The 66,352-nt window shown below is 42.6% G+C and overlaps 4 protein-coding genes and 2 pseudogenes across 6 annotated transcripts; 4 read left to right on the plus strand and 2 right to left on the minus strand.

Moving 5' to 3' along the window:
• Positions 1-14,871: 14,871 nt before the first annotated feature.
• On the plus strand, positions 14,872-17,405 carry LOC136454734 (probable monogalactosyldiacylglycerol synthase 3, chloroplastic; annotated as a pseudogene).
• A 3,670-nt stretch (positions 17,406-21,075) lies between these two features.
• On the plus strand, positions 21,076-28,362 carry LOC136452277 (ubiquitin carboxyl-terminal hydrolase 6-like). 2 transcript variants are annotated; one of them, XM_066452898.1, is made up of 18 exons: positions 21,076-21,203; positions 23,002-23,147; positions 23,245-23,280; positions 23,396-23,503; positions 23,995-24,095; positions 24,178-24,304; positions 25,230-25,289; positions 25,371-25,435; positions 25,599-25,652; positions 26,142-26,250; positions 26,648-26,736; positions 26,815-26,884; positions 27,050-27,130; positions 27,216-27,290; positions 27,432-27,480; positions 27,665-27,784; positions 27,877-27,951; positions 28,027-28,362. In XM_066452898.1, the coding sequence occupies exons 1-18, from the start codon at positions 21,194-21,196 to the stop codon at positions 28,086-28,088; spliced, it is 1,437 nt and encodes a 478-aa protein (XP_066308995.1). In that variant the 5' UTR covers positions 21,076-21,193; the 3' UTR covers positions 28,089-28,362. The 2 variants fall into 2 exon arrangements, with proteins under 2 accessions (XP_066308995.1, XP_066308996.1); XM_066452899.1 differs by lacking the exon at positions 21,076-21,203 and adding an exon at positions 21,398-21,554.
• Positions 28,363-31,270: 2,908 nt separating this feature from the next.
• On the plus strand, positions 31,271-32,314 carry LOC136452278 (3-hydroxyacyl-[acyl-carrier-protein] dehydratase, mitochondrial-like). 2 transcript variants are annotated; one of them, XM_066452901.1, is made up of 3 exons: positions 31,271-31,611; positions 31,720-31,844; positions 31,964-32,314. In XM_066452901.1, the coding sequence occupies exons 1-3, from the start codon at positions 31,336-31,338 to the stop codon at positions 32,112-32,114; spliced, it is 552 nt and encodes a 183-aa protein (XP_066308998.1). In that variant the 5' UTR covers positions 31,271-31,335; the 3' UTR covers positions 32,115-32,314. The 2 variants fall into 2 exon arrangements, with proteins under 2 accessions (XP_066308998.1, XP_066308997.1); XM_066452900.1 differs by having other exon boundaries at positions 31,720-31,850; positions 31,964-32,310.
• A 1,584-nt stretch (positions 32,315-33,898) lies between these two features.
• Positions 33,899-38,991, minus strand: LOC136450026 (probable anion transporter 4, chloroplastic). Its single transcript, XM_066450280.1, has 11 exons — positions 38,564-38,991; positions 36,990-37,519; positions 36,763-36,870; positions 36,508-36,663; positions 35,919-36,134; positions 35,509-35,718; positions 35,264-35,401; positions 35,061-35,162; positions 34,880-34,945; positions 34,642-34,726; positions 33,899-34,441 (listed from the first exon to the last, which is right to left on the minus strand). Exons 1-11 carry the CDS (start codon positions 38,682-38,684, stop codon positions 34,344-34,346), a joined length of 1,830 nt encoding a protein of 609 aa, XP_066306377.1. The 5' UTR covers positions 38,685-38,991; the 3' UTR covers positions 33,899-34,343.
• Positions 38,992-41,414: 2,423 nt separating this feature from the next.
• On the minus strand, positions 41,415-50,835 carry LOC136452280 (DEAD-box ATP-dependent RNA helicase 15). The gene is made up of 13 exons (XM_066452902.1): positions 50,753-50,835; positions 50,599-50,653; positions 50,369-50,496; positions 50,179-50,279; positions 48,138-48,310; positions 47,819-48,050; positions 47,573-47,691; positions 46,862-46,918; positions 46,590-46,774; positions 42,089-42,233; positions 41,928-42,011; positions 41,777-41,840; positions 41,415-41,684 (listed from the first exon to the last, which is right to left on the minus strand). The coding sequence occupies exons 3-13, from the start codon at positions 50,482-50,484 to the stop codon at positions 41,674-41,676; spliced, it is 1,287 nt and encodes a 428-aa protein (XP_066308999.1). The 5' UTR covers positions 50,485-50,496; positions 50,599-50,653; positions 50,753-50,835; the 3' UTR covers positions 41,415-41,673.
• Positions 50,836-58,733: 7,898 nt separating this feature from the next.
• Positions 58,734-59,910, plus strand: LOC136452281 (probable glutathione S-transferase GSTU6; annotated as a pseudogene).
• Positions 59,911-66,352: the final 6,442 nt, after the last annotated feature.

Below are 66,352 nucleotides of genomic sequence, written 5' to 3' on the forward strand. Positions count from 1 at the left end.
AGACACTAAGCACCCCAAAAGCAAGCTACAGCGGGCGGTATCTATCGGGCACACCCCAAGGGAGAACCTGAAAGATCCACATTTTTCCCAAGGATCCAATAATGAGAATGAGTTACAATACCAGTCCATTTCAAACATCAGAGTTTCTTAAAAAGAACATTATTACAATACCAAATATCAGAGTGCGGAATGATAAACTGTGGAATTTTAAAAATATACATCTAGCGATAGGGACGTGGATCCATCTAAGCCCACCAGAAGAATCCTCCACACAAGGTACTTCTCATGCATCACCTGCAATAGGGGTAAATAAACCCTGAGTACATAATGTACTCGCAAGACTTATCCGACTAGTGGGAATACTTTCCTAGCTCCAAGGAATATGATAAGCTTTATGGTTGGCTAGTTTCTTTTGGCAGAAAGCAATACTAATAGTGAGTCCTTATTCATGTTTTATTATAGCTATATTAAGTTATCATCTAGCCAGTCTATATAAGCACCTATTCTACTTTCAAGCAAGGGTTGAGCAATCAGTTCCAATTCTTCTCCTTTCAACTTCTAGTTCTTACTACGGTGCTAAACCACAGATAAGCCGTACCGGATCACCTGGCGATTCATGAATCAATGTGCCCAGCTGGGTGCCCTGAAAACACATGCCCTGCTTGTACCCCAGGCACAAGCAGGACTAACCCATCATTCTCCTATCTCGGGTGTCCAGGTCCCCATCCAAACTTGGACTCCAAGCCCCCATTCCTAAGTCTTGGACTCAGTGTGGTGCAAGGACCTCCACCATCTTCGCCTCCAATTAGTCGGTCTAGAAAGAGCTGAATCCACGACAAGAGAGCAACAAGTCTTCCTACGCCCATACCCAAGTTGCGCTCGGGACAATAAATCTGTGACTTGCATAGAGTCATATGCAACGACCGGTCCTTAATCGAAATAGACAGGGAAAAAGTGTAACCGAGCTATGCCCTGTTGGCCGCAGGACACAACCCTTTACACCCACCAATACCCAAACCATATCCCTACCCGATCACCATTTACCTTTCCATCATTTTATCATGAATGATCATATTTTATCACCTATTTGCGAGTAACAACAGGTTACTCATGCTACCGATATCTTGAGCATAGCAGCTACTCGACCTGTACTAGTATGACTCATGGGTAGATATATTTATGCATGTAGTTTCCATAAAATGCCTGTAACTTATATGCACATCACATATATATATTCAGTGATCATTAAAATAGGGGTTATGCACTGGGGCTTGCCTTGGGTAGGCGACAAGTCAGAAGGATCAGCACCAATAGGCTCCTCGACTCCCTCCTGCATGAGGATCTCCTCCTCATACTCCTCGATCACCATGTCGTACTCTGGCTCACCAACGGGCACGAAGTCTACCAGCTCATGATCTACATGTATGAAATAATGATGCAATGCTTAGAAATATAACAATCAGCAACTCTTAAAATAAAAGTACATCGATTTAACTACTAAGCTAGCACTACTGACCACGGTGTTAAGCTATCTAATAGCAAGTTTGAAATATGACATTCATTATTATTATAGCAACTATAGGTGTTCTTACTCCTAATGATAATTTACGCTATATACGATAAAGCAAGGGTAATGGCTACCCTATTTAACAACCTACTCTAGGGCTACAAAATCTACAGTAAGTACACAATAATATAGTGAGCCTTTAAAAATTTTATAGATATATACAATACCAATTTACCAAAAAAAATCCTACAAATATTAATCTACATAATACTAAACCATCTAGCCAAAATTTATGAACCTACCATCATCATGGCTAATTGTAATATAACTGCACTAACAGGTAGATGATAATTTTGTGAACCTAACAAACTTGGTTTCACTATTTTTGAACATCTACAAGATTTACTATGATTTATCAAAGTTCAGTGTTGTGCTACAAGCGGCGGGGTGGGGTCGGTTGAGCTGCTGGCTACCTAGCGGAGCTGAGAATGTGACTAATTGGATCACGGTGCTGCCACGATGGAGAATCGAAGGAAACGGTCACACCGACCAAGACAACAGCGGAGACAGGGGAGCTTTGGCATGGCTTGGTTTGGCACACTCGGGGCCATCAGCGCAAATTACCAGCGCACACAAACGACAGGGGTAGCGGGTGCTCTAGGCGGCTGTTCGCACGGCCAAACCCGCAAGGGATGAAGCATGGTACTACGCCATAGCGGATGGCGTCGGACAAGGGAAGCAATAGCACAATGTGACGCCAAAGTGATGGTGGAGCAGGCGGCCATCTCATGCACACAGCTGTGGCTGGTCAATGGGAGCAGTGCCGCGCGGTGGCGATGGACGACCCGCAGCGTGACTAGGGTACCGCGTGATGTGTTGGCAAGGCAGAGCTATCAGGACCCATGCGCAGTGCGCTTGCGTGCGTGGTGAGCATTGGGCAGAAATGTTTGCCCGAGCAGCAGCACGAGGACCAATGCATGGGGTGCTGGCATAGGGCTACAGTGAGGACGCGGTCGGCACTAGCCCTGTCCAAACTAGGTGATGTGCACGCTTTTTAAAGCATTCACAAAATCCTACCCAATGGTCCAAACGCCAAACCAATTCTTTTAAAAGCAAGAGGGTACGTAGGGCTATCGGCCCAAGCCATGACATCACGTCACTTCTTAGGCCGCTCGTTCTACAAAAATTTCCAAACGTGGCTTTCGTCGACCCAATTACAGACTTAACGCGAAACGAATAAACCTCGATGGTTTCGTGTTGAATTAAATTTCCGAGCTTCTTGATATACTAGCTAGCGAGCCTCGTCCTTGACCGCACATATTTCATCGTCGACTATGAAATACATACTACAAACTTTATTACAGCTTGCATAAACGCTCTACAACATTTTTATCCGATAAAAATTCGCTTAGAATACTAACAATGTAAAGCGACATGAAATGTAACATTTGTTCCTTGTTTCAGACAAACGTGTCAAGTGGCGTATATTGATCTATACTCCAATTTACACACAAGTATAAACAAGTATGATGCTCATGCCGTGTTTTAACAAAACAGGACAATGTACCACCGAGGGTGTTACAATACATGCCATGTTTCATACCTGTTGTGGTAATAATAGGTAACTTAGCACCTTAGCGGTAGAACTAGCTTAGTAGATTGATAGGTGTATTTGTATGTTAAGAGTTGTTGTTGCCATATTATTAAGTGTTGCATCATCATTTCATGCATGTAGATCATGAGTTGGTAGAGTTCATGCCTACGGACGAACAGGACTACGAGGAGATTATTGAGGAGTATGACGAGGATGTTCTCATACAGGAGGGAGCCCCAGAGCCATTCGTTGCTGACTTTGTTGACACACCGCCTGCCCAAGGCAAGCCCCGATGCATAACCCTTATTTTGAATGATCACTGAATATATATGATGTGCATTTATGTTACAAGCATTTTATGGAAACTACATGCATAAATATATCTATCTATGAGTCCTACTAGTATAGGTCGAGTAGCTGCTATGCTTAGGATATCGGTAGTGTGAGTAACCTGTCGTTACTCACAATAGGTGATTATTATCACTCATGATAAAATGGTGGAAAGGAAAATAGAGTCCAGGCTGAGATATGGTTTGGGTATTGGTGGGTGTAAGAGGTTATGTCCTGTGGCCAACAGGGCATATCTTGGTCACACTTTTTCCCTATCTATGTTGGTTAAGGACCGGCCGTTGCAATGGACGCTAGGCAAGTCACAGATTTATTATCCCGAGCACATACTTGGGTATGGGCGTAGGGAAGGCTTGTTGCTCTCATGTCATGGGCTCTGGCTCTTTCTGGACTGACTGGTTGGAGGCGAGGATGGTGGAGGTATAAGCACCGCACTGAGTCTGAGACTCAGGAGCGAGGCTTGGAGTCCAAGTTTGGATGGGGACCTAGACCCCTTGATAGGAGAGTGGTGGGTTGGTCCTACTTGTGCCTAGGGTACAAGCAGGGCGTGTGTTTTGGGGTACCTAGCTGGGCACATTGATTCATGAGCCGCCGCCATGTCGGTACGACTTGTCTTAACTCTAGCACCATAGTAAGAACTAAAAGATGAAAGGTGATAAAATAGAACTATTTGCTCAACTCTTGCTTGAAAGTAGAACAGGTGCTTACTTAGAATGGCTAGATAATGAATCAATCATGACTACCAATAATAACATAAATAAGGATTCACTATTAGTATTGCTTTCTGTAAAAAAAGAAACCAGCAAACCATAAAGCTTATCATATCCCTTGGAGTCAGGAAATTATCCCCACTAGTTGGATAAGTCTTACGAGTACATTGTGTACTCAGGATTTATTTACCCCTATTGCAGATACTGCTTGAGACGTAGCCGTTGTGTGAAGGATTCTTCTAGTGGGCACAGACGGATCCTTGCTTATTATCGATAGATGTTTACTTGATGTTTATTTTCATTCCATTGTTTAATATTCTGCACTCTGACTTTGGTAATGTAATAATACAATTTTTATGAACTCTAGATGTATGAAATGGACTAAGTTTGTAACTTGTTCTCATTATTGGATCCTTGGGGGAAAATGTGGATCTTTTGGGCTCTTCCTTGGGGTGTGCCCGATGGAACTCGCCCGATGTGGCTCGCTCTCGGGGTGCTTAGTGTCAGTGGAAGACAAGCGCCTCTGTAAGCGCGTTATCTCAGGTGATTCTGCCACAATTGGTACCAGAGCAAATAATGAGTTTACGAGTTTCATCACTCTTTTCCTAAACCTAAAACTTGACCAACAAAAGTTTTGCAAAAAGTAGGATGCGATAAAATTATGTAAATAAGTATAAGCCCTAGTAATATGGTCTATCTAAGATAGCAGCACTAGTTTTACCTAATCAGTTTTCTGTAGGTACACTAACTTATGCTGTGTAAGAATCATTTGGCATACAAAAAGTGAGTGTGCGATGTGTCAAAAATTTTGCGAATGCCGCTATATTTTAGCTTGAGTGAACGGATAGGCCAATACATGCATCATGAAAAGAGAATTTTGTTTAAACTAAATTTCCCCCTACACGTATAATTTGGATTAGTAAATTGGTACGATAAATTAAAAGAATGCTTAATAAACGTCTTATCATTTCTCTATTCCCTTGTTTCTGATCTAGAGGGGTGTCCTAAGTGGTTGGTTCCTATCTGGTATAGATGAACCTGAGGTCTAATCATGGGAGCACCAGTGCTGGGGCAGGCCACGGTCTTAGCGAAGGCCAAGGTGAAAGTGGCCGGGGCATTAGAAATGGCAACGGGGAGAGCCATGAGGCTCCACGTCTGGCTCCTCCTCCACCACCACCACCACCTCCGATGACTCATGCGGAGATGTTGGCTGCTTGTCGTGAGTCAGCCCATGCCATGGAGCTGCTGGCATAGGCTATCGGTGGCTTCACCCGTGGAGGCCACGGAGGCAATGGTGGGAACAGGGGTGGTGCCTGTGGTCATGAGGAAACCTACTCTTATTAGGATTTCTTAAAGATGCACCCACCCACGTTCACGCCCACGGCTGAGCCTCTAGATGTGGAGCATTGGCTTCACATTATGGAGCAAAAGTTTCTGCTGCTCACTGTAACTGATGAGCAGAGGGTGCGCTTTGTAGCGCAATAGTTATTGGGATCCACGAGTGCATGGTGGGATACATTTAATGCCATGTAGCCAACGGATCACCGGGTGACCTGGCAGGAGTTCACTGTGGCTTTCAGAGAGTATTATATCTTTGCTGGTGTTCTAAATAGGAAGCTGACGGAGTTCCTAGATCTGCGACAAGGGAGTATGTCCGTGATGGACTATGTCAACAAGTTCAACCACTTGTCACAGTATGCTAGGACTCATGTTGATACAGATGAGAAGAAGAGAGATCGCTTCGATCATGGCCTCTCTTGTAGCCTATAGAAGGAGTTATATACTGGGAACTATCAAACCTTTGGGGCGATGATGAATGCTGCTATTGCCATGGAGGGCTTGCAGCATGACTCGTAGGTAGAATGGAAGTGCAAGCGGGTGGCTACTAGATCTTCTAGTCACCCCCATGCCTAGAAAGTATAGGTTGTCAGGCAGGTGCCCTATCAGTCTTCGGGTGGGCATTCGTTTTGATAGCCTCAGTAGACTTTTTAGGCTCCTTCCACTCAATATCGTGCACCTACCTAGCAGGCGCAACACCAGCAGCCCTAGGGACAGCCATTTTTGTGAAGAAGAAGGATGGCACTCTTTGGATGTGTGTGGATTACCGCCCTGTCAATACGGTAACCATTAAGAACAAGTATCCCTTACCATGTATTGATACTTTGTTTGATCAACTAGCTAGTGCCAAGGTCTTACCAATGCTCCTGCATTTTTCATGTATCTCATGAACTCAGTCTTTATGCTGGAGTTGGACAAATTTGTGGTGGTATTCATTGATGATATCTTGATATTTTCAAAAACAAGGAAGAGCATGCCCAACACCTTCGGATAGTACTGACTCGATCGAGGGAACACAAGTTGTATGCTAAATTTAGCAAGTATGAATTTTGGTTAGATCGAGTGCAGTTTTTGGGGCATGTTCTGACACCGGAGGGTATTTCTATAGATCCAAGCAAGGTGCAAGATGTGCTAAATTAGAATTCTCCCAAGTCAGTGCATCAGATTCGTCAGATCTTGGTCTTGCTGGATATTATCGACGCTTCATCCCAGATTTCTCCAAGATAGCTCAGCCGATGACCAAGCTGCTCTAGAAAGATGAAATGTTTGTTTGGAGCCTGGCTTGTGAAGAAGCCTTCCAAGTTTTGAAGAACCTCCTTACCACTGCTCCTGTCTTGGCCCAACCAGATATCGATAGACCTTTTGATATATATTGTGATGCCTTGAAGACGGGGTTGGGATGTGTGCTTATGTAGGATGGGCGTGTGATAGCTTATGCTTCGCACCAACTAAAAAAGCACAAAGTGAATTACCCCACCCATGATTTAGAGCTGACTTTTGTGGTCCATGCTCTAAAAATTTGGAGGCATTATTTGTTGGGTAACAAAGTACACATTTTTATAGATCACAAGAGCCTCAAATATATCTTCACTCAGTCTAAATTAAATATGAGGCAAAGGAGATTGTTGGAATTGATCAAGGATTATAACTTGGAGGTACATTACCACCCAAGAAAGGCTAATGTGGTAGCTGATGCCTTGAGCCAAAAGTCATATCAGGTTGAAGAAACACCTTTGTGTCTCAACCATGCAGAGGTGCTGGCTCACATTGCCTTAGTTTTAGAATTACTTGAGCAGATTATTATGGAGCAAAGGCAAGACACTTTAGAAATTCCTCACATCAAGAAGTTGATTGCCGAAGGGTGTGGTCCTCAGTTTAGTATTGATGAGCAAGGGGTAGTAAGGTACAAGAATAGATTGGTGGTTCCATCAAATGAGGGGATTAGAAGGAAGATTTGAATGAAATTCACTATTCCAAGTTGTCTATCCATCCTGGCAGCAACAAGATGTATCATGATTTGCGCCACTTATATTGGTGGTCCAACATGAAGCAGGATATCACCAAGTATGTCATGGAGTGTGACACTTATGGGAGAGTTAAGGCCAACCACATGCGTACCCTAGGATATTTGTAGCCTTTGCCCGTTCCTGTGTGGAAATGGGAAGATATTTCCATGGATTTCATTGTGGATTTACCCCGCACATCCAAGGGCTATAACTCTATTTGGGTCATTGTGGATCGCCTTACCAAGTCAGCTCATTTTCTCCCAGTGAATTCCACATATTCTGCCAAAAAGTATGCCAAGTTGTATTTGGACCGGATTGTGACCCTGCATGGAGTCCCACTTACTATTGTTTCTGATAGAGGGTTAGTTTTTATCTCTCGCTTCTGGGAGCAACTCCAGGAGTGTCTTGGTACTAGTCTCCTCCATAGTTCAGTCTATCACCCATAGACTGATGGCCAAACAGAAAGGGTAAACTAGGTACTGGAAGACATCTTGAGAGCTTGTGCCATTTCTTTTCCAGAGAAGTGGGACGGATGCTTGAACTTAGCTGAGTTTTCCTACAACAATAGCTATCAAGAAAGCATTCATATGGCACCCTTTGAAGCTCTATATGGGAAAAAATGTAGGACACCACTCAACTAGGTTGAAGTGGGAGACCATGGATACTTTGGGCCTGACTTCATCAAAGAAGCTCGAGAGCAAGTCAGCATTATTCAGAGTCATTTGAAGGTAGCTTAGAGCTGACAGAAAGCTTATGCGGACAAGCGAAGAAGGCCTTTGCAGTTTGCAGCTGGGGATTATGTGTACCTCAAGGTGTCTCCTATGAGACGGGTGCATCGGTTTGGTGTCCATGGCAAGCTAGCTCCTTGATATGTGGGTCCTTACCAAATTTTGAAGCACTGTAGCCTAGTTGCTTATCGTCTCCAACTTCTAGATATTTTATCGGTGGTACACGATGTGTTCCACGTATCTCAGTTGAATAAATGTTTGTGGGTACCTGATGAAGCTGTGGAAATTGAAGGAATTCCCCTCCATCCTGACTTGACATATATTGAGCATCCTATCAAGATCTTGGACGAAAAGGAGAGAGTGACAAGGAATAATATGGTGAAATTCTACAAAGTTCAGTGGCAAAACCACTCAAAGGATGAAGCCACATAGGAATAAGAGAGCTATATCTTGAAGCATTACCCCCATCTTCTTTCTAGTTTGCTTAGGGAGTTGTCTACATTGTAATGTAATTCTTATCTTTTCTCTCACACTAGACACAAAATCTCGGGATGAGATTTTATTTTAGGGGGGTAGATTTGTAACACCCTCAGTGTTACACTATAAATTTTTGCTAAAACACTACATGGGCATCATGTTTATGTGATAGTGTATGTAAAATAGTGTGTAAATTAATTTCTGTAACTCAAAACGATCGATGGAAACATAAAACAAAAGTTACCTTTCAATGTCGCGTTACATCACTTAGGGTTTTAAATTACTTTTTATTAAGCGAAAATGCTATAGAATGTATATATAGAATTTTAATAAAGTTTGTAGTACAAACTTCGTAGGTGACGATGAAATACTTGAGGTCGCGAAAGGAATTCACTAGCTAGCGTACCGAATAGCTTGGAAATTAAATTCGACGTGAATCCGATTGAGACTTAGTCGAATTTCCTAAGTCGGGAAACGCTTTGACGAAGCTAAGTTCGGCAATTCTTGTAGAAGAATTGGGTTAAGTACTAGTATGGTCCTAGGGCTTTTTTAGTAGCCTAACATGCCATCTCGAGTGTAAAATAGGTGGTTTAGCAATTGAAGCATCGAGTTGGATTTTTGGGGCGCTTTAAAAATCGTGCATGGCACGTTACTGCTGGTTTTAGCGTCTAGGCGTGGTCATCGTGCCTCGACCTAGTGTCGCCGCTCATCCACGCATGCACACGCACACCACCGCATGGGCTCCACATCACCACTGCCACGCTCACGCATGCGACTCACGCGCGAACTCAAACACACGCCGCGCTCGGTGGGACACTGGGGGCTGGCAGGCCTAGCCGCTCTACCACTGTCGCTGCCGTCGTTGCCAGCACACGCATGTGCCTCTGCATCGCATGTGCTCACATTACTTGCGTTGCGTCGTTGTTGCCACTACGGTGCGCGCCCGTTGCGCCGTCACATGGCCTGGTCGTCATCTTGCGAGTCAAAGCGCTGCGGTCGCACGTCATCGTGTCGGCCTCGTACGCACATGTGGAGCCATCATCCATCGCACCATTGTCCTCTTCCATTTAGTGGCTACACCACACCACGCTTCCTATCATAGTCACTTTGAATGGCGTCACGCCGGCCAGCCGAGCTGCGCCACTGCCAACCCACATAGCCTAGCCCCATTCGTGTAATTGCGCACACCGGGAGATTGAATTGGGGCCTAGCTTCATGCCAAGCCTACCATTGCTGCAGCCGTATGGTGTTGGGCTTCAATTTGAGGTTTCCCCCGCCATCGACCACCTTAAGACTGAATGGCATCGTCCATCCAATTGGCCTCGCACCATCCACCTCCGTCCAATTAACCATGCACCCAACTAGCTCTAGTGGTTAGCTCGCGATTGGAGTCGACTCGACAAGCTTTCATCCTCCTATGAGGTACTACAGAGCTTCTCCCTCATGGCGGTACGCCAAGGCCATCGGGGTGGGTGCTCGGCCAGGGCGTCGTTCCTTGCCCATTTGTCTCAATTAAGCGGTGCTTTTGCATCTCTTTGACTTGGTTGCCTCTCCTATGAAATAGTTTCACTTGGAGTGCAGCGAGTCACCGAGAACGCCATCACCGTGCTTGCTGTGAACTAGAGCAACCCCGCGCACATGGCTAACCACCTTGCCGAGCCTTGCAACTTCGTCTAGGCCGTCCTTCACATCTCTGGTGAGGCCCTCCTGCTCCTAGGGTAGATGGTTGAATCGGTTAGGGCTGAGGCTCGCCGGAGCATGTGGTCGCCTACCACGAACATGGTGTAGATGTTGTGTTCGTGGCCGGTTTGTTTTCACCGGTGTCAGTGTCACCACGGCCATACCCTGCTGTGGTGCATGGCCATGCCTCTGTGTGGCACCAATCGTGGTGTTTTATACCTCTGTCGACTGCGCTTGTGATGAAGAGTGTCATGGTGGTGATGTTTGCTGCCGAGGAGGTCTGTGCTGGTCGGCATTTGGCCGGAGATGCCGCAGCCTCTAATAAGTTATGGCCAGGGACTTTGAAACAGGAATTCAAAGTAAGTTGGGGGGTTAGTGAGAGCATCAGTGAGAGAGTGAAATAGTAGATAGGACTGCAGATCCATTTAGTTGAAAGTCGAGGGCTCTTTTGCATAATCATCGGCGCGCGTGGGTTTCCCTCCATGGGCCACTGTCGTGCGTGGGCTGAGCCATGTGGGTCGCGCCAGAGTGCTGCGTGTGTGCACGTGTGATGCGCGGGAGTGGGCCGTGCCACTCGCTCACGGGCCGCGCAGTGGATGTTGGTTTTTCATTTTTCAGTGAATTAGTAAAGGTTTGTTCAATTTAGTGTTGAACTGAACTTTGAAAAATTATAGTAAATTCTGTAGATGTCCAAAAATAGTGAAACAAAATTTGTTAGGTTCACAAAAATGCTATCTAGCTGTTGGTGTAGTTAGTTTACAGTTATCTATGATAATGATAGATTCATTAATTCATTTAGGAGAGCTTAGTATTATTTAGCTTAATATTTGTAGGAATTTTTGTGGCACATTGGTGATAGCTTTAGCCATGAAATTTTTACAGTAGGTTCATTAGATTATTATGTACTCACTGTAATTTTTGTAGCATTAGAATAGGGTGATAAATAGGGTGGCTATTACTCCTTGTTTTATAGTATATAGAGTAAATCGGTGTTAAGAGTAAGAATGCCTTTAGTTGCTAAGATAATACATGCCATGTTTCATACCTATTGTGGTAACAATAGGTAACTTAGCACCTTAGCCAATAGATCTAGCTTAGTAGCTTGATAGGTGTATTCGTATTTTAAGAGTTGTTGTTGCCGTATTACTAAGTGTTGCATCATCATTTCATGCATGTAGATCATGAGTTGGTAGAGTTCATGCCTACAGACGAATAGGAATATGAGGAGATTATTGAGGAGTACGAGGAGGAGGTTCTCGTATAGAAGGGAGCCCCAAAGCCATTCATTGCTAACTTTGTTGACACACCGCCTACCCAAGGCAAGCCCTACTGCATAACCCTTATTTTGAATGATCACTGAATATATATGATGTGCATTTACGTTACAGGCATTTTATGAAAACTACATGCATAAATATATCTACCTATGAGTCCTACTAGTATAGGTCGAGTAGCTGCTATGCTCAGGATGTTGGCAGCGTGAGTAACCCATCGTTACTCACAATAGGTGATTATTATCACTCATGATAAAATAGTGGAAAGAAAAATGGAGACCGAGCAGGGATATGGTTTGGGTATTGGTGGGTGTAAGAGGTTGTGTCCTGCGGCCAACGGGGCATAGATTGGTTACACTTTTTCCCTGTCTATGTTGGTTAAGGATCGGCCGTTGTAATGAATGCTAGGCAAATCACAGATTTATTATCCTGAGCACATACTTGGATATGGGTGTAGGGAAAGCTTGTTGCTCTCTTCTCATGGGTTTTGGCTCTTTCCGGACCGACTGAATGGAGGCAGAGATGGTGGAGGCTAAGCACCGCACTGAGTCCGGGACTTAGGAGCGGGGGCTTGGAGTCCAAGTTTGGACAGGGACCTAGATCCCTTGATAGGAGAGTGGTGGGTTGGTCCTGCTTGTGCTTGGGGTATAAGCAAGGTGTGTGTTTCAGGGTACCTAGCTGGGCACATTGATTTGCAAATCGTCGTCGTGTCGGTACGACTTGTCTTAACTCTAGCACCATAGTAAGAACTGAAAGATGAAAGGTGATAAAATGGAACTGTTTGCTCAACTCTTGCTTGAAAGTAGAACATGTGCTTACTTAGAATGGTTAGATAATGAATCAATTATGACTGCTAATAATAACATAAATAAGAATTCACTATTAGTATTGCTTTTTGCAAAAAAAAAAAGAAACCAGCAAATCATAAAGCTTATCATATCACTTGGAGTCGAGAAATTATCCCCGCTAGTCGGATAAGTCTTGTGAGTACATTATGTACTCAGGGTTTATTTACCTCTGTTGTAGGTACTGCTTGAGACATAGCCATTGTGTGAAGGATTCTTCTGGTGGACACAGACGGAACCTTGCTTATTATCAATAGATGTTTACTTGATGTTTATTTTCATTTCGATGTATAATATTCCACACTCTAACTTTGGTAATGTAATAATACAATTTTTAAGAACTCTGATGTATGAAATAGACTAGTTTGTAACTCGTTCTCATTATTGGATCCTTGGAAAAAATGTGGATCTTTTGGGCTCTTCCTTGGGGTGTGCCCGATGGAACCCGCCCGATGTGGCTCGCTCTCGGGGTGCTTAGTGTCAGTGGAAGACAAGCGCCTCTGTAAGCACGTTATCTCAGACGATTCTTAGGGTGTTGAAGGAACTTATTGCATATAAGCAATAACATTATGTCATGTGGTTAGGTGGAGAAGATCAAGAGGCATAGCTCGGCTATAATGGACCGGGTTGCAAGCATGAAGGTAAGCTAGAGGCTTAGGGTGCGATGGACCGTTGAGACGGTGAAACATGAGTAGAAAGCTCAATGCCAATGGACCAAGGCAATCGTGAAGAACAATTGAAACTACAACCGATGGACCAATAAGGTCATGTGATGACATGAAGTGGATGAGAGGATCTAGATGACAAGAGGAGGACAAATAACCTATAATTTTTTTTTACAAAAGCACAACACTAGCACAAAGATGATTAGTACAATAAATGATCCTAATAGCCTCTACTTGCTCTAGCTCCATACGTGTACACTCGGTCGCTGTTCTATCGTCAAGTTTTGCTCTAGCTTCTTGATTGAGCTATTATTATAGCAAATACTTTTTAAATGTATATATGTGTGCGCGCTAAATTATTCAAATTCACTGCCCTACTTCCATATTCCGTACTAAATATGTCATAAATTATAAGACGTTTTGGTTTTTCTAGATACATTATTTTCACTATGTATCTAGACATAATGTATATCTATGTGCATAGCAAATACAACATATCTAGAAAAACCAAAACGTCTTATAATTTAGAATTAAGGAAGTACTTATGTATTTCAATCAAATGTTGCAATTATAGTTTTTATTTAAATGTAAGAGACTTTTCGTCGGTGCAACACATGGACATGTTTACTAGTATACCTAATATATGTGAAAATTAAAACTCAGGCTTCTTCTGTACCTAGTAATAAAAAGGCCAAATTTCCGGCCATTTTTTCTTCCATCTATTTTTTTCGTCCACATTTCCTTAACTACCGGTAGTCGAGAGTTTCTTTCGTCTAGACTTATATAACCCTAAATAGTTATAGGACAAATAGATCTCTCCAAGCCTGAATAAACTGAATAGAATAGAAATCTAATTCAAATAGAAAATAAATTAGACAAAATTTTATTTTATTTTCTAGCGTGATAGAGAGTCCGACTCAAAACAACCTGGACTCATAAGCCGTGCTCATAAGTCTGTTTTATATAGACCAGAAAATGTGCCCGTACGTTGCAATGAAACATATCACGTACAAGATATGGATAGCACGATCCAATAAGGTTTAGAATCTGACTCTTATCAATAATTGTGAGACATTATCTATCGCAACAATGAAACAGCGGCCAAAAAATCGTAGTAGGAAAACAAAATGGAAACAGAAATATATTGGTCTATTTGCTTATGCTATTCAGCCGACTTTAATCCGTATAAATCAGTCATGTAACAATATTTTTCTCTCACAACAAACTAGCCGTATAAATCAGCAGAAGCCGATTTAATACTAGCCGTACGTAGAGTGGCCAAAAACGAAAAGAACTCAGAAATAACAGAGCGGACGACATGTATCAAAAAATTGAGCCCAACAAAAAAAAGAAACAAATCGGAAACTACGTTATGGAAACAAATCGGAAACTCGGTTACGAAGCAGACCCAAAAGAATATTGGATAGCTGGACCAAAAAAAAGATAGATTCTAATATTATTATCTCTCACAGCTACAAAGACTAAAGAGGTGACATCATTTTGGTACGACAAAAACTTCGCCTCACCTTCCTGCCCTCCCCGTGCGATCGTCCCTCTGCCTCACGGTGCGATCCCGTGATCGTCCACGTCCGCACTTCCTCCCATGCGCGATAGCCCAAGTTCGAAGCCTGTTAGCGCCAAAAAAACAGAAATTGTCTCTTCTCCTTCGCGACACCAGAGGACACGCGACTTCCCTCACATGGCTAGGGTTTTTGTCCGCCGCCCCACGGCCAGTCGCGGCCTGCCGGTGCTTCCCTTCGGCCGGCCGCCGCAGAAGCCAGTCCGGTCAGCGGTCGCCCGCTGGCTGCCCACCTAGACCCGGCCCGCAGGCCGGCCATCTCACGTACGCGCCCCTCGATTCTCCCTCCATGATTCCGCTTTGCTCTCGCTACTAGACCGGGGTGTCTGATATGTTCTATTCTGCTGCTGTGCAATGGACCGATGGTGGCTGGTGCTAAGGATGCAGTGCAATGGGTGCTGCCGTGCTAGAGGACGAGGATCGGAGGTTGCGTACATGACGCGACTGAGGACCACAATGGTAACTGGATTTCTATTCTTGTAGTTACTTGGGCATGTGATAGGGCCTGCATTCATTATCCATACTAGATGCACCAAAATGTAACTCACAATAACAATAGGATTGGACAATGTGCGCTACAAATTTACTATCAATAAATATGGTGTCTCTCGTTTGGATATGGCCTTAGGAGTGTGTGTGCAGTTTGGTACTCTGCATAATTCAGACAAAAGTAGTCCTAGAAGACTGAATTTTGTGAACGTTGTCGAACATCTATCCACTAACTAACCAAAGAGCGCACACCATACGCGCCTCTCGATTATGCTACTATGCATCGTAAACTGGTGTCATTAAATTAATTTTGAGGGTAGCTACATTGTTTTCACCGTATTATATAGGTTCTATGACGCTGTTCTTGGCAAGTGCCAGAGCAGATATATTTTTATTTTATTTTTTTGTTAAAGTTATCATGTAGTTCCCCCACTGACATGACCTGAATTGAGCTTTTGTTTCCTTTCTTGCTATGGTAAAAAGGTGTTTTCTTTATTGTGGGTTGAACTGTTAGCACCTAGCTAAACTATGGACCAATTTGAGTGCTGGTTCTGCATAAACAAATTTTTGGATGAGTTGCCTATATGTTTCAGATGAATTGTTCTTTTTGTTAACTACAACTTTATACCAGGCTGGCTGGCTGCCTCAACCTGGCCCATAGGCCGGCCACCCAGGCTGGCGCCCAGCGGCGGCATGGGTGGGAGTGGAGGAGTCCATCGGGCGGCGGCGGGGAGGGCGGGAATGGAGGAGTCCATTGGGCGGCGGGGCGGGTCTAGGAGTTCGAGCGGGATCTAGTGTCTCTGGCGCTCGTGGGGGGCGCCGTGCACACCATGGTGGCACAAATCGAGCACGTCAAGCTTCTGCTGCACGTAGGACGGCAACGCCGCTCTGCTAGGTAGGGCACACAGGTTCGTGGGTCAACATTTATCCTTGTGCAACATTTATCTTAACATATGTCCTTTCAGAATTGCCAATATTTCCTTTTATATAATTATTTCATTGTATTTTATATACCATGACCATGATCCACGCCTTATCTACTGCATGATCTATTTGTTATATCTTTTTTCTGAATGCCTTGTTTATGGATGAAGAAGGAAGGTGGAGGCTGGACTGAAGAAGTACAAGACAAACATCATAATTAGTGTCCACCCCGTCATGCAACTCATTCCTCTATGGGTTCTCAAATGCCAAGGCCTACAGAACAGAGTAGTCTTTGTAACTGTGATTACAGACCTCAACACTTGCCACCCTACATGGTATATTCAGTTAATGATAAGGAAAACATATAGTAAAGCAATTTTTTCGATTTGATCTGACAATTAGAAGAAAAAAACGCAGGTTCCATGCTGATGTGAACAGATGTTACTGCCCCTCAGAAGAAGTTGCTAAGCGGGCTGCACTGGATGATCTACAACCTTCTAAAATCCGCGTGTTCGGTCTTCCGCGACCATCATTCTACCTTGCAGTTCTGGTTAAGGTATTTAGTTCACCCTAAGTTTTTATATTCCTATTCCTGCTAATTTTAGTGTGAACCATACATGGCCTTTCAAAAGGATGAGATATTCATTTTACAAGGTTTTGTCTTGTTGTGTTCAATGAATATGTTGTATACCCCAAAAGCGTTATTGTTCAAGTTTCAAGAAAACAGAAAAATATGTCTGCATTGATTTGTCTGAATACTATTCTGCTTGAATTAGATCCTGAGCTTGAATTGGATCCACTTATATGAGGATGATTTGAGGGAACTTGAATTGGATCCTGAGCTTCCTGCAGTGCCACTCATGGGAGGTTGAGGGCATGGGTCTTGTCTAGAAGACTGCCAGAGCCCTAGGAAAATCATTGTTTGACAAAGAGCTTGGAAAACTAATTGGGCAGCTTATTGTCATTTGTGGCCGGAACGAAACGCTAAGCTCCTCACTGCAGGCACTTGAATGAAAAATGCCAGTAAATGTTTTATGCACAACTTGTTTTAATTATTTTCTAAAGGATTCAAACCGATTCATCTGTAGAGCATGATATTCTAAAAATAATTACGTTGTATTGTTCGGTGCTTACAGGCTCTCACTTGTCAGTTCCTTTAGTTTTTGAGTAATTCGGGTTTGATTTTCTCCTAGGCATTTGTGAAAGAAGAGGGGAAAAGTGATACCATTAAGGAAGCTTAAACTAGGAGTGAATACAAAGCACCTTGAGAAATGAACAATTGTGTGATCTTGGGGAGGCAAAAGTACGCTAATTTCTTTTAGCGTAGTTTTATTACAGATAAGAAATTGCATTTCAATCTGCATGAGCTTATGAAATGGAATAATTATTTTGGCCCTTTTTTGCTGCTCTGTCAATAGCCACATATTTTGTCGAAATCCAGGAGCATTGCTCAATCATATAAGAGTTTTTTTCATCAAAATAATTTTGATGTCATTTACTTCACTGAATGCAACCTTATTTTTGTTCCCTAATTAATTCTGAGCAAACTCAGATATATGTAAATGTTATATCTCTTCTATCTATTTTGTTTATGTGTAAATTTTACACAAATCAATATACATTTATAATAATGTTCACTATACACAATAGGGAATATCTTTCTTATTGCTCGACGAGGATATTCGGGCAAGACAAAATATTGACAATTTTTGTGGCTCTCATTGCAACGCTTGGGCATTTACCAATATAAGCATAAGACTGAAGGTAATGTGTCAGTCTGAAACTGTCAGGGATGGTCACCAACTCATTAGGAGATTGGGCAGTAACTGATGAAACACTGCTGGCTTTGAATTTTTTGGTATTGGACGGGTTTATAAAATTTTCATATTTCTGAAAAGGTGTGGTTCATAAAGTTTTGTGATTGTATTAAAAATCAAGGAAAATTCCTATCTTATATCGTTCCATTAGCTATAAGTGACTCTGTGTGTGTTTTGACCTGTGGAATCACCTTGGCTGATAATGCTTGTGCTCCCCGCTCCCAAGCATGGGTAGCCTGGCTTATGAATCCCCAAGTTATTTTAGGCCTTTTATCATGAGCACTTTTGCCCTAATAAGTGGGGATGGATTTACAGATGGCACTGAAAAACTAAGACGAAAAACATGGATGCAGAGTATGAATAGCACTAATCATGCTTAGACAATTGATACAATAATCCTTTATCAAGGTTAGGTTGCATGTCTTCCTCAAACTTCGGCTACTTTGCTTTTCTCTTTTCTTGTTATCTTGGAGTATCAGCGTGGGGTCAACTGTCAATGGTGCTTAATTCTATGATATTGAGGACCAGAAATGTTTGGTACTACCACATATCTGATGGGTTGGGTTGACTGCACTTTTTTTGTGCAATGAGACAAGCAGGAGCGACATTTGAAGACTGATTTGAAGAGTGATGCCAATGAATGCTTGAAAGCAATGTACAATGACCAAAAGCCACCATAACACTATGCTGAAAGAAATTTTGAAATAGTTCTTGAGTTGGACATGGTTAATTTAAATAATTTTGTACACATTTAGTTATTAATTGAAAGTTTTCCATTACCTTGATACCAGATAACTGAACTTTAGATGCTTTATTGCACTCTTACTTCAGAGAATGTCAGTGCCATTTCTTCTCGTTGTGATGGGCACATTGATTTGCTCGTTGTCATATGAGAAAAAAAACTTGTGAGCATAATGCTTTAGCCAAAGAACAACTAAAGCTTAATGGACATAGTGTCGACCTGTGCATCACCTCAACTGGCCATTGCTCTCTGAGGTCGACGATCTCTGCACCGCTTAGTTTCCCGTATAGCATGTAGATCGACTCCTTTATGGAAGACAACTGATGTCAGCAAGAGTGAAATGACAGTGATGATGGTGGAATGATAGTCTCATCATGTTCAAAGATTTATTTTTAGTAATAGTATAACACATGTTTAAATTAAAATTTCTATGATTTTATATTGCTCTCGGTGACTATTAATTTCACGAACTTTACTTTTTAGATTAAATGTTACTTTAACGTCAATATTTAATTTCATGGTATTATTATCTTATCGCGCGATCCATATCTTTTTTTAACAAAAAATTAGTTATCCTATATCAACGCACGGGCACGCTATTTAGTATAAAATATAAAAGAGAGTCCGATTCCTTTTTTTCAGCTCTTTTGTACGCATCTGGGAGGTTATATGGTTTTGTATTTTCCTCCACTCTGCTTCATAAAAAAAATCCGGCTCCGATTAGGTGCAGAATTTTTTTTGCCGACCCTCCCTCCGCTCCTATGGTTTATTGTTTTAAAAAATATAAACGATTTTCATCCTTTTCTTCTTTTTTAATTTTTCTTATGTTTTCTTCCATTCCGTCTACCGAGCACAAACTCCTGTCCGTGGAGTCCGTTCTAAGAAGTGTCTTTTTTATGTTTGTCTTGTTTTTTTTCAATTTTCCCATGCCTTTTTTGTGTTTTCCCATTTTCAATTTATGTTCTAGTTGGTTTTTTCATGTTTTCCTATTCATTTTAACTTTTTATGTTTGTTTTTTTTTTCATTTTCTTTTCTTTGAACCTATGTGGTCACTAGACCTGAGCAATTTAAAGGCTAGAGTAAGCTTTGAGCCGAGCCAAAAAAAAAAAGTCTGGCTATTTTAGATCAAAATATCTCATCCATTACCGTTCCTGGACAAGCCAGACCTTTTGTTTTTGGCCAGGCTTGGATCAGGCCCAGGCCAAGGAAGGCCGCCAGTGCAGTTTATAGTTTATATAGTGTAAAATAGTTAAAATAAATGTTTCGGACCAGGCACGGAGAAAAATACCATCTTTTCTCTTGAGATCGCTTGGCCACTGAGGCTCGTGGACGGGGGCTCAGTTTGCTCACATCTACCACAAGGTTATCATATAATAGGTTGTGCGTTAAAGTCTCGGTGTAACGTTCGGACATATAAAACTAAAAAAAGTATTTCCAACCAAAATTTTCTACTTTATACAATACCCTCATGTTTCTCATGTCATGTACATAATCCGGACTCCAAGCACAACATAGGACAATTGACAATGAGAAGTCTGATTTCCAGACATATGCAACAATGGTACAAAGTTCGCTTCTAAGACGTATTAGAATAGATAGCATTGTGAGGGGTATGACCCTAAATAGTAAATACCCACGACAAGGAACATGGCCCGCACGGTTAGGGACGGTTCAGCCCACAAAATTCAAGATTTACGGCACATGACACTGTTCGATGTATACCACAAGACATCTAGAAGATTTGATTTACTACGACCCTTATGGATATTGTAACTTACCATATAACCGACTAGAAAACTTTTCTTATAACCAAACCCCTTCAGAGTATATAAGGAGGGACAGGAGTCCCCTAGTCAGCATCCCCATCCCACATCTCATTTCGTATTCCAGCAATACAAACCAACAGAGCACATGACGTAGGGTTTTACGTCATATCGACGGCCTGAGCTGTATAAATCTTGTGTCTTGTGTCTCTATTACCAACTAGTTCCCGATCACGCGCACCTCTACCAATCAATCTATCATCGCATTGTCGGTGGACTGCTAAACATCTTTAGTCGACAGGCATGCTCATTAAATAAATCATGATCGTTAAATAAATCTCTAAAACGTAGATCGTTCGGGTGATCGTCAACAAGCAGTACATCCAATGCACGGTCATATTTGCTTTAAAAAAAGAATCCCTGCCGGAGCACTATTATAAATAAATAAATATTAATATTGATGGCGTGCGTACTCAATGGGCCCTCAGCACTTCACGGCCCACGGGTGGAAGCCACCGGGCAGCAGAATTGCTCCGGCTGGGTTATTGGATTACGGCGTCTCCAAGCGAGGAAGCGTCCGCATAAAACATCCGCTGCCCCCGTGCGCTCTCCACCCTTCTCATTGCCTGTGCCTGTGCCTGTGCTGCCCCCGTTCCTTTCTCCTCCAGCAAGTAAACCCCGTTTCCACAGCGTCACGCACAGCCGCCATGCCGACCGGTGAGCTCCTCTCTCCCCTCCTCCTCCTTTCCCGCCCCGGGCTGTCGATTTCTAGGGCCGTGGTATTGATCTCATCGCCCACGAGTCCTCCGGTTCTGGGTCGAATCGGCGGCGGTAGGTTATTATTATTTTTTTCTACTAATACGTGCTCCGCGTGCGCCCGTAGGGGGGCCTCTGCTCGGTTCGATTGGTCTCTTGGTCGAGGGGAAGTTCGGGGATCGGATTGCGGCGATGGATTGCTGTTGTGGCGCCGTAGCGTCGCGGGTTGCTTCGGGATTGTTTTGGTGGTTCCGGAAGTTTGCTTGGGAACATAGGGTTTGGTTCTGGATGCCAGACTCCACGCTCACAGAGGTGCTACATGGCGCTCTAGGCTCCCTTGCTGCATTTGCCTTTGCTGCTTGCGGATGTGTGCTCTGGTGTCTTTTGGGTCCATGACAGAGGAACTATAGGTACTACGCTAGAATAATTGTATGTGTTGTGTGTCCCCTCTTGCAAAGTGTTTTTTTGATCCATAGTAGTTGGAGGGACCTAATTTCGGGCAGGGCCATGACAAAGTTGTGTTCCTAATTGCCCATATTCCTTGATGTTTGTTTGCTTAATTTAAGTGCTAAACACGCCGCCACTTATGACAATGGTTTCTGGCTCACATCCAAAATGGAGATATAGACGACATAAGACTGAGCTACTCTGACTTGCTTTGATATTGTAGAATACCAACAAATCAACAAACATAACCCTTGTTTTCATTTTTTGGATTTCTGTTTTTTGCCTATTAGTGTGGGGGCATGCTGTGACTTATTGCTGTATGGTTACATTTGGCTCATGGAGGTGAACACTGCATTTGCCTTTTGTCACCTGCATACGGTTGCACTAGCATGAGGTCCTGAACCCCAGTTGTCTGTGACTGTGACTGAGATATTTAGCTGGAATTGCAATGTGGGACCCTGTGGTATCTTGGTGTTCTGGCTTTGAAACACAGAGGTGGTGGTTGTAGGTGAGTGTGGCGCTCAGTTCTAGGCTCAAAGTTATAGGTGTCAATGGTTTCATTCCTCTTTTACGCATTGTGTTAAATGTATTCTCTTTGATGCCATGAATTTTTCACTGCCCACCAAAAGCAGCCAACTGGGCCTTGTACACTGCCCTTCAGTGGAACCATGCCACTTGTGCTTAGGCTTGTTGCTAGGGCTCACTGAATATGATAAATCCTAGAAAATATAAGACATGTATAGCGAACATAGGCTGAATTGCAAACCTGATGTCTTTGTTTTGCGGTGTGGATTGTTTGTGTTTTGTGTGTATAATGCTCCTTGCTCCACCTGTTCCATTATTAATTTATTATAGAAAAATTGAAAACCAGTAAGTTTTACATTCATTTTTGCAAGCTGATTATTCACTTGATGTGCAGTTGTGTGTAGAATTCTGTTATGATAGTGTTGCATCTGTCCGTAAGAGTTCCTTGCTCTTATTCTTTTGCTTCATTTCATATATTGTTATCTGGATCATGCTATATGAATATTTCTGGTGCAATATTTGGCATTCTCTACTAGCTCCTTGTTTTGCTACAGTGCTCAATAAATCATTTTGCATGAAACTTCTTGTTGATTTTCTTTACAAGTTGTCTTAATATATTTACAAATCATAGAAGGAAGGCAATTTTATCCATCTCTAATTACTGGAGATAAGCTTCTGTTTTAACACCAGAATTTGGAGTTATGGCCTACTTCGTAATATTAGTTCCATGTGTGCGCAGACATATTTTCTTTCATGCTATAGCTAATGGTTTTTGAATGATTTCCAGTAAGCGTGAAATGGCAGAAGGAGGTCTTTCCAGGCATAGAGATTGACACTAGCCAGCCTCCGATTGTTTTCAAGAGTCAGCTGTACACACTTACTGGTGTGCCACCTGAACGCCAAAAAATTATGGTGAAGGGTGGAATATTGAAGGTATACTATTTTGTTGAGTGCTTATAGATTCATTTGTGTCCATTGGGCATTCATACATTGTAATAACTGGATGACATGTTTGTTGTGCATAATACAGGATGATGCAGATTGGTCTACTTTGGGAGTGAAAGATGTGAGATGCTTGACTTATTTTCTGTGCTCATATTTTGTTGTATCAAGTCATCAAGTGCTCAAATGCTGTATTATGTTGCCTCAAATTAGAACTGAATTTGAAATGCGCTCTGTAGGGCCAAAAGTTGATGATGATAGGCACGGCTGATGAGATTGTGAAAGCTCCAGAGAAAGGTCCAGTGTTTGTTGAGGATCTACCAGAAGAAGAGCAAGTGGTTGCACTGGTACATACTGGATATCATTCTGTGCATGTGCTGCCTATTCTTAGTTTGTTAGTTATTACCTTATCTGTTAAAGAATGAATGGTTAATTTGCTAATCATAGCTGATCGCGTGTACACGTCATGACAGTATGCTTCCTGTGCACATACATGAAATGGGAGCATATGCTTTGTGTGTCCTAATGGCATTGGGTGATGGTAACTTGAAAACATATTCTTTAGCAACTTGGGATTTTTTAATGTATTTATAATAGAACAGTCTAAATTGACATCTAAGAGTAGGAACTTTATTCACAAGTAAGATCATCCTGATGTACAAGCCAATTTTGTTAAATTTATGATAGATATTGTCTCTTCTTGCATGATTAGCTGTCAATATTGAAATCATATCCTGCCGTTGCTGTGATTAGTATCAGTGATGTTACATTTTTTTTATCTTTTTGTTGCTAGTATTTATCATCTTTACTGAAATGAGTTTGCCCTTCTAATATTTAGGGTCACAGTGCTGGTCTTTATAATCTTGGGAATACATGCTATATGAATTCCACATTGCAATGTCTGCATTCTGTTCCAGAGCTGAAGTCAGCGCTGCTAAGGTTTAACCTAAAATTTCCTATGTATTAATTTTGAAGAGGCTTTCGATTTGGTGTTTGATATCATTCTTTTCTACTTGCCCAGCTATCCAGATACTGTAAGAGGTAATGGCATTGACCAAGCTTCTCATAATTTGACTCTTGCTACTCGTAATACCTTTGGTGATCTTGATCAAAGTGTTCGCCCTGTTGCACCCCTACAATTCTTGCAGGTAAGCGCACCATCATTAAGCTGTTGTATCTAGGCTAGTAAAGTATATTTTTTCTTAGTTCTGGTGCAGAAGAGCTCATTTCATCATTATTGTCCTTGAAATTCTACGAGTCAGATGAGGGGAACTCTCTTGAAAATGTGAATGTCCATGGCATTTGTTTGTTCAGACATTTGAATTTTACTATTAGTTTATGCAAACTAGTGACTGCATCATTAGGCCCTGTTTGGTTCTGCGTCGGCAGCACATTTCAGCGGAGAACGCAAAAAAATCCCGCCGAACGGTCCGCGTTCGACGCGTGTTGGACGACCGCGCGCTACGTGAACCGCAGAAAAATGAACTGCGCGATGAGAAATCGCGAACGCAGCATCCGAGCCTCGTTCGCTTAATCGTGGTCGCGCGTTGGTCGATCGTGGAAACAAACAGGGCCTTAGATTTGTGATTAAATAGACTCACGGTATGATATTACATTTTATTATTAATAAAATATAGTTAGACCTCCTCATTGAAGATCATGGATATTCTTATAGTTATTGGAGATCATAAAAATTCTAACAACCGCTAATATTTGAAAACAGAGGGAACATAGCTTACTGTTTCAAGTACTCTGTTACTGTTTTGATAGTTCAAGAAAATATGGACTTTAATTTCCTCACTATATATTGCCACTAACACCCTTCCCCAGACCCCGCACTCTCTGTACTGGGTACGCCCTTTATATATTGCCATGATTATGGAATTGTATTATGAAGTCCTAATTGAATTATGTGATCTAGTTTGGTTGGTTGGTAGATTTTGAGGGCCAACCCCCAACTTGTTTGGGACTTAAAGGCTTTGTTGTTGTTGTTGTTGTTGTAGATTTTGAGGGCTCGTGAGGGTAAAATATGTATAATACTGACAGTTCTTTTTTTTGTCTGGCTTTGAGCAGACACTGCGTAAAAAATACCCGCAATTTGCGCAGCAGCATAATAATGTCTACATGCAACAGGTTCCGTCTAATCACCTACGTTTAAGTTTTGTTATCTACTCTTGAATTTCTGTAATGATGTTCATTTAAAAAAAAATACAGGATGCAGAAGAATGCTGGACACAGTTGGTGTATACACTTTCTCAAACTCTTACCTCAGATTCAAGGTAACCTGTTTGTTGTCAACTAATGGCACTTCACCCTGTCACCATTTATATTTATCGTATTTATCTTTGTGGTCCCTTTTTTAAATTCTACAAAGTAGAGTGGACTCCCTGTAATTTTTATGGCAATATTTGGCTACTTTGCCTACTTTTTTTTTTCCTATAGTGAATCTGCAGTTCTTCCGATGAAGCAACTATTTGGGATAGATCTCGTGAGCAGGTTCTCTCCCTCCTCCCTTGTATTATATTCCCTATATATTTGTATGTTACTTTTTGTTGTACAATTGTAGTTTGGTGCGACTGTTTATTTTTTACTCAAACAGGCAGGAGAGGTGCGCATAATAGCATATCATTATAGAAAAAAAAATATGGTACAGGGCCAGTTCAAACCAGCAAAAGATTACGTGACCACATGCAAATTAGATACCCGCCAAAAAGAACCCTGCTATATTAACACAATGCTAATGATTCTGTTTTATACATCTTATACAGAACACAGATGGATCCAACATACAACATCATCTTATTTTATGTTTATAATTGGTCTTTATCTTATTGTTAGTAGGTGTTTCATATTCTGTTTCTATGGATAACCATTTGGTATTTGTCATAACGTCTGGTAGACTGGATATGCATGTTACAAAGATGAATTGCTTGCAGTGAACTTGTGATATTTCATATTTGTTGATGAATGCTTTTACTTCTATAGGGTCCACTGTGCAGAAAGTGGTGAGGAGAGCACGGAGACAGAATCAGTTTATTCCCTTAAGTGTCATATATCTCAAGATGTGAACCATCTTCATGAGGGAATTAAGCATGTAAGTAATGTTGTGCCACCCCCACCCTATGTTGTATCCCAAGTTCTATAACCAGTTTTTTCTGGTATGTATAACTGAAACTTCAAATTTGTAGAAGTCAGATAATCTAGTTTTTTCAGAAATAACCTGCAACTATCACCTGCCTCCTCCATTCTTTCCTAAAATGAAAGATGACGCTTGTTCAAGCACACCTCCAAGAACCCCTTTTTTTTGTTATTGATGCATTGAAAGAGGTGGGCGCTGTTGCATTTTGTGCTGTTCTTGTGTCTTCTGTGGGAGGGGAAAGGGAGAATAAAATAGAATATCTTGTCATGTCCTGTCACATTAGTTTCTACAGATTTCCTTCAGAATTTTCATAAGATGAAAGATCTCAATCATTCGCATTTTCTTTGTACAGGGCTTGAAGACAGAACTTGAGAAAGCTTCACCTACACTGGGTCGAACTGCAGTTTATACTAGAGAATCAAGAATAAATGAGCTGCCTAGGCAAGTACATTAATCTTTGCATTTCACTTGTGTCCTCGTTTATACAGAAAAAAAATTACATAATACTCCTTCCTTTAGGTACTTGACTGTGCAGTTCGTTCGTTTCTTTTGGAAAAGGGAATCAAACCAAAAGGCAAAGATTTTACGAGTATGTTAGTTTCTTTTACTCCCTTCCCTTGAACAATGATTTGATGATTATAGCAACTAGGTTTTATATGGAATCTTGTCATTTTTGTCTCTACTACTATGGTGTTAGACATGTTTTTCCTTATTTGCTAAAATAATTCTCTTTTGTGTTTTATTTTATTTCCAGAAAGTTGATTACCCACTGGAACTGGATGTTTATGAATTTTGCTCTGATGAACTGAAACAGAAACTCCAAGCTCCTCGGCAGGTGCTTTCTCTTTTCACTATTCAGTTTTGAGTTGCCAACATTATTGTTGCAGTATTAATTTTGGATGCTCAATTTGCATGTAAAGATGCTGAGAGATGCAGAAAATGCAAAGTTCGGATTGAAAGCACATGGGAAAGCTAGCAGCTCAAAAGAAAATGAGGTAATGGTTGTGTTGTACCCAGGGTATCATCGAATCATAAATAATAGCTGTGAAGAAATAAATGGATCAACTCTGTCACATTAAGCTTTCAGTTTTTGGATCTTCAATCCATTGTCATGCAATTATGGCATTTCATTTCAGGAGTCATCAAGTAGTGCTGGGGAATCGTCCAGTATGGACATTGACAAAGGCAAGTTGTTTGTTTCTGCCCTCATTTTGTAATGATAGAAGTGTGTGATTGCCTTGTTGTCAAACTTTATTTCTTGGGATTATATTTTTAAGATCCAAAAAGTTTCACCCCTGTAATGATCGAGGACACTGCTAGTGTTATCTTACTAGCTTTTAAACTAAGTTTGCTCATGTGTTAAATGCAGCTGAGTCTTCTCTACCAAAGAAACAATTAACTGGCGTCTATGATTTGGTTGCTGTCTTGACACACAAGGGAAGAAGTGCAGACTCTGGCCACTATGTTGGCTGGGTTAGGCAAGATGACGGTCAGTCAACTAGTATTACAGCCCAGATACTATAATAAACTGTTTCACTTTATTATTATATATAGTTACTGAAATTTCATATTGACCATCAGGAAAATGGATCGAGTTTGATGATGACAATCCAAACATTCGCAAGGAGGAAGACATTTTGAAACTATCTGGTGGAGGTGAGCAACCGTCTTACACATCAAATGAAATATGTCATGAACGATTTTAATGCAGACTAGTGTTTGTCTATACAGGTGACTGGCACATGGCTTATATCTGCCTGTACAAAGCCCGCATGGCGGAATCAAAGAGTTAGGCCGAAGTGGTTCTACATTTGTGTCACGAATGCAACACTAGTTTTTGGGCCCATGAATGATGTTAATTATTTTTCCAGTTCACAAAGTGGCTACTGTCGAATTCGCTTCAATGTGGTTGGCCATTATTCACCAGGATATGTATTTTTAGGATTTCAAATCTAGTACATTTTGTATTGTCAAAATATAGAACAAGGATTTCAGTGTATCTGATTCATATGCACCAAGCGGTTTCATCCGTGTCTTCCTAATAAGAATATATATATATACATTTTTTTTTAAAAAAAAACTCAAAACTAGAGCCTTTCTGAACCAAAAGTTTATGCCACAAGCTTCATTTTCTATCAATGACTCGAATCAATTTAACTACAGGCACGTTGAGTTCAGCGAGTGTACATATTAGGGCCACTAGAGCATCTCTAGCAGTTCTCAAATAACTACATTTCAAATTATAAGACGTTTGACTTTTTTTTACATCAAGTACCACTCGTCTTATTCAAAATTTATGCAAAATATCACTTTTTTTTTTGTCGTGGCTTGCTTTATTAATAAAAGTTATTTAAAAATGACTTAAATTTGACGATGTTTGCATACATTTTTTGAGCTAAGACGAGTGGTCAAATTTAGGGTCAAAAAAGTTAAACGTCTTATAATTTATGATGGAGGAAGTACCTCTGTTCCCGTAGAACTGTCATACTGGGGTAGTTAAATAACTCCCTCTATCTTTATATTGTCATACTAGGGGAGTTAGGGTAATTTTGTTGCTCCAATAGAGGGAGTTCGTATAAAACTATCATACCGGGGAGTTAAGCTAATTTTATTGCTCCAACAATTTTCTCAATAGGTCTTTCTTTTTTTACCATCAATATATATTCTATCTTCCCTCAAACAAAAGAGAGAGGAGCATCTCCTCCAATAGCTTGGGCCCACGGCCCACCCTTTTTTGGGCGAGCCAACTGTTGCCATCTACCTCCGCACGTGCACAGGAGGCCCGCGATATGTGACAGATCTAGGTCTCTGTGCGTGCCTTGTTGACGCTGAGGCCAACATGCGCTAAACAAATCTAGTCTAGGGACGGCGGGAGAGAGAGAAGGCCATGGTGGAGGAGGTCATGGGGGAGAGAAGAACGACACGAGAGAAGCATGGTGGAGAAGGAGGTCGTGGGGTGAGAAGGACGGTGAGAGAGCGGTGGAGGAGGTCGCGGGAGAGAAGGGCGGCGTGAGTAGGAGGAGGAGGTCGCGGGGAGAGAAGGGCGGCGGGCGAGAGCCATGCAGGAGGTCACGAGGACGGCATGGGAGAAATCGTGGGGAGTGAAGGACGGCATGAGAGAAGGTCATGGTGGAGAAGAAGGAGGTCGTGGAGAAAAGAAGCCAAACTAGTACAAGGAGGATGTCGCGGAGGAGGGAAGCCAAACTAGTACAAGAGGTAGGGGAGTATTGATATGCAGGTTCCTTATGTAAGTGTGTATTGGGGTTGATATATTAGTGATTTGTTGTAATAACTCTACAAATAATACCAAAAAGTAATATTGGTGGTCACCGATACTTTTATATTAGGGATGATTATTGGTCAGTTGCTAGAGCAACTCTTAGAGTTATTTACCATACGTCCCAATGTATTTTCCATGCTAAAATTTATAGAGAATTAGTTTCTACATGCTCCTTCCATTTCACGTTTCACATAGTCACGTACAAGGAGAATAATATTTCAAAAAATGTACATGGAAAAACATTTCCCCTAAAGAATCGGCTATGCATATGCTTCATAAGTAGGATAATCAATATATACATCTACATATATTCCCTCGGTTGTAAATAAATTATTATAGTTTGTGTTATTTGAACCATGCTTTATTTTGCGTATCCAACAACGTTTGGGCCCACAAAGAGATAATTGTAATTTGATATGGACCAAAATGCCCCTACGACACTGCCTTGCAGGGCCCGCATCTCATCTTCTCTTTTCACACTCTCTCCCCCTACTCGTCGTCCCTCCACGGAAAGCACAGGCTTCCTCCCTGCTCATGCTCCACCGGTCCGCCTCTTTTGCTCCAGCACCGCCACGGATGCAGCTCGCGCCTGGGTCTCGTATGTCGTTGCAAAAGTAGGCAGATAGTATTGTTAGAGTTGTACTCTCTACCTCAAATAAATGCAGTTCTCGCAACGAGGAGTCAACCAATTTAAGTTTTGACGGGAGTTATATTAAAAACTATTAATATTTGTTTATATAAAATAAATAGCATTAGACTAATTATAGAATATATTTTCATCATGAATTTATTTGAAGACATAAATGCTAATACTATTTATTATAGACTTGATCAAAGTTGAACAAAGTTGACCGGCATGGATCTCTTAATTGTATTTTTTTATGGACGGAGGGAGTAATAAAAATAGACCCTATAGATGCTCTAATAAACTGATGAGTAGGCCAACCAGTTCTTACTTCAGTAACCAGATTCTTTCGTTAAGCCTTTCCGTTAATCCAGGCCAAAAGGGGAAGAGACTTTTCCCTGTGTGTCATTATAAAATATCGTAATCTCCTGTGTGTCTCTGAAAAAATTCAGTGGTCTTCAACGCCACTACTCTAACTTTTTCGTGTCATCCATGCCACTTCCGTCAGTTTGGGCTCTAACGCCGTCAAACTGCAGGTGTGAAAAGACGAAAATGCCCTTAAGTTCAAATATGTTATTAATTTTTTTTAGCATCTTAATGACTTCAAATGAAAAAACTCAAAACTAGAAAGTTGTAGATCTCGTCGAGATCTATAATTTTCATATATTTTTTTTTCATTTAATTCCATAAAAAAAATATGATTTTTCTAAGATATATTAATTATATCAAATCATATTTTTTTACGGAATTAAATAAAAATAATTTTTATATGAAAATTATAGATCTCGACGAGATCTACAACTTTCTAGTTTTGAGTTTTTTTATTTGAAGTCGTTAAGATGCTCAAAAAAATTAATAACATATTTGAACTTAAGGGCATTTTCGTCTGTTCACACCTGTAGATTGACGGCGTTAGAGTCCAAACTGACGGAAATGACATGGAAGATAAAAAAAAGTTGAAGTAGTGGCGCTGAAGACCGCTGAATTTTTTTAGAGGCACATAGAAAATTACGATATTTTATAATAACACACGGGAAAAAGTCTTAAAGGGTAAGGAGATCATGCTCTGCTCTCCCTCATCATAGGACAAGATTGGATCTGATCCCTCGTCCGTGCTGGGCCCTGGGCGACCGCGATGCGCCTGGTCCGCGCGATCCTCCCTGTCGTTCGCACCGCCTCAACGACGGCCGCGTCCTCGCCAAACCGGGTGCTGAGGGTAGGCGACGCCGTGCGCGAGCGGCGGCACTTCACGGGAGCGGACGTGGCGGCGTACGCGGCGGTGAGCGGCGACCGCAACCCGGTGCACCTCGACGACGGGATCGCCCGGGAGGTGGGCGGGTTCCAGCGCGGCCGCGTGGTGCACGGCATGCTCGTGGCCTCCGTCTTCCCTTCCGTTATCGCCGCCCACTTCGTACGCTTCCACCTCTTTCCCCCGCTGTGCATTTCGTCGAACGGCACATGAGCATGGGCACTAGACTAACACCGGGGCTTGGCTTGGCTTCACTGTCGGTTGGTGCAGCCTGGCGCGTTGTACGCGAGCCAGACCCTGCGGTTTGCGGCGCCGGTGTACGTCGGAGACGAGGTGGTTGCTCAAGTCCGGGCGCTCCACATCCGGATGATGGCGGGGAATGGCAGCACAAGCCGGTACCTGTATGTCCTCCTACGCAGCCGTCCTCTCCTCTTTATTACCATACCAACGCAAGGATTAAGACTTCATCGTAACGTCAGACGTCGTAACCCATACCCCGCTTGATTCCGCGCAGGGTAAAGTTCGAAACCAAATGCTTCACTGGAAAGGATGAGGGCTCTCTCGCCATTGATGGGGAAGCCATGGCTGTCCTGCCCACGCTGGACTGGAGTTCAGAGACAGCTATCGAGAAGCAGTGCAAAGATGGGCTGGCTGGCGCCTGGTGACCATGGCAGCAGGCAGTAGAATGCTAGATCAGAACGACCTGTACCAACCCACCCCAAAAGTTCGTTTTACTTTTTTATTGCTTCATCAGAATTCTCCCTTGTACTCTGGTCCTATACCCAAAATGTTATTGTGGCATATTTTTTTTATATAAATGTTACCGTACATTTTCATTACAAATATATCACAACCGCAGTGAACATGGTCCTGTTCGTTTCGCTGAAATTTGGCTTACGCTGAAATACTCTGAGAGAAAAATACTGTTCGTTCGCTAAAAAAATACTGCTGAAGTAGTGCAGCAGAACGTGGCCATAGAAAATTGAATTCAATAGTAATGACAAATAGGTATTGTTAACAGAGTGCTCTCTAGTCCTAAGATTTAGGTTCATTCATGAGACAATGACCTCTGTCTCCCATTTTTTTTTCTCACATCAGAAAAAAAAAAACATATGTGCCATCACAGGAGACAATCTATAAGGTCATGACGCTGTACCAATAAACTTGCCCTTGTCGCGCTTCCAGCTTTGGATTGAAGCCGGCTGCTACCTCACTGCACCCAATACGCTGCAACTACAATGTGTGGACAGTGGATCCACCGTATTAGAGCATCTCCACGAGATTTCTTATATTGCATTTCCTATAAGTTGTTTTAGAAGAGTACCTTAAAATTAGTTTAGGATATAAGAGAGAGAACACTACCACAATAGATTGCAAAAAACTTTGTCTCCTATTTTTTTTAGTGATAGGGGGAGGGGTTCTCTCCTTTATTTAGAAGAGAGAATGCTTCTTTTAGAAGATCTCTTTTTTTATTAAATTTTAGAAGATCTCTTAAAAATTATAGGTATAGGAGATTTGCTACGGCACACTCATCTCCTAAAATGCTACTTTTGCTACTTTTTTAGTATATAGGAGATTGCATAGGATATCCGGTGGAGATGCTCTTTGGTGTCTTAATACTAAGCATACATGTACCTGTAGCTCCGATACTATTTATGTGATCTTGTTAGAAAATATATTTAATTTGATGTGCTTATTTTACTACCTTATATAACATAAAAATTTCACTTCCATCCAATATAAATTTTGGGAATTTTTTACTTCTCTCTTATATTCCACCATGTTGTAAAATTTTGCCCTTAAATGATTAATGTTAGCTTTGTTTGATTTATTATTATCCATCAAAAACTTTCCGTAGTGGTCATATTACCGGAACTACTATTATCTTTAAGCTCTATCCGTTTTTTATTTCACTTTTCCTACTCGTGTGTTTTTCCTTCACCCAACCAATCTATTGCAAAGCCAATTCAACCCCTAGTACTACTTGTATTTATTGCTCCTCCTTATATAGGTACTGTTTTAAATTCATATATTCTGTGTGGTAATAGAAGAGGCACGTGTGTCGCCAAATATTCTGAAACTTTTTAATACATTTTTTTTTTATCTCAGGGGCTAAAGTAGCATGGATGCTCCCGTTCTATCAAAATAACCAGACTAAAATACAACTTTATATGAGGAAAGGGAAATTCAAGTTTCGTTAGGGGTGACCTATCCAATTTACATAGTTTGAGGGGTAAAACAGTAAAAAACATTATTATGGGTTCACTGAACCAACCAAATTATTGATTTGCTTTTTCACAGTTTTGGCCAATGGATTTCTGTCGATTAAATCTACTACTGTTCTTCAGGCACTATCGTGTCAAAACAAAATGACACCATCACCATGTAATATCATTATGCAGCTTACACGAAACAATAGCAGCAATGACGCAAACAGAGACGTTCAAGATATCTGAAGCACATACATTTAGGTTTTCGATAAGAAAAGCTCACATAATACTACATTAGTTTGGCAGTAGCTGTAGCGCCTTAATCAAAGGCAAGGTGAAACACGATTTAACTGCCAATTATTTTAAAACAAAAAGATGTGGATTGGTGATCTTGGCAGAAGCCTGGACTTCTCAAGAAACAACTGCAAAATCTGACGTGCCCTTGGTGCAGTTGCTTTCTGTACAAGAATTTTCTCCAGTTCCAAGTGTACCTTCTTGACCTCACACAGTACTCTAATTTGATTTGGTTCTTCCGATAGCCCAAACATTAGATGCAGGTATATCTCTTGCATAAAATGGAGTTTTCTTCCAGCTGTATCTCTTCCAAAACTTATTTTGTAGGCCAAAATGACATCAGCAAAATCGGACAATTTCCGTATAGTGGCATATAGGAATGTCCACAGTTTATTCGAGAACTTTCTCTCCAGTTGCAAAGACATTCCACACCACTGTTCCTACTATGTACAGCACAACAGACACCTTAAACACACTATCCCAAGAACCTGGAGTTAAAATAACCGAATAGACATAGTTAGAAAATTAGAATGAATATACAAGATGCTTTATAGTTATGCTACAACGAGGTATCCTTTTCAACCTGACCATCGCTCCTTAGTTCATAGTTGTCTTGTTTGGAATAACAGAAAGATACAACTTTTAATGCATCACTAGAAAAAAACTTTTGACTTTTAAGCTTTCTTACCTTTCTGAAGAATGTAGCCAGTGGCAGCAGTACCAAAAACTCCTGCAAGCACGCCAGCAGTGTTTGACAGTCCAAGAAGTACCCCCTGCAATTTTTTTTGGAGACATGAATTAGATGCAATTGTTTATGATGATAAGCCCAAAGAAAGCAAGGAAGATCAGTACTAGCATTAATACTAAAAACCTCTTATGTGAACAAGAGAACATTAAATCAGCAAAAATCTACTCGAGTATATTACCGCATAACGTGGTCCTATGTCTTGGTGGTTTGAATACAGGCCAGACTGTGAAAAAGCATCGCTACCCTGAGAAAATGGACAGTAAAACCAGCAAACATTTATAACAGACCAGTTATCAATTGTTGCCTGTTGGAAGTTACTTATAAATCCATATGATTGGTTGTTCTGAAGTGCATCAAACCTGACTGCATGCCATACATAACACGGCCATGGCTGGACTACGAACTTTGCTCAGCAGTGTCAAGAACAAAGCTGGTCCAAGGAAACCAATCGATTGCATGATCTGCATCAGTGAGGTTATAAAGTATTTCAAGATCGGTACCTCTAAGCATAACTGTTCTTATAAATTCACACATGAAATAAAATTACTGAAGGGCAACTTACCTTACGAACGTTTGTTACAGAGATACCTCTCTGAACAAGAGTATCAGCAATCCATCCACCAATATTCGCAAAAACAGCCATTGTCAGCCATGGCAAGACACAGAGAAGCCCGGACTCGGTTAGATTGAACTTCAGAACCTGGATAAAAGGATTTGGGGAGCACAACCAATGGCATGATATGATATCATTATATAATTTAAACAATGAGGAAAGCCAAACATTTCACAGCATAACATTGTAGCAACCTGATTGTAGTATGTGGGCATCCATGTTAGAAGAATAAATGTTCCCCAGTTATGGCAAAAATGTGATATTATGAGAGCCCACACTGGAGCCTTTGATAGAATCAGCCTCCATGGTATGGAAGTGACAGGCTCCTTTAAGGGACTGCCACCCAGTATATGCCTCTTTTCAGCTTTACTTATCTCCGGATCATCATCTGGAGAGCTGTGTGCCTAAATAAGAGTAGACAGAAGCCCTCAGCTAAATAAGCAAAATGAGTACAAAAAAAGGGGCATTGCGGATACAGCAACAGATAATACAAAATGGTATCTAAAGCAAACTTTTATAATTAACATATGTTCACTAAGTGAACCCATATAGAACAAAGAATATGAGGCACAAAGTAAGAAATAGGTGCAAGATTTGGTCTTACTTTGCTTTGCCACAGTGCAAACCAAACGGTTCCAAGGGATCCAAATGCATAAAAGACAGAAGGCCAGCCAAATCTGCTAATCAACAGAGGTGAGAAAGCCAGGCCGGTGACTGACCCAAGGTACATTCCGCTGTACACCAAGGCAAGAGATCTGCTTCTCTCTGAGACTGGGATCCATTTGGAAAGGATGTTGTTCATAGCAGGCATGGCAACACCCTGTAAAACCATAGATATATATATGAGAAAATCAATAATATAAAGGTGGACAAAACAAAAAGATACAGCATTGTACTGTTGCAACTAGGAAACTTTTTCCTTAACAACACCTGCACCATCAAGAATATTAACAAACTAAGTTGCATGTCCAGTAAGCACTCGAGTTTCACCAAAAATGCTATCAAGCCAGATAAGATACTGCAATGGTATATCACTTGATTTAATTTGCAGTATAATTGCAACAGCTATCATATAATATGGATTTTTCATCATCAGATCTTCTTTTCATGGATGCTGATCTACCTGTGTAACATGGGATAAATAGCACAAGTTCTACAGGACGCAAATGTAGAGACAAGTATAAAACATCAACCTCGCCTATCCCCATGAAGGCACGCATGGTGAGTAAGCATGGAAGTCCAATCTTGGCAGCAAGGGGTGTAAGAACTGTCGCAAGTGACCACCATACAACCCCAAATCCTAGTACTACCTTACCACCAAACCTGTCAGCCCAAATACCTCCAAGAATCTGCACCAGCAATTTTCATTTGTAATGTCAGAAACTACATACCAAAATGCACTGAAAAAATTAGATCGGAACAAACTACAGCAAGCAATAGCAAAGCACCTGTGTGAGAAGGTAACCCCAAAAGAAAGATGATTGGATTAGACCAACGGTTGCTGGATTCCAGCTGAACTCTAACGACATTGGAAGGATTGCAATGCTCATATTTACCTGGCAGAAATCAGCAAATGTTTTCAGGAAGAGAAAAGGAGAAGTGCATAATGGACTTAAACCCATCTGTTCTTATCAGAAAAATTGAGACAAAATACAAGAATTACTGTCTAACTCACACGGTCCATATTGCAAAGAAGGAACGCAAAGAAGCAGAGGAGAACGACCATCCAGCGCCTTGGGAACTCCTGCCACCATGGAACATCAGCAGGAACATCAGCAGGAACATCTGAAGAGCTCAAAGGTGATCCTGTAATTTCATACTGCTCTGCTTTACAGTCAGCACGTTTTCTGACTGGTAGTTTGTATTCTGGCTGGACACATGCACTCTCCAAACTAGTGAATTTCTCTGACCTCCTTGGTTTCAACCAACCATTGTTTATTGGATCTGAAGACACAAAGCACTCAACCCTCGACAGAACCCTTCTCTTCATGCTTGCATTGTAGAATGTCCTAGTCAAATAATTTCTTGAAGAGTCCAAGACAGGTTGCAGAAACTGCCCAGACTTTTGTAGTCTTGCCATTGTAGTGCTCCTGGAATTTTGGAGCAGGTAAGCTGTGCTCCTAGTAACATGTCGACCAAATCTTGCTCCTAGTAACATAGGCTTGCTTTGTGGTGATGTGCAATATCTCGGCTCATGTTGCCTCCCTGGAGAATACAAAAGGCATTAGATTTAAGATGAAGAGGCCTTGAGTGGAAAAGTAGTAATGATCTGTTGCAGCATTTCAACTTGCAAAGTGTTCAGGGGAGCAACAAAGACTAATCTTTATAGAACATAAGCAAGGCTGCTCAATTGTGCCAAACATGCAATTGATGCAAAAATTCTTAAGAGTACGACACAACCATCGTTGCAGAATCTTATGCGAATTGCAACTAATGTACTCATGATTTGTGGACTGGAACTTGGACTAAGTACCTTTTTTCCTTGAATTGAATTCTTTTATGGTGCTCCTATCACCCTCTGTAGAGGTATCATGAATTTATATCTGAATTGCTAGTTGGTACATGTTAGATTTGCTTTGGTAGAGTAAACATATAGCTTGTAAAATGCCAGTTTCAAGAAGATGAGTCCAATCTAGAATATTAACTTCCCGGTTGTATTTAGTATGTCCCATGCAATCAATTATCCAAATAGTATACTCCCACTGTACCTAAATGAATCAACTTCTAGAGTTGTCCTAAGTCCGCTTTTGTAAGTTTGACCAATTTTATAGAAAAGAATATCAACATCTATGACACCAAATAAGTACACTATGAAAATATATTTTATGGCGTATCTAATTATACTAATTTTTTGTCATAGATATTGGTGTCCATTTTTGTAAATTCGGTGAAACTTGCAAATTTTTTATATAGGATAACTGTAGAAGTTGATATATTTGAAGGACAGAAGTAGTACTACTATATCCCATTCAATAGATAATTAGTTCATGTCCTGCTCGAATTAAGATGGATAATGCATGGGTTAATTTTAAGAATGATTTGTCCATTAGAGCAATATGTATACTGCAACTCTAATCAAGTGCAGTTATGGTAATCCTGTATATTACAACGTCATATCAAGTTTGGGTATGTTACTCCAATGATTTGACACTTTATTACGATTGAATTTAAAATATGCAGGGAAGATGAAGCTACTACTACATACAGTTACAGTAGTATGAATTCGGGTGCCATCTTAGCCAAGCTTACCGTAGCCGCGAGCGATAGGCATCGAGAGGAGGCAGGGGCGGCTCTTCCCTTGTGGCGGAGTGGGGCGTGCGGCCGACGACACCCCCACACCACCTCTCCCCGCTACTCCGCACCCCGGCATCGGCAAGCCCGACCCGATTCTGGAGGGGGTGAATGAAGAAGCTAGAAGATGGATAAAGCGAGAGGGTATTATGAGGCAGCAGAGAGAGACGGTGGCTTAGAGGAGCATCCGCCGCCCATGGACGGGTGCTCTCCGCCGGTCGGCTTGGGCCTCCGCCGCAGCAGAGCAGCGGCGGTCTCACTCACCACGTTGCTACCGCGGGAGAGGAAGAAGCGGTAGAGAGCGCGCGGGTGAGGAGATAGGATGAGCAAAGTGGAGAAGTGGCGCCCGGCGGTGAGGGGAAGGGAGGGATGCCAACCGGGTCCGTTTGCGGGCGTGTCCCCGGCCGAGGCCACTGAATAGCCAACGACAGCTGTTTCAAAACCAGTGGTCAATCCCGCAACCTCCCGCGATTTTTTTTCTTCTTTTCAAAAAATCATTTTCACAACTTTATTTATTTATTTAGGAAGTTACAAAACTATAGATATAACTTATGCGCATAACTTTTCATATGATAATAACCTATCACCGTAGCCTCTCATCATGACTTTTTTAACTTTATTTTTTTAAAAAAATAAATAACTTCTTAATTTGAAAACTACATAAACATCACAAATTACATCATACAACATCGTATATATACTAACTGAATATCATAAATATATTATAAAATATCACGTGTATACTATATGAAACATCACAAATTATATTTAGAACATCACATGTATATTACGTGGATATTACAAAATACATCATAGAATATCATATCTATACTACGCGAACATTACCAAATATATCATAGAACATCACATGCATATATAAAATTTATGTGTATAAATTTGTAACTTTCTAAGAAAATATAGTGATAAGTTTTGTCTACTAAAAGTTACTCCATCTGTCTCAAAATAGAAGTCGTTTTCGCTTTCTGAGAAGTCAATTTTTTTAACTTTGACCAATTGTATATAAAAATTATTAATATTTATAATACATAATTAGTATTATTAGACATATCGTTAAATATACTTTTTTAATAAACTTATTTGGATATATAAATGTTGTACGTATTTTCTATAAATCTAGTCAAAGTTGAGAACGTTAACTTACACGCATTCCATAACGACTCTTTTTTTATGAGATGAAAGGAGTATGAGTATAACTTTATAACTTTTTTTTAAAAAAAAGAAAGGTTACGAAAATAATTTTTTTCAAATAAAAAAAGGTTGCGGGCTATGAATTGACGGCTGAATTTAGCCCAGCGGTTTGTTTGCCGAATTGGAATTGGGGTCCCCCGGCACCCGTGACCTACGTCGCCATCGGGCCGTCGGGCGGAGCTTTTGGAATCCTCGATGCTCTTTAACGTTGTTTTGTAGTAGTTGTTGCTGTTAGGATTTGGGACCCACACCCATCCGATTCGGAGACACGCGCACCTCGCAAGGGCTCCCCAACACATCTACCTGGCCTGCTGCCTCAACCACCACATAGGCACCCAGCAGCATCCACCTCACGCACGCAGCGCTCGAGACAGCCACACCTCTGAAAAGAGCAGGGAGAATGAAATGAAGCGAGACTATGGTGACATCTAGAAATACTGGCCTATCATTTGCTTTGCGTTGGTGAAGCAGATAATGGCAGGCACATGGTAGCGGTTTCCTATAGGTCACCTGGGTATTCGGTTAACCGAAACCGTTCAGTTCGGTTCCTCGGTTCTTTATAAAATTCGGTTAGCATAAACTAAAACCGATCGGTTAGCTAGAAAACTTGGAACCGAGGAAATTTGGTCTCGGTTGGTTCGGTTCGGTTTCAGTTAGAACCGAACTAACCAAGCCATACATTACATCAGCGAAACAGAAGGGAAAAAAGGAGAAAAATGAAAACCGAGCCATACATTACATCAGCCATGCAGTTCGGTTCTTTTGCTATTGGGCCAATATATAGATTTGGTTCTTCGGTTCTATTCGGTTAACCAAGGTCTAGAACCAAATTACCCGATATTATTTCGGTTCCTAAGAACTGAGAACCAGGAACCGAAATTTTTTGTTTTGGTTAATTCAGTTTTAATTCCGGTTATTTCGGTTCAGTTCTCGATTATTTTTGCCCAGGGTTACCTATAGGCCCTGGCTAGCTGGATGAGAGGTGGCTTCTATCAAACAATGTGATTAGCACATAATTTGTATATGTTAAGTGATATTAGTGCATTTGAGTGCTAATTAAGGCTAAACAAGGAAAAAAAACTGTAAGTACTAAAACATACTCATATACAATATAAATATAATATCTACTTTTGTCTTATACATTTTACATTTTATCATATGCGACGACAACCAAACAACGTATCTACTCAGCCCAGATGGCTGAATACGAGCAATCGAACAAAGCTATCATGCACGAGTCTGGCTCGACCGAGAGGGTTTTCACTGCCTTCTCCTTGGCCAGCCACCGCCCACCGGCGCCGCGCAGTCTTCACAATTAGAAGCAAATACAGGCGTATCACTTTGCCTAATCAGGACCCCATGACACGCCCAACGACAATACAAAGTTTCATATTCCCATAGATTGGATGTAACGAAAGCTAAAGCAAATAAAACAAGCACCGGGGGGGGGGGGGGGGGGCGATGGGGCAGTCTCAAACAGAAAGACTAGCAGTCGCAGCATAGAAAACATTACAGAGATGCAAATAAAATCCTAGGTAGCATCAACACCAACAGCCATGGCTGCTGCGAAGCCTACATGCTTAATCACCTAAACTGCTGATTAAGTACAGATATAACATCTTTCAAATAATGTGATACGGTTATCAAATGGCCCTCCACGGTGATGTATATTTGAAACAAAACTCTCCTTTCCAGTTCAAACTAAACGTGGATTATTTACATATTTACCATCATTATGATGTAAGTAGTATAAAAAGTACCATGTCAGTGACACAATGTAAGATGTCATCCGTAATAACGGTAAATATGTAAATGCCCCACTAAACGTCCACTAAACGTAGAGTAGTTCACCTCGATCATCAAGATGGCACTGTAGATTTAAGGCAACAATACAACACGTCAGTTCTGAACACATTTCAGTGCCATGAATGCCAGTTAATGACTCGAAGATACAATACTTACTGTATGTCGAAGTGTCAATCTGCTCAGGCAGCTCCTTTATGTCAACCTCAAACCTCTCCTGCACCTGTATCAGATACATGAATTTCTGGTCAGGATTTAGTATGACATCATATCATATAAATAAAAAAGAATCAATGTCAACAGTACAAACTTGATTGAGAACATCAGAATCAGATGCAGAAGAAACAAATGTTATTGCAAGTCCCTTGGTGCCAAAACGTCCAGCCCGACCAACCTGCAGAGGTGAATGCGTCAAGAAGAGCCAATAGAATGACTACAACAAACCACCACTTTAAGGGGTGCAACAATTACCCTATGCAAGTATGTATCAGCAGAATCGGGCATGTCATAGTTCACGACAATGTTGACACGCTCAATATCAATTCCCCTACCAACCAAATCAGTAGCCACAAGAATCCTCTTGTGTCCTTCCTTGAAGTTCTTGTACCGGGTCAACCTATCAAAGCCACACTGTTTAGATTGATTGATCAGAAAGGGAAAACGACCACAGAATGCAAATGTATAGTTCACATGCAGATGCACATAGCTATTCACTACACAAAATATACATCATAAAATCCACTCGAGATCAACCATAGCCAATGGTTAACATCAGGAATATCACAAGTCGTAACATGTAATCGTTAGTGCCTTTGGAGATGAAAAGGGATACTGGAGTCTTTTTTTTTTCTCAAACACACAGAGGAGCGGCACATCTTTATATTACAGAGAGAGAAGAAAGGGGAAAAGAATGCCCATACAAGGCAGCCTAAATACCTCACATAGGAGATAATATTTGGCTGCTAGACCTCACAAAAACCATCCGTTACACAGAAATATAACACAATCCAACCAGGAGGACTCAAACTACATCTTCTATACGACCAGCCAAAAAAACTGGATTATTGGAGTAATAGTGAAAATACAACAATACAATGGGCCAGTTTGGATTGATGCTGCCTGGGAAGCCTGCCTGGTCTAGGCAGCTTTTTGTAGCTGCCAACCAAACAGGCCCAACATGTTGAATCTTCCAATAAATTCAATAGAAGATCATGTATGGGCACACAAAGTTCAAGCAAACATTGAGAAATTCAACTCAACATTCATCTTTAATATCAAGATTCACAAAAACCACAAATAGTACTGTTAGCACTGGATAAAACATTCAGATTGAATTCTTACCTATTTTGTTAACTGACATCTAGGATTAATGAGTCTTTGACAGTTAACTTTTACAGGTTTGCTTAGTTTTATGTGTACTACATACATGATCTTTTTTATGAATTGTTTATATATTGCATTGCATCAAGCTGAATTCACTAGTGAGGACAATGAAATCCATGGATAGTGTTAGATATGTATATATCTAGGGCTCCTTTTGTAACTGTAATGATGTCCTTGTGAGATATATGAAAGCCACTGCTCCCTATTGGGTGTGAGGTGTTCTGCTATCTCTCTCTATCCTTCTACATGGTATCAGCCGCTCAGGTTCTTCCTGCCTCTGCTCTAGCCCCTAGCCTCCCTCGCGCTTGCCGATCGCTGACGCAGGTCCATCTACTCCGGCGCCGTCGAGCGCCCAGCCCCATACCCTCTTCTCTAGCTTCTCCCTCGCGCCGCCGAGCCCGTCTGTGCAATCACCCACCTCGCGACGCCCTGCCGCACGATCTCCTCTTCCCCACGTGCGATCTCATGCGCGCGTCCACCAGCCGTCGCTCCTTCCTCCGCGCGAAGCACCTTCCGTTCTTCCCTACACTCCTATACTCCGCTCGCTCCCTGCTCCGCTCGCTGGTACTCTGCTCCGCGCGTGCACCTTCTCCTCTCCAATGTTGGTCCGCTCGCGCGCGCGCCTCCACGCGCGTCCGCCCCACAAGCGCCACACGCGTCTTCTGCCCTCTTGCGGGCTGCCTCCTGCACACTCCTCACCGACGCCCGTCCGCTCCGACGCGAGCGCCGCTCGCACGTGCAATCTTAGGCGTCCACATCTCCACGCGCGCCGACCCTTGCGTTGCGGCCGTGTTTTCCATCCACGCGCTCCGGACCGCTTTCTTCCGAGGCTGCGCGTACTCCTCGCGTCGCGACCCCTTCCCCCGCGCGATGTACGCATGTCTGTTTGTTGCAGAATCCCTCTACGGCCTGAAAGCAAGCTCCCCGCGCGTGGCACCAGCAATTTGCCACGTATCTTTGCCGGCTTGACTTCACGCCCTCCGGCAGCGATGCATCTCTCTTTATTGATAAAGATCGAGAACACGTCGCCTACTTGCTGGGTCTACGTCGACGACATCATCCTGATGGCCTTCCTCACCGGACCTCCTGCGTCGTATCACTACGCGCCTCAGCTCAGAGTTCACAATGACTGACCTTGGGGTGCTACACTTCCTCGGCATCTCCAAACGCACTCGTCGGACGAGTTGTTCCTCTCGCAGCGCCAGTATGCTGTTGAGCTTCTCCAGCGTGCTGGCATGTCCCCTGTGGACTTCAAGTCCAAGCTCTCCGCTACAGATGGTGCCCCAGTCGCCGGACCGTCCAAGTACCGTAGTCTCACCGAGGCGCTAGAGTACCTACTCTCACCCGCCCCGGCATGGCCTATGAAGTCCAGCAGGTATGCCCTCTTCATGCACTACGTCAAGGGCACTCTTTTTGTTGTTCTACACATTGGCACTGGGTCCTGTCCAGGTCCCTCACAACATACTCAGATGCAGACTAGGCGGTGGGTGCCCCAACTCCCACCACTCAACGTCGGGCTATTGCGTCTACCTCGGCGACAACCTGGTCTTGTGGTCACCAAGTGTTAGACCACTGTCGCTCTAGTGCTGATCAACCACTACCCTCCACCACCGTTGTCTTATGTGACAACGTCAGTGTTGTATACATGACAGCTAACCCTGTTCATCACCGCCGGACAAAGCACATCGAGATCGAAATTCACTTCGTCCGCGAGAAGGTAGCGCTTGGTGAAGTTCGTGTTCTGTATGTGCCGTCCTCACAACAGTTTGCACATATGATGACTAAGGGCCTGCCTGTACAGTTGTTTACTGATTTTCAGTCCAGTCTATGCGTCTGTGAACCTCCTGCTACGACTGCGCGTGCGCGAGGGGGGGGGGGGGGGGGTGGGTTAGATATGTATATATCTAGGGGTCCTTTTGTAATTACTGACGTCCTTGTTACTATATATATGAAAGCCACCCCTACCTAATGAGTGTGAGGTGCTCTGCTATCTCTCTCTATCCTTCTACAAATAGAAAATAAAAAATCATCATGCCTTATGGTTGTGAAGAACAAAGACCAAGCACGTAGATGTTCTTGGCATTGTGCACTTTATACAAGATTTATGGTATGTTGTGCTGCTCAACATTGGCTTTAGTCTGCAGTCCACACATAATTCAAAACATCATGACTCATGATGATATATATGAATAATAATAGCTATGGAGCCATGTATGCCAACGTACACACAAATCATCAACATGGAATATGGCACTAGTGTTGGAAACGGGTAAGAGCTCTCTTCTCTGTGGTTTTGATCACCAGTGTTGGAGACAGAATTCCACTCTTTTCTGGACTGATAATTGGCTGCATGGAAAATCCCTTGCTTTCCTTGCTCCTCAGCTCTATTCCTTGGTTTCTAAAAGGAGGGCTAAAAGACGTACAGTACGTGAAGCTATGGTCTAGAGGAGTTGGTTTCTAGATATTCAGGGGGCTTTATCAGTTACGGCTCTTGCTGAGTATTTGGAGGTCCGGGAGTTACTAGTGCAGTCCAGCTCCTGCCTAATACACCTGATCAGCACTGTTGGCATTTCTCATGTTGTTCATGTCTCTATTCAACAAAGTCAGCCTACAAAGCATTGTTTATCGGGTCAGTTTCTTTTGAACATTGTGAGTTGATTTGGAGGACCTGGGCACCTAAGAAATGTCTTCTTTCTTTGGCTTGCTAGTTGCTACACATAACAGATGTTGGACAGCAGATGGTTGGCTTGAAGAGGTTTTTGCCGCATCCAGGCTAGCGTCCTTTATGTAGCCAAGATGCTGAAAACATACAGCACATACTATCCAACTGTGTCTTCTCTAGACAGGTGTGGCCGCTCCTTTTCCGTCGCTATGGATTGCTGGATCATTCCCCTTCCTCAGATGATAGTGTTATATGTGATTGGTGGATGAGAGTTAATAGTTTGGTTTCTGGTGAAATTAAGCGTGTCCTCAATTGTTGATAGTCCTAACTGCTTGGAAGTTGTGGAATCACCGTAATGATTGTGTTTTCAATGGAGACAACCCTAGCATCCAGCTTGTTGTCAGGCAAATCCTTGAAGAGGCACACCTATGGGGCCTTGCAGACGCTAGAGGTCTCACCCATCTAGAGGCTGCCAATAAGATGATGGTTTTTGTTGGGTTGGGTCGTGGTCAGATGTAAAAGGCGTGTTTGCTTCCGGTACAAGTTTGTAAGAGTGTGTGTTTGTGTGAGCGTGGTGGTGTGTTGTAATTTATTTTTTATCTCCTTTTCAATACAATGATACAAACTCTCCTGCATATTCTACAAAAAAAATATGGCACCAGCAGCATTGTATTACCTAGAAATATAATGAGGATGGCATCACTGCCATTTACAACATAATTCCCTAAAGCATATGGAAGTACAGTGACGGATGTGTAACACCCCTAAAGCATATGGAAGTTCAGCAAACAAGAATAAGGATCACCTACAACACAGCTAGTAGCTAACTGACCTTAAATAACACACGTGAAAAGTTAAGCTCAGCATCATCAAAACATGGCAATATAACAAAAAAAGGGCCACAGCAAAGGAAGACAGAGCACATACCTCTCTTCCTGTGTCATTCCAGAATGTATGCAGATTGAGGGGAAATTGCACTCGCAGAGCAATTTGTTGAGTTCTGCAGCTCTACTAACACTTTTAACAAATATCACAACTTGGTTGAAGTCGAGCGCATCTAAAAGGTCGTTCAACTTTCGGTTCTTCTCTGCCTCACTCAATTTGATATAGTGCTGGAACCAGAAATGAAAGGTTAGCACAAGATGAACAGAATGGGAAAAAAAAGGTGGTTCAACTTTCTTATAAATAGTACATGTTACCTGAACTAGACCATGAAGGGTCAGTTTAGCCTCATCATCAACATAAATTTCCATTGGCTGTAAGGTAACAATGATAGATAAAGATATTAGAGTGCTGGAACCAATACAACTCCAGCCATTCCAAAAGGTACATATACATCAATTTATTCTGCTCATGTCAGAATTTTCTCCTCCTGGAGCTTCAGTTATGCACTGAGGGTACTGGATTTGACCATGCCAACAACATTCTTTGTGTTTGATATCAGAGTTCCATCCAAAACAAAGCAGCTATTTCTGCACTGACCATGACATGGTACGAGCACCAGAAGCAATTTGCATTGATGCAATGGAATCCCAGTACAAGTATAAAAATGTGGGTAGCCAACTGATAAAACAAAAATGGCCTTGGATCTACCATATAATCACCCTCCCAAACCCGATTCCGGCATTCTCCCCCAAACGGTTCATGCTGACAACTGAAGACTCCATTTCATCACTGACAAATGGAATGTGTACAGGTGCCAAATAACAAACGAAGGACTAGATTGTCACCAAATCCACGAAGTTTGTAGCTTATAGGAATTGATAGGTGGTCAGCAAAGCAACCAGCAATCCCTTCAAGCTACTAACAATAGAACTGCCACCTATCATGTTGTGCATAACCACCCGAGGCAAGGGGAGACATAGATAGGAGGAAGGGCAATTGAAATGAGTTAGGCCATAGGACATTACGTCTTGCATGAATCTCTTGCAAACAGGTCGAATCTCCTTGCTGAGTGTTGCTGAAAACATCATCACTTGCTTATCATGGGGAGTCATTTTGAAGATCTCCTGGACATCTCTGCGCATGTCTGGAGAATACATACACAAGTTATTAAGAGAACTGAATACTATGACACTGAAATGAAGAATTGGACTGGATACCATAAGATTAAAATGAACTATACAAATATAGGAATTTGCCAGACAGCACCCTACCAAGTGATTCAAGCATCTTGTCACATTCATCAAGAATGAAATGCCGCACATTCTTCAAGGGAAGGTCCTTATCTCTAGCTAGAGCCAGTATCCTTCCAGGCGTGCCAACCACAATATGGGGGCATTCATTCTTCAACAGATCCTTGTGGTTTTTTATGTGAACACCACCATAGAAAACAGCTACTCTTAATTCAAGCAGGTATTTGCTAAACCTCTCAAATTCATGGCAAATCTGCACAATGTTAAGTAATAAGACAGTCAGCATGCGCAGATAAGTCAAACAAATTCGAAAGTAGAGAACTGAGAAAACAATATGTACCTGGTAAGCTAACTCTCTTGTGTGGCACAACACAAGTGCAGCTACTTGGCCAGCAACAGGATCAATCTGCTGAAGAGTTGAGAGGACGAAAACCGCAGTCTTACCCATTCCAGATTTTGCTTGACAGATGACATCCATTCCAAGAATAGCTTGAGGGATGCACTCATGTTGCACTGATGTGGAACCAAACAAAGTTGGAGCAGCACCCCAGTAAGAAAAAAATCAACCTTCTTGCCCCATTAATGGAAAGCTATACCATATTCTCCTCCAGCAGAAAATGTCAGAAGAATTGTACCTGAGCACCAGAAAACAGGAATTTAACTACCATACTATTACAGGGGAAGGTCGACAGGTAAAATGCAAGGATAGATACTTGACTATTATTCTATGTGAGTCAATTTCAAAGAATGCCAGGTAAAGTGCAACAAGTTTTTTTACGTGGACAATCAGTTTTGGTTGAATTTACATTTACCTGTTTTACACTACCATGATTTGATAATTTTTTCACATATAACCTAACAAAGAAATGCAAACATAAGCTTTGTGTAAGATTATTGACGCGACAGAGATGCACTAAGAATCATATGCCCGTGTTTTCCAAGTACACTAACACAGCAATAGCATGTGTAGGGGGACTCACGAACTATAAAACAACCAGCTCTTGACTTAATGCTGTCCACTGACATGAAACATATCGAAGTAATCTAACTCAGGTACTAATATTACTCAAAGAAATCCTTTTATTCACAAGTATGGCTCAACTTCATATGGCAAAAGTTACAGCTTGTAAAGCTAACTAGCTAAGCAGTTAAAATGTGATGATATAATTTTGACAAAGGTGTAGCAAAAAGCCAAAAACTGAACTAGAATAAGAGGGGACATGATACTGGAAGGCAGACAGGCAACAATACTGGAAAACATGCAATTTTTGTTGACATTTGATTAAAATTGTTATGATTTGTCTTAGCCAACTTATGCATGCTAGCACTTAGATTCCCGTATCATGAACAGTTAAAACTCCAGCTATCAATTCATTAGAATTCAAACAAAGGTGCACAAAGCCTAAAGCAACAAGCTGCAAAGCCATAGCTGCTAGGCTATGGTTGAACAAAACTCACAATCAGATACCTCTATTGAACTTCAAAATGGCCCCAAACATTAGATTAACCCGGTATTTATTTGGTCAATAACTCAACAGTAAGTGCATAGTTTCACTAGTTTAAATACGAAGAATCCACCCAATTTGCTTATTTCTTGCTCTCTACATATCTGTGTACTTGTTGCAAAAATAAAGAACTGATTATATATGTTACCGGATTGTTAAGGTAGCCTTTTTCCTTCAACAGTGGAACAACATTTTTGGGTGGCGTTGGGGCCTCAGATAGTCAGTTTCAGTTTTCATAGTCAGATTCAGTTTTCATGCCGAAGTATTATACTATTATCACACTATAACAGACTCTACCTGATGCTTATCATGTCCTTATTTGAGTATCATATACTATTAACACACACGCTACCTGATGTTTAGTATGTACTTATTTGCAAACAGTTTTTCAATCCTCTCTCCAAATCAACATACACATGTCATTTAGAACATTTACCCGATGTACATGGTGAAATTTTGACATATATTTTATATGAAAAACATTGACATTTCCATATAGTTTCTATGAAAATATGGCATTTCAAACAAAAGGTAATTAATATCTTGAGTTGAAACTACTTTACATATTGAATCTAATAACATCGACCTTATGTACCTGTGTTCTTTTTTTATAGAGATTAATGATCAAAGTTAAAAATATTTTACATAAGAACTGCTAAAACTAAATGTATTTTGAACTGGAGAGACTAGATCTTATCATGTCCTAAAATTTACTTTACACGGGGTTCTTCATATGTTGGGAATGACCAACACATATAAAGGATGTCAAATAGCTTGATTTCAAGCACATGCCCATGTTTAACATCCCTCAAACCGTGCATCACGGCTAAAATGATAGAAGAGCATAGTTAGCAAGAAGAACAAAGTAAAACTTGCCTTCGGAAGGATGCTCAAACCCGCAGTCCTGAATGGCGCGGAGAAGCTCCGGCTTGAGCAGGAAGTCTCTGAACCCCGAGCTGTGGATCCCCACGTACCCCCTGTCGACACACACCGCGAAACCCCAATCGGTCAGATCAGACTACACACCACGAAATCTAGCAAGCAAGAGCTCTCCCGTGGAACGTACTTCTTGACGACATCTGCGGAGCCGTTGGTGGCGGCGCCGTCGACGACATTCTCCACCTCCTCCTCATAGTCGACGAGGTCCTCCTCGTACACTTCGTTGTCCTTCGCCTCTCCCATCCTTCCTGCGGGCTGCGGTTGTCACCAACATCATGAACGCACGCATATGAGCATCACGGTGCGCAGACGACGCGAACCGCCGAAACAGCCGCAGCATAGCATCAAAACGCTCACCTCGATATCTCGGGGAGAGAGGACAAGTGAACCGGGCGGTCCGCGGCGGAATCGACTGCAGAGAGAAGCGTCAGGCACGGCGATAAGAGGATGACGGGTGTTAGATTTTGGATCTAGGGTTCGTGGAGGATGAGAGGAAGCTAGGGTTTGGAACCTCGGGGCGGAATCGTGCGCGAATTGAGAAGGAAACTGAGGGGCGTGCGAGAGTGCGAGACGAGGCCGCTGGTGGGCGAGAGGAGTTTCTATGACATAGCCCGTGCATAGCCCTCCAAGTAACAAAAAAAAAAAAAAAAACTTCCGAGTCAACTCGTCTCGAAAAAAAAAAAACTCCAAGTGAACTCAAGCACGCGTTTACAATATAATTGACATAACTAGACATGTTTGGCAGGCTTCACTTCACTAGTGAAACCATTTTTTTGCTTCAGCTCCACGAACAGTTCTACCGGTGGAGCTGAAGCGGTTTTGGTAAATCGTTGGCAAAATGGCTTCCCTGTGAGCATGTTTTTAGGGGCCTGGAGGAGGAGCTGGGAGAAGCCACTTTTTTTTTTTTGCTCTATCCACCCCAAATCACTGTGAGAGCATGTTTTTAGGGCTTCACAAGTGAAGCTATTTACTTTACCCCGTTTGGTAGAAAACGGCTCCAAACGGCTCCTGAAGTCGATGAGAAGCCTACCAAACGGAGTCTTAATATATTTCTATTTTACGTGAAATCATCTTGTGTTAAGACAAAAATAATAGATTTATCTCAGTTTTGTGGGTGAGAGGACACTTGTAACACCGCCTATACTTTTCATATGATTAGCCCTATCAGTCGTGGGAATCATACGTCAGACACTCTGTCACCACCCTTAGCCACCGATGAGATCAACAACGAAACATGAGTGGATCGAGCTTTGCAGATCTCAGAATAGGAGGACGAATATGACCTCTTTTTTCCCTTTCTATTTTCTTCTTCTCACCGTTTAGACTCTTGGAACTCATAGACATTGTTGGTCTTCCACCTGGGTCCATGGATAGTTGGACCACTTCACAGTTAAAAGCACTCAATACCTTCTTTATTACAAGTGTTGCATTTTCGCCCCTACAAAATGTTGCTTATTCCTAAGCAATGACATGACCTGCATAACCTCGATCAACTATCTAGACATTAGATTCCATGTTTAAAGCCTCTCTATGTTCTTCGATTAGCCAACAAGCATCTCTCCAAATTCCAGGGTCTCATTGTCTTAGAGTCATCAACGCAAGTTGATGCTCACAATCTGTCGGCGTGAAACCCCTCCATCCCAATGATGCCATTTTCTGAACTTTGAAGTATTGACCGAACCATTTTAATGTGTGGGTCCCATTATAAACTAAACTCAAACTAGCACAAACCAAACATGAGAAAAGTGATTTTGAGAAATAAAAGTCACATGTTTTTGCTATGGTCTCGGATCCCGCAAAAAAAGCACATCCTGATATTAAGGCATTTATTATTTTTAATTTTGAAATGATTAAGGTTTCCTATGCATAATTATGTCCATAAATTCCCTAGCACTAGAAGGGATGCCATAAGCTCCCCCCCCCCCCCCAAAAAAAAAGTGATGTTATAAGTAACAATTACTATTGTGTCAATTGCTATTTTTGCAACAATAGTCAATGGTTGTATTGAGATCCATCATTCTAATGGCAGTCGAATAAACCTCCACTCATGCACAAGTTACAATATATTTTCACCTATCATAGTTTTAGCCTAATGGATATCGTCTTACCTTTGTGTTTCTATTCACCATGAGTTTTATCGGTGCTTCATGATATATTTTTTGCAATAATTATTTTTCATTTATGTTTTGTGTGTCTGCAGCATCGCGCGAGCCGCGTTACCTAGTTTCCTAGAAGAAAGAGGAGCTGCGGAGCAGGAACCATCATGGTATTAATTTCTTCATTATTACTCTTCGAGTAGGAAGTGAGAGTTGCTCAGTTGATTAGACTGGAGATGTGGGTGCATATTCTTTTCTTAATAGAAGACCGCATAGTTTCTTCTAGGTTCGACCTCTCCATGGTTGTCTATTTAAACGTTATAATAAGTAGTTCCCTTCTCGATGTTCTATCTATCCCGGTCACTCAATTTGTTTCAACTGTAGAGTCAAGATCTAACACCGTTAACTGGAAGGAAAAAACAGACTTGCGCTTGCCCTTGTTTTTTCATGTGTAGCACATTGTCCAAAAATATCATGCTTCATAGTTCATATATAATCTATGCCAGAAATGGTACTGCAAAAATTTTTCAATGTTAAGAAAAAAAAAATGACACCATCAATAATAATATGTGCAGAGAAATGGTACTGCAAAAATTGTTCAATGTAAAAAAAATGTACTGGCAAAATATGTTCCATGTCAAAAAAATAGCACTGTTAAAAAATCACTTTAATGTGCTGTTGGTGTTACACATGAAAATATAGGGGCAAAACAGTCTTTTCCCCATCAAGTTAACGGCTTAGTGGTCAGATCTAATAATAAAAGTCAGTGCTATTTTAGAAGAACTTTATTATCTATGCTAAATAAGGAATTGCATCATTTCGTGGTGCTAAATAAGGAATTTTCTCTTTTGAAATAGACTTCAATCTCATGGGCCTGTGAGGCGCTTGGATCTTTTTCTGTCTGTGGTCTGGGTTGTCGTTGCTACGTGTCCAAAGTAAAACTTTAGAGGTGCTATTAATACGAGGACCCATCAGCTATTAAAACAAGACATTGTTGAAAATTTCAGTAAGAATTTATGAAAATATTTTAAATGGAGCCATAGATTACTAGTATACTAATATAATTACCGTGTTAGGCCCTCTTGGTTGTTTAGTCCATGGACTAAAGTTTTAGTCCACTTTAGTCCATAAATTAAAAGTGGATTAAAGTGGTGTTTGGTTCTTTGAACTAAAATGGACTAAAGTGAAGAGATATGTCAATAAATAAGAGGAATGGGTGTCCCCAGCACCTTTTAGTCCATTTTAGTCTAGTTTTGTAGACTAAAGGACTAAAGGATTTTAGTCCACTTTTAGCCTAAGTGTTTGACTGTTTAGTCCAACTAAAATGCAGATTTTAGTCCAAAATGCTTTAGTCCATAGGAACCTAAACACCCCCTTAGGCTTACTTTGGCAGCAGGGGCCAATTAGCCAGGGATGATTACCCTGACGTGGATTTTTTTGGGACTTCTTCTTCCCGCCTCTTCCCAGGGCTGGTAACCACAGTGGGGGAACTTTCCACGTCTTCCTTTGGCAACAGTGGGAAAACAGCAGCACTTCTACCAAAGTACTAGTACTTCTGCCAAAGTATGGCAACAAAATTGAAAACAGTGTCTTGAAAAATCAAGAAAAATCTGAATTTCTTAAATAATATAATGAAATCACCAAAGATCAATACCAACCACATCATTTTCATGATCATAATGCATGGAAAATCACAAGACCAAAATTATTTGACAGTCCAATAGATAGAAAATTTAATTCAAGTGCCAAATTCAACCCACTACCAAACTGATCCGATACATAGAAGCCTGAAATGTCCAACATGCACTACCAAAATTGACCACACTTCTCTTGTCTCAAATCATGCATTGCCTCCAAAACTCTCTGCAGTTAACACACAAAAAAAAAGAACTCTTGTGAGGCCCTACAGTATAAGGTCAAAATACAGAGCATATAGGTAAAAGAAGCATGTTATCACCATGTTTACAGCTAGCTATCAGTTCAGGCTAAGAATTTTTTTTTGTACAAAGTGCAGAAAGATAACCACACCAAAACCATTTCCTAATACCAGCAACAAAGAGTACTGATGGCATGCAGCATTGGCAAGTGCAAGCTGTTGTACAATTGTGTAGTCATCAGTTTCATATGGCTCAAGGTTATCTATCCCTATGAACAAATTTTATGTACACGACATCCGAAAAGTGTAATATGAGTCATGCCTTGTGAATTTTTAAGATCCCTCAAGATAGGGGATCAGACATGCAATCCTCTTGAAAGGAGAGGAGCCTGATAAGGTTAGCGGTGGTCGTTGCCTAATCAAATGGCTGCTGGCCAGTGATCTGCAAGCCCAAGGGAAGAAGTGGTTTGGGCATCTTATATTTAGAATGTTTCGCAAGGGCTTTAAGATACATTAGAAGTGGCTCAAGTGGAAAAAACAAAGAAATAACTTGGTCTGGACTAGATATTCCTTAAGACAAGACAGATAGGGACCTGTTTCATGCTTCAATTGGTCAAATAAGCTAGCTATGGACATCTGACGGAGTACACATGACCCACAGTGCATCTCTCATACAATTCATAGGGGATTCAAATAAACTCAAGATCAGTCCAATTTGGTGGACAAGAGAACCAAAATGCTGTTTTTTTCACTGACGTTATTGCATCAGAAGATATTGACTGCTAAATTTGCAGAAAAAAGGTCTGGCCAAATATTACGATTTGAATAGTGTCTAACACTTTACCAGAAACTTCCATCCGATCCATTTGTGCAAAGAAAAAGGTCTGCTCCACATTGTGTGATTTTTTTCCTGACTCTTATGGTGGTTGATCTGTCGCTATTGTTTTCTTGGGTCCCTGTTCAGGGCAGCATGGGTTTATGTGTGTTAGTGTTGTCTAATTACTGTCGTTTTTTCTTTCTTTTAACAAAATAAAGGAAAATCTCTTGCCATCCCTTCTAAATCTAACATCAATTAACATAACTTAATGGATGACAACACCAGTAATAACAAACTCTTGCAAGGAGCTCTTGTATTACAACATAGGTCATGAATTAGTTTAATGATCTAGAGTGTGTTCATTGTGTTATCAGACACTGACCAATCTACCAATGTGTGCTCAACCCTCCCTGTAGGAAAGGTCTCAGGAAAGCTATCATCATGACAACCTGACAAGGACTGAGCTATGCTTTCATAGCAGGAAAATAGAATCTCAATTTAGCAACACTAGCTAACCTGACAACAGCAATCCAAGTTCTGTAGAGAACATAAGCAAGGACAAATGACAAATTCTAGGCTCACACTAATAAAAAAATTTGACCTAACCAGTGCAATATACTGTGCTCACAACGATGGAAATACCTGCATACAATGACTGCAGCTGCATTTTTCTCTCAATTCAAACAAACATTGCCTCTACAGATAGCACTACAAGTAAGCACAAGGAAAAGCATTAGCAGCTAAGACATACCAAAGTAAACTAATCCAGTGGCAGCTAAGCATTATTACCTAATCTGCTGTTTGAGCCAAATCAAGCGAACATTTTTGTTTTTCATTTTCATGAATACCTCCCTATCTATCTCAGATTTGAAGATATTCATAGCATACGCCTTCTCCACATCAGTAAGTTCCATTGCATCAACTTCATCGAGACACTTGTCGACTGAAAATGCTCCGAGTAGGCAAGACCTATCATGCATTCATACAGAGACGAACTGCTTCCAACTTATTACCAGCACACCAGTATCAACTTGACAATTGATTGTATAGTTGCAGCCGCCTTACGTCTCTAAATAAACAATGATATTTGTCAAACTGTTAAACAAACGGCATTGGAACAAATTACTACCGTGGCATGCTTTGTTGACAGAACCTGTCGTAGAAGATGGCTCCCTTACAAATTTAGGGAGCAGTGTGCCATCAACGCTTTGCTATCGAGGCTTTCGTACGATATCGATATTACACCAGTAAGCTCCATTCGTCCTACATTACTTGCGCTACAGGTTGTACAATAGCTCGAAAGTGTCTGATGACAACCTGTGAATGATGCATGGAACTTGGTTCTATAATGTCAAATACTCAGCCTGCTAATATCGATTCATCAAGAAATAACAGACTAGTTCACAAGATGCTATTCTCATGCTTGAACGTTGTTGCCTAAACCATGTAAACGTGAGAGTGACAGCTTTGCAAAAAACTAAAACCGACTTAAACATTACAAGCACGTGATGCATTCACGCTAAACTCAAAACAACGTTCATACAGGATAATTTGAAGAACCCATCACGTGATGCGTCCTCAATTTTGTGATCAGCATAAGGTGATTGTAAATTTAGATCCATGCTTCATTCAGGGCCTGTTCATTCTCTGTTGTTATTCTTTGTTATGCTTAATGCCTTCTGTAGCATCACAGTTACTGCTCCTGTTGATTTTAGGATTGATGTCAACAGATTATTTTATCTTCATTCTCAATCTCTGCTTGTTTCAGGCTTAGGAACTAAGCGGTTGGCCTCAGAGGAGCTGGCCAATGACTGGGATAATAAAGGCTAAATCCAGGAAATGACAAGTTATCCACTTTCAGTATGTATCTGTAGCCCTCTTTAACTGTTGTGACTAATTGCCTAAATGCTTGTGGTATTGATTTTCTTGTTAATTTGTTTGCAGACAGCAGGTCCAAATAATTTGTTTTTGGGTATTGAGCAGGAGCCTGGAAGCAGCAATGGCCAGGGTGCTTTTCCAAGTTTGACAATGGGAGCTCAATGGTATTACCATCTGGGCAAGGAATGTCCTGGTCTTATGAGAAAAGGGTACAGCTTCACCTTAAAAACAATCAAAGATACTTATTTGCAAATTAAATACATTATAGAATTATAATCCCTGTATGAAACTTCCCTCAAATTAAAGACATCTAGAGTACTGGTCCATAACTAGCAGTAGCAAGCAGCTAACTATATTCAGTGCATCCACTAACCTCAAAACAACCCCTTTTCATAACTGTCGCTACACAAGAAGTAAAGAAATTAATGCTTCCTCTAAAAATAGGAAATTATTGTTGGAGAACCCATCAACATTATTTAGGTGAACGAGACTAATCATTTACAGGCTTATTTGAAGTGAACAAAGAAATCATGTGCAGTTAGTCACCTCCGATCAAAAAAGTAAAATCTTAGTCATCATCTAGCAGACGAGCACACCAGCTGAACAACCAAGACTTACAATGTTCAGAACCTAGATCATCTCGCACTCTTCAAGCTGCATCTCGAGAGGCTTCAGATCCAACACTGATTCCATAAAGACAGTGCTATATCTACAACAAATTGACTATCTCCTACACTGAACATGAGGCTACAACACAGAAAACTACAGTATCACATGAGACCCCCATGAATCCATGACCGACCCGAACGAATCAGTAGCAGGCGGAGAACTAACCTCTAGCTCTGGGGCGTCGTGTTGCTCCCGGTCAGGACAATTGTAGCAGAAGCGGTGTCTTGGCTCTCACGGATCGGTACCTCCAAGATCTACAAGAAACAAGGAAATTCGGGTGAAACCCTAGCCTACCGAGAAACTATTGTTGGGGAAGGAGATGCAGGTGGAGGAGGACCAACCTGTAGATACGGATGGCGATAGTGAGAGGCAGTGGAGGAGCGAGGCGGTGGAGGTACAACCGTCGAATTGTTACCCGGCGGCGGGAGGAACGTCGCCGCCGAGCGCTGTGAGATGCGTAGCCAGCGCAGGGAGAGAGATGCGCCGCTAGTCGCCGGCCGTAGGGAGAGATGCGCTGCTAGTCGCCGGCCACCGGGTATGCGCCGACCACGGGATGCTTGGGGTGGCGGCGCAGCGGCAGCGGCAGCAGACCTCGCGAGCGATGAGTGAACGAGTCGACGGGGGTCCGGTGCAGGGAGATGCAAGTGGAAGCGAGCTCACCTTGCGGAGACGTAGATGACTGTGCCGCAAGGTGATGGCGACGGAGGAGAAGTCGAGGACCGGAGGAGCCGAGGCGACGACGGAGAGTAGAGTCGAGGCGGGGTCGCGAGAGGGAAAGGGAAGGGAACGACGCCCCATGTCCGGAGGCCAGGCAGGTTTCCTCACCGATCAAAACCCGGCTCCCGCGGGGCCGAAACACCCGTGCAGAGAGCTTCCAAATGGACTCGAGCCGCGACGCGTGGAAAATTACCGCGTGGGTTTTCAGCCCCGGGGAAAACGGCGGGACCCCCGCGGGGAAAGCTGCTTCCAAAGTAGGCCTTAGTGTGTACAACTATCTAGCCATGAGAACCGAGGGGCCACATGGTATGGATGGGTGGTCCTCGATCACCCGTCACGAAGATATGCACTCCGATCCAAGGGTATGTACAGTACGTACACGTAGCGCCCAACCGCCCAAGAGCTGCAGGACACACGACGTCGATAGGTTTCACATCAATGATAGGATGCGCGTCATGCGTGTTCACGTGTCACGGGCGATTTTTCTCCTTCCGACAGTAGCTGGACAGGCATCGGCCACATTCGTAGCAGCTAATTAAACCGAGCGCGAGGCCAGGATCCATCGGCCATTCACAGTTCACGCGACTGACCGGCCGCCCGGGAGGCGGGAGCGCACGGCGAGCTGCTAGAATGGCCACAGCCGGCGGAGGTGCCGGGAAGCTGAAGCTGCTGGGCGCGTGGCCGAGCCCCTTCGTGAACCGCGTGCGCGTGGCGCTGCACCTCAAGGGCCTGGAGTACGAGAACGTGGAGGAGGACCTCACCAACAAGAGCGACCTCCTCCTCGCCTCCAACCCCGTCCACAAGAAGGTGCCCGTGCTCCTCCACGGCGACAGGCCCGTCTCCGAGTCACTCGTCATCGTGGAGTACCTCGACGACGCCTTCCCCGGCGCCGGCCAAGCCCTCCTCCCCGCCGACCCCTATGAACGCGCCGCCGCTCGCTTCTGGGCCGCGTACGTCGACGGCAAGGTAATAGGGGCGCGCATGATTTACATTTTGTATGTACACGCACGCTGACACGGTGCGCGCATGCATATATCATATATGCAGTTGCACGGCATGATGGTGAAGGCGATCCTGGGGGCAACGGAGGAGGAGAGGGCCGCGGCGACAGCGGACGCGTTGGCCGCTATGGACACGCTGGAGGGTGCGTTCGCCGAGTGCTCCGGCGGGAAAGAGTTCTTCGCCGGCGACGCGCCCGGGTACCTGGACGTTGCGCTTGGGGGCTTCATCGGCTGGCTGCGCGCCTGGGACAAGGTGGGCGGCGTCAAGCTCCTGGACGCCGGGCCGGATCCCGCGCCTCGCCGCGTGGGCGGACCGCTTCGCTGCGCTCGACGTAGCCAAGGAGGTCATCCCGGACCCCGACCACATCGCCGAGTTCGGCAAGGTGCTGCAGGCACGCTCCGCGGCAGCCGCCGCCGGCAACTGAGCTCACAAGTGAATGCTGCTCTGCCTTCCTGATAGATCATGGTTTGTTGTTTGTTTCTCTTGTTTGTTTGGCTGCCGAGGGTAAAACACGGTTCTTCACTGTAATGCTTTTTCTTTGTAATAAACTCCGTACATTCATGATCTTTTAAATAAAAAAATAAAAAAAACCCGAAAACTTATTAGGGGAATAACGACGTGTGGTGGAAAATGTTTCTATTCGTACAATAATTAATTATGATATGTACGTGTGTGGTTCCTGATGCCAACATGATACGTGTCTAGTTTTGGATCAGCGGTGTGGATAGAACTAGAATGGGTTGGCCCTGGATTTGTAAATTAATTTTCAAAAAAAAAAGATTGCACATCAACTGCACATTATTCTTATATAGTGAAGATGAGAAAATGAACGAAAACAAAATTGATTAAAAGTCTGTCAAGATATACTGTAAACTAGAAATTTCATTTTGCCATGTTATATAAGAGGTTTAGGTTGGTGAATGAAACATGCATCCCATACATTATACATACTTTTTTAAAAAAAAGGACAGCAAGAGCTTTGTCACGATTTTTATTAGACGAAAAAAAAGAAAAGACAAGTGCCCATCCAGTTTTTTAACGAAAACTAGATTAAAAAACCATACAACTAATGAGAGTGCACCACTTATCCTACTACACACAACTTTGGTAGTACAACAATCAAACAACTATCATAACTCACGTCACTACTTGCTCCAACTTAGTCGAATCGGCCTAACTAACAACTCAACTAACAACTAATAACAAGGATTGAAGAAACACGATGACCTGCTAGGCGCACCAAACAACACAACTTGGGGCACCACTATGGTCAGACTACAAAGAGGAACCACGGAATTGGAAAACCTAGCCATGCCTCCAAGGAGGAAACGACACTAAAGCGCTGACAAGGTAGCCCGTCAAGGGAAGGTTTTAACCTACAACATCCGGTACGATAGGATGAGAGATAGGAAATGGCGTCTCCAAGAAGGAAACGATGTCTGCAGACGTTGTCATCGAAGCTTTCGCCCCGACCTCAAGCACCTCCACATCGTTGCTGCCGAAGTCCCAACCCTGCCAGGGAGACAGGGTGCGGCGATGGCTCAGCAATAGCCCCACCCCGCCGCCGCCTCTAGGGACGTCCGCCAGCAGAAGCGCCAAGAGAAGCTCGTCGGAGAGTCCGTCCCCCCGACGGAACTGGCAAAATTGGCCAGCCGCAAGCAGATCCGACCAGCTCTGCCATGGAAGCTAGCCTAAGGTAGGGGAAGGCAGATGGTGGGGAGAAGAGGGCCAGGATCAGCCCCAGTCGCCCAGCCCCACCAACGTCCCAACCCCTGCCGAGCCGGCCCTGCATCAACCACGTTGCGCAATGCCTCTAACAGCCTCTGCATCCAAACCGTCGCCATCTGCACACCAGTTCCCCGGCCCTCTGTGGATCTAAGCTTGCCAGACCACAGCACCGGAACCGAGCGAGGAAGACGCCGGATCCCACAAGGGAGCGCCGGCCCCAACCATGGAGGGCAGACCATGGCACGCCGGATCCCACAAGGGAGTACGCAGCCCCAGCCACCTTCGGCGCTGTTCCCCGACGGCCTGGGCCGGAGCCGCCGTCGTCGCCATGGGCTCGACTAGTGCCTACCCAGACGCGGCCTGAGAGGGCCTAACACCACGAGCCTGCCAGATCCAGCCCCAGGACCGCCGGATCTAGTGAAGGAGCACCTGATCCGCTCTCTTGGCCGCTGGACTTACGCCGTGAACTACCAGCCGCCGCCCCCGTTGCAAATCTCGCCATGAGCTGTGGAGCCACCACTGGGAGAGAAGGGGAGAGGGAAGCTCACTGCCATCACCATCCTTGCACTCCTCCGGAAGACCGGCGCCATGCTCTGGCGGCGGCAGGGTTGGGGGCGCTCGAGGAGGGCCTCGCGAAGGGGGGGGTCGGGGGCTGTGACGTGGGGTCAGAAGGAGAGGCTTGGCTTCGCAACAGGGAAAGAACCCCATTGTACATACTTTCATTTCATGGTTTTGTAACCTCGACATAGCATTCAGTTACGATGCACAAATGAAACCTCCAGCTCTCAATGCTGGTTTCAATACATTCCATAGTCCTGAAAGTATACTAGACGGCACCCCGCGCTTCGCTTCGGGCAGGCTTATTATATCTGGAGTTAGAACATCAGAACTAAGTGGTACTCTAAATAGTGAAGAACATTTTTGAATTCACCAAATTCAGTACTGATGTAACAATGGTACTGGGATTAGTAGAGTTGCATGAAGCAAAATGTCATGTGAACTACAAATGGCACTTTAAGCAATCTGTTACAACCGGGAGAGGCATTTCTGATTAGGGAGAGGAATAAAAGGTACAAACTGCGAGTGTGATTGGAAAGAGTGAAGGCATATAATAAAATAAGCCAAATAGGCTTTTACCACGAATACATCTGTAAGACTGGTTCATCATGACAAGTAATGAACATTTGTCTTAGGTAGCAAAGCATAGATATTTGTGGTAATTGAGATATATACAATATTTCAGAAGCACTGAAGAGTCTCTTGGCAGAAGCATTGAAGCAGCACTCCTTAGCAGTACCTGCAGGCATACAGGTCTGAGAGCTTAGTCATACTTGAGACAACAGTTAAAGTATTGTAGTCCTCTGAAGAAAAAATGAACTAAAGTAGTTGTCCTGAGGGCTGGGCATGGGCACAGAAGGCAACATGATCTGATTCATGGACGTTCTCAAAAAAAAAAAAGATCTGATTCATGGATTGTAAATGGAAATACGAATTAGTGTGCACCAAGGCTGAACCAAAATGCATGATCTTAGCAGGAGAAGAAAATTGTTGTAACTGACCCTACTCTTGTTTTGCCGATGTAGTAAGGTGGGACCATTTTTCTTTTCCCTAGTGCGTGGTTTGCCATCTACAAGGAACCCACTTTATAAACAGCAGCGTTATTCTCATTCATCTTGGGATTGCGTGCCTGAAGAATAGTAGTAGGAGCAGAAAGACTGTTACACCTTGATGTTTTGGCCAGGCTATCTGATTTGGATTGCTGATGGGCACTTACGATTTCCAATTTCTTTGTATGTTGCAACACAGAGAATTGTGATGAATGTAGCGTAAACACCGACAGCGAGGAAGATCAATAAGCCTGTAGGTAGGTTATGCACCTAAAAGCTTACATGAGGTGATACAAGGTATCTGCATTGCACTGGCATGGAAGCTGACTCTGCACCAATAGGATGATAATAATCTAGTAAGCAAGTATCATTTTTGCATAGCCAGGTAAGGAGACGAGAATGGATATCAGATACTAAATAGATCTAACATATCTGTAGGAAAAGAAAGGGGAATATTTAAAGATGGAAATACAGAGATAGCTAACCTGGCTGCACCAACATGAGCCATTGCTCAATGGACGTTTTTTTTTTCATTCTACATACCACAATTCTTGTGAACAACATGGTAAATGGAGCATAAGGCCAAGACACAGTGCAATGGTGTTTCAGATCGGTGTATGATGATGTCACAACTATCAGTAAGTCATAGGAAACAACTTAAAAATGTCTATTATTGAGATGTGGACATCATTTAAGATTATCTATATGCAGAGGTATCTCAGAGGACATATGTAAAGCTATTTTTTTTTGGAAATTGCTGGCATGAAATTGATGGACCTAGATGACACACCACTAAAAATTAATGGACCTACGGTGCATTTAACTCATTGTAACCAAAGACAACGGAGGCAACACAAGTCCACCGGTTCCTGGGCAAGGAAGCCTATATCATAAAGGGTGCTCAATAGTTCAGTATAGTGTGTAAACATAATTACAATTAAAGGAACTAATATTTTTATAGGAGTACAACAGCTCAATAAAGAAATGTAACCCTGTATACCTGAACAATCTATATTTCAGTGCTTTGAATGGAGATGTTGAATAAGCATACCTCAGAAAGTTGGTTACACGGTCTTCATGTCACACACCTTTGTTTGCGCAATGAAGCTTATATGAAATAATGGTGGTAAACAATTCAGTATGGTGCGCAAGCATTGACAACCTGAAAATATTTGATGTAGTATAGAGACCCTTGTTTTAGCTGGGGAATGAAGCATCCTCTGTTATCGCAAATAAATGCTAAATGTATTCCGTGAATGAAGGTCTAATATTAACAGCAACAATAATAGGTCGAATGTGAGATAGTATATTACATTCCACTCTTTTATTTTGGAAAGCAATCAGATAATAAATAATCTGTCATCAAGATATCAATGGAACTTTAGCAATATAAGAGAAATTTACAAATTTAGAGATGCATATAGAAACTTAAAGGCATAATTCTATAGCCCATCAGGCAGTTTTTTGGTCATGCAGCAAAAAAGCCGTAGAGAAACATAAAAAATAAGGAAATTAAACCATGTAACCATGTATCAGGTATTGAGGTTTATAATCATATCGTAGGGAAAATGTGAATGACATGAAAGGGAACAAACTCGGATATACAAATAGATGCGGAACAACATAAACCTGTCAAACAGAAATACTAAGCGCCATGTGACATGTTGAACGCCCTAGTTTAATTTTGGATAATTGATGAAACATAGTGTACTAACCCTTATCATTAATTGTTGTGATTGAGATAGGGTTATACACACCAAGTGATGGAGCTGATGGTCATGGTGATGGTAGTGACCAAACTTGAAGATCAAGTGCTCCAACTTGGAAAGAAGAAGAGAAAAACAAAATCAGAGCTTGATCAAGGCAAAGGTATCAAATATGTTTTTGTTTTGGCACTCAAGACACCATAGAGGTGTGAGTGTGTTTAGGATCGGTAGCCGTACTATAAGAGGGAAATATTTGGCTAAGCGGTTATCGAGTGCCACTAGGTGACATGATCTTGGCATATGCATTAGAAACCTTAGTGGTGCTAACTTTAACCCTTGAAAATGCTTGGAAAATGCTAAACACACGAGCACACAAGTTTCAACACTTTGTGGTTAGCAATGTGAAAGCAATGGTGAAGTGGTTGTTGAGATAGAAAAAGAAAAGGAGAGATAGGGGCGTCGGACCCTGGCTCAGGAAGCGTCGGACCCCGCTCACTTGGGTCTGATGGCTAACCCTAACGCGTGAGTATAGAGGAGGAGGCATCGGACCCTATTGGTTGGTGGCATCGGACTGACCACGCGCACTGTTCCTTCACACGTGTGAGAGCGAGGCTTGCGCGGGCGTGACACATGGTGGCGTCGGACTCTCCTTGGGGTCCGACGGTTGGTGTAGGACTTGCTTCTGATGGTTTTTACTGTTCTGGAACCTCTCTGCATAGATCTTAAGGGCGTCGGACGGTCTGACGATGTCGCGATGCTGAGTCCAACGGTGGTAATCACAACGCGACAGTGAGCCGTTGGGCGGCAACGATCGGTTTGGTTTGAATGGGATGCGTGGCAGCGCGGGAGTGGTTGCTGCAGGGTGTAACACCCTCGGTGTTACACTGCAAGTTTTCTACTAATAACACTTTTATGAGCATCATGATTATGTGCTAGTGCATGTGAGAATGAGCAAAGATAAATTTCTTGGCATGAAAAATGATTAACACAAATGATACATAAAGAGAATTCAATAGGCATATTATATCACTTAAGGTTGGAAACCAATTTTTATTAAGCAAAAGTGCTATAAAACATATATGTGACACCTTAATAAAGTTTGAAGTACACATTTTGTAGAAGATAGTGCAACTTTTGTTTCAACAAAATAGTAACGCTAGATAACATTTCTAAAAGTGTGTTTGCTAATTTTTGTAGAGAAATTAGGTTATGGAGTGGTATTGTATTATGTCTTGTTTTAGTAGCCTAATATACCCTCTAAGGTATAGCAAAGGTGGTTTAGGAATTGGATCAATGGTTTAGGTTTCTCGAGCGCTTTAAAATCCGTGCTTAGCGTGTTCTCGGGCTGTTTTCCCGGTTGAGCGTGATCACCAACACCGGGGGCACGACACCGCCGCGATGGGCGTTCTGCGTGCGCGTGTTGGCGCGCTCGGTTGTCCACCGTGGGCCGGTCGGCCTGGCTACGCGGTGCTGCTGCCACGCGGGCCCGCGTCCTTGTCGCCGTTGCCGCCCTACCGTGCAGACGTCCTGTTCCGCTGCCGTGCTGCTGCTCTAGCCGCATCACTGGCCGCCTCGGGCTGTCACCGCGCGGAGCCGTGGCTGCCCGACTCGTCCCGTCATGCTGCCCCACCGCCTGCTGCCGTTGCCGCGCGTTGCTGCTGCTCGCACAACCGAGCATCATGGCCACCTACCCCACGCGCTGCTCCCCCTGCACGTCGTGATGTTGCCGCTGTCGTCGTGTCACGGTCTCGCTCTCACCTACCGCTCCACCGCATTACGCCACTAGTCCACCTAGGTGCTGTGCGCGCGGGCCACGTCGACCTCGAGCGTGTGCCATCAGCTAGCGCCGCCCATGGGCCATACTGGTTGCACCAGCCGCATCACGCAAAGGTGCACTCGCCAGCTACCGACCGCGTCCTCACCACCTCCCGTCCTCTCGTTTCTCCCCTGCCCCTCTGTGTGCCCGATCGCCTCTGTTTCCGCCATCACGACGCGGCCATGGTGAGCCAGGGCGC

The sequence above is a fragment of the Miscanthus floridulus genome, chromosome 5 (assembly GCF_019320115.1).
Source record: "Miscanthus floridulus cultivar M001 chromosome 5, ASM1932011v1, whole genome shotgun sequence".
In the NCBI taxonomy this organism is placed as follows: Eukaryota; Viridiplantae; Streptophyta; class Magnoliopsida; order Poales; family Poaceae; genus Miscanthus; species Miscanthus floridulus.

What these genes read in the sequence shown, in the direction of transcription:
- LOC136452277 (XM_066452898.1), top strand. An exon ending in AGAATAAATGAGCTGCCTAG is followed by an intron (nt 26,737 to 26,814) that starts GCAAGTACATTA and finishes TCCTTCCTTTAG; the next exon opens with GTACTTGACTGTGCAGTTCG. An exon ending in AAAAGGCAAAGATTTTACGA is followed by an intron (nt 26,885 to 27,049) that starts GTATGTTAGTTT and finishes TTTTATTTCCAG; the next exon opens with AAAGTTGATTACCCACTGGA.
- LOC136450026 (XM_066450280.1), bottom strand. Translation starts at nt 38,684, where the DNA reads ATGCCGGGGTGCGGAGTAGCGGGGAGAGGTGGTGTGGGGGTGTCGTCG. An exon ending in TTGCACTGTGGCAAAGCAAA is followed by an intron (nt 35,719 to 35,918) that starts GTAAGACCAAAT and finishes ACTCTTATTTAG; the next exon opens with GCACACAGCTCTCCAGATGA. An exon ending in TGGCTACATTCTTCAGAAAG is followed by an intron (nt 34,442 to 34,641) that starts GTAAGAAAGCTT and finishes TTTTAACTCCAG; the next exon opens with GTTCTTGGGATAGTGTGTTT.
- LOC136452280 (XM_066452902.1), bottom strand. Translation starts at nt 50,484, where the DNA reads ATGGGAGAGGCGAAGGACAACGAAGTGTACGAGGAGGACCTCGTCGAC. An exon ending in GTTTGAGCATCCTTCCGAAG is followed by an intron (nt 48,311 to 50,178) that starts GCAAGTTTTACT and finishes GTTCCACATCAG; the next exon opens with TGCAACATGAGTGCATCCCT. An exon ending in CTGATACATACTTGCATAGG is followed by an intron (nt 42,012 to 42,088) that starts GTAATTGTTGCA and finishes TCACCTCTGCAG; the next exon opens with GTTGGTCGGGCTGGACGTTT.
- LOC136452278 (XM_066452900.1), top strand. Translation starts at nt 31,336, where the DNA reads ATGCGCCTGGTCCGCGCGATCCTCCCTGTCGTTCGCACCGCCTCAACG. An exon ending in CCGTTATCGCCGCCCACTTC is followed by an intron (nt 31,612 to 31,719) that starts GTACGCTTCCAC and finishes CGGTTGGTGCAG; the next exon opens with CCTGGCGCGTTGTACGCGAG. An exon ending in GGCAGCACAAGCCGGTACCT is followed by an intron (nt 31,851 to 31,963) that starts GTATGTCCTCCT and finishes GATTCCGCGCAG; the next exon opens with GGTAAAGTTCGAAACCAAAT.